Source organism: Hirundo rustica, chromosome 14 (genome assembly GCF_015227805.2).
Source record: "Hirundo rustica isolate bHirRus1 chromosome 14, bHirRus1.pri.v3, whole genome shotgun sequence".
NCBI classification, from domain to species: Eukaryota; Metazoa; Chordata; class Aves; order Passeriformes; family Hirundinidae; genus Hirundo; species Hirundo rustica.
Genome location: NC_053463.1, coordinates 9,107,401 through 9,179,489, shown reverse-complemented (window position 1 = coordinate 9,179,489; position 72,089 = coordinate 9,107,401). Strand labels below are relative to the sequence as shown.

Genomic DNA, 72,089 nt, shown 5'->3' with positions numbered 1-72,089 from the left:
CAATGTCAGGTCAGCAAAGGAAGCTCTTTAACCATGTTTTGTTAGACATGGACCATATCCTCCTCTAAGAAACTGTCAGAGCTCCATAGTGGCTGGTGGATGGGAAGAGATTGAAAGTATTCACCCTTTGCTCGTTTTAAATGTTGGAATTTGAGCAAGGTTGGGCAGTGAGTGCAGTCCCAGCTTGCACCAATAAGAATGTTTCCACCAGAAAAACAAAATTAGTAGTGAATGGAGGACTTTTGGTTGTAGTTCTCTTTCCTTCCCTGCCCTGCTCAAATTGGATTACTTGCAGGAACAAAGGGCACGAGCAGCCCTGCTGCAGCAGACCAGTCCCAGGTGAGTAAGGCTGAGCTACTTAACAATTAGCAGTTTAGGGAGAGCTCCTTTAATTGTTTTTTCAAACAAACCTGACCCCTCTGTTCTGCCATTTTAACGCAGGAACCAAGTGAAATGTGATCCACAGGTGCATTATAAAAGGGAAGGCAGAGGCGCTGGGAGGGAAGGTTGCCTTTTTGCTGCAGTGTGAGACAGTGCCTGAATGTTTTGTGTCATTGCACATCTGGTGCAGAAATAACCTGAACATCCGAGGAATTTGTTAAGGTTAGTAGCTTTCTATTCCTTTGCAGACATGTTGTTTATTGGTAAACGACAAATGTGCAAAAAACCTCCACTTTACTGCCAGGTCATTCAAAACCTTAGAGACTGTGCCTCGCTAAAATCCCTGGTGTCAATACTGTTGCCTTTCTACAGCTGTGTACTGCTGCAAACTCAAGATAGTTCCTTTTTGTTTCCTGGGAACTGATTATGAACTCTGGAAATAAAATGTGGTTCTTTAGGTGAGGATTCCTTAGATTAAACTGATTTATTGAGCAACTTTCCTAAAGGTTGATATTTTTCTAGTTTGAGAAATAATTCATCTTCAACTTAAGCATGTATTTAGTTATTGAATGTTCTCTTTTTTTTACTAGACAGGAACATTTTTCTCATTTCCAGACTCATGCCAGCCCATGTAAAGAACTCAAGGTTTTGAACAAATTCAAAAAGAGGTCTATGAGCAGCTCTGGAAATAAGTGCAGGAGTTTTGGTTCCAGCTACCTCTTGCTAATTAATTATCAATTAATTATCCACTGATGTAATTCAGTTTTCAGAAAGATCAGACATACCCACCATAAACGAACCAAGCTCAAATAGGTCAGCAGGAAAGCCACCCTGGGCTCATAATAGAAGTGGATGATACTCTGCACCCAGGCTTAGACCTTTTCCTACTTATGTTAATTCAGCATATACATTGTAGGTACTCTCATGCCTCTTGGAAGAACCTAATTCTCCTTGTTCAATGAAAGGTGTATTTATTGACACTCTTCAGAGGCCACTCTAGGAAAAGCAGGTTGTTCTCATGGTCAGACTTGGATCACAAATGAAGACTTTTGCAGTATTTTCAACAGAGGACTTTCAAGCAAATATTGAGTATCTATGTTATTGTTTGCTGGCTGTCAATGAGAGGGTGATGTGTCCTGTCCTTGCAGAAGTTGGTTAAGTGAAAGTTTTCCTTTATGACCATTGCCATTTATCCTTTAATTTTGGAGCAGCACTAATCCCTCTCCTTTCAGGGTGTGTCAGTACACTTACAGACTATGATAAGTTGGCCAGCATTGAAGGTTTTACAACCTTATGTATATTTTTGAATTTTTGGGGGGATACATATAGATCATGTTAAAAACCAGAAGTCCATTGTTCAATCAATCAAGTTAATCCTGGTGCTCCTTGATAACTATAGCTATCACATTTCAGAGTGATTTTATTGGATATTACTGGGATTACTTGTAGTAGCCACTCAGTCTAGACAGGGGTTTCTATTACAGAGAACACAGACAAAAGGGTAAGAAATATTAATGGCCAACATCCATTAACCATGCACAAGCTGCATATCAGAGAGTGGATCCTATTCACTTGGCTGGGGGTCTCCCTTTTGTTTATCTCTCAGAAGGCCACTGGCTTCTTAATTAAAAGGAAATAGATTGTCTTAATAAAAGAGTAAAAAAGCAAGGAGGTGCTTGAAAAATTTACTTTTAAGAGCTAGTGATAATTAGAGGTCTTTCAGTCAACAGTCCCAATACTGACAGGCAGGAGTATTTGCCCCACAATCTGTCTTTGGGATGGTTTTCTCTTCCCAGTGTTTTGTTAGATGGGAGCAGTCACGGTGATCTTACTTAGACACTTGGATCTCCAGCAGTCCTGTTGTGAGAAGTATGAGGAAATGGACCTCCCTACCCGCCAGGGCTGGGTAAAATCAAACTGCTCCTGGTTTCTGAAACAAAGCCTGTAGAATGACAAGCACTCCAGGAATGCTGTGCCTTGAATAAATGTGATGGGGCTGTGATGTCACTCACACCTTCCCTTGGAAGAGAACTCTGCTCAATTAGGACTATTGGCTGATTAAAATTAGACGTAGTTAATGGGGCACTGAGTGAGGTAATGAAGTTAAACTATAAAGCATTTCAAAATCTCATTTTATGCTAGTCCACATGTTCACAGAATCATAACAAATGGGAAACATTGTATGTGCTGCCTAGACCACTTGTGTCACAGACTGTACTTTGGATAGGACATATTTCAGATTGTTGTCAAATTGCCCATCATAACATAAACTCCACCAGGTCTTTCAGAGAATTTTGGGAGTCACGGGAACAGCAGAAACACTCAAACACTGCTTGCATATGGCTGCATTCACGCACCCAGAGACCTTGTCCTTTTGTTCTTCACATCCTGTTGGGATCAAAAGTTAATAAGCCTGTTGTTGGGAAGGGTGTGGGATCCTATAGAAGCAGAAGAGCCAAAAACTGTTTTGTTGGAAGGTGGGAATGAAAAATAAATTCCCTAGTTATATAAGAGCTTGCAATTATTTCAAGATTCCCTTAATTCCTGGGTCGCGAGGTTGATTATGGAGTATATAGAAACATAAATCAAGATTTCCCCTCAAGACTATAGCTTGGTGTAGACTTGGAGAAAATACTCTGCATGCCAGTGCTCTCAGTCCCCGTTTGTGTCTGACAGCTGATGTTGGTGTGTTTGAACATGCTCGGGGGCACTGGGGGCTGTGTTAGGGTTGCTCTCACTATGTCTGTCATCTAGCTCCTGGGGCCCAGCCCTGCTCATCCCTAATCCTACACAGAAAATTAGCCTGGGACCGGAAATCTTGTCTGTTGTTGGCAGGGCACAGCAGTGGGTTTGGTGGGTCCCAGTTGGTTCACATCCCTATTTTATAAATGGAAATGCTGCCATCATGAAGATCCAGGTTTATCACAGTATGACTGCTTAATTCTCTGGGTTATTTTAAGCAGCAGTTACGCCCTTGATACAATTATGGCTATTACAATAAGTTACTTGCATTAAACCTGTGGAGCTGGGTGAAGAGTTGGGTTCCCTCATGTTTTAGACTTAGCTATGAACACTTTTTCTCTGCTGTGTGCATTTATCTTGATCCAGAAGCTACAGGTCTGCCTGCCCTGACAGATCTCCTCCCTTAAACTTTCATTTCATGGTAATAAACCATGAATTGCCAGGGTATTTCTCAATGTAGTGTCAGGAAGGAGAGGGCAGGATAAGTTTCTGCCCTCGTTTCCAGGAAGATTATCTTCCAAGAAGAATTACTGTTATATAACTTCAAGATCACACTATCCAAATATACATATAATTTGAGGCTGTTTCTAGTAAGCATTGTCTCTAGCCTGTGGTTCACTCTGGTTTAAATGTTCTCAATTTTTGGTCAAATAACAACCTAGAACAGTATTTTTAGGAAAGGATGATGCTTGGCAATGGCTGGGAATTTTGTGGCTCTCACCACCCTTCAGAGGGCTTTGGCTATTGTGGATACTTTTCAAGAAAACAAAAAAACCCACCCCCAACCTGGAAAGGCTTTAACTAGAACACTATCCAAGACAGCTTGCAACTTTCACTTTGATTGTGCTGCTGATGTGAGGGTTATTCTTTTCTGAATATCACTGGACTGCCTGAATCTCTGTTTACTTAATTTCTTTTCTTCTTTTTTCATACTTTCTTCTGGTACTTCCCTGAGTGCTGCTCGGGTTCTTGCAGACTGAGGAATCAGTGGTGCTACAGCAATGTCATTTTCAATCAAACATTTTTCTTTAAACTTTGTCAGAGATGTGAACGTTTTGCAAGTCAGACTATGAAGGAGGCAGTTGTCCATGGGAAAGGCTGGCTGGTGCTGCTTCAGCCATCTGGCTGGCAGATCCTGATTGTCTCCCTTCTGACAGGTTTTGCACGACTATTGAAAATGTAGATGTTTAAATGATAATTGATAACATTATTCATCTCAGTGATTCTCTTGGCTATGCTCTAACTTTGGCTTGCTTTAACGTTAGTTTTTAATAAAACCTGCCACTTTAAATTTCATTTTAAGCAGAAAAAAAAGTTTTTTAAGTTTCAGATTTGGAGGCTTTTACAAAGCTTAATAAAAAATCACTTGGGCAAAGTGCAGCAGACAACTGTATTGGTGCTGATGGTTTCTATTTAAAAAAAAACATGTCTCTTTTTTTTACTGCATCTTGCAGCTGCTGAGGTTCTTTGTCTTGCTTCCTCTCGGTCTTTCTCTTGGCATCTCATAGGCATGGCAGAGGGGGACAAGTGCCTCCAACACTGCCATTGCAGAGACCTTTATCTTCTCTCTTGTATGACTCAGATCTTTGTATTGGTGTGGGAATGATCTGGACAACAACCAGGGACACTGGGGAGAAGGAGATGCTCACAGTAAATTGGGATGGTCAAACACCCCACCAAGCTTTATAAACTATTGTTAGATATTTAGTTAGCAGGATGGATGAGTGCACCAGGCGCTCATGCAAGAGAAACAGACCCTTAGTCCTCACCACTGCTCCCTGCCCCTCCTGTCAGGTAACGGGGCAAAGTGCTCCCAGAAAAGCTCCTTGGGGCAGATGGTGTGTGTTGAGCTGTGTGTGAGGTTCTGCAGAGACAGGAATGACAGTGCTCTGGGAATCCTGCTCTACTTTTGAATTTGGCATTCAAATGACAGAAAAGCAACAGCAAAACTATCCACAGAGTAACACAGACTATTCCAAGAAAATGATTTAAAGGGAAAAAAAAAATCACATATGAATGTACTGGGTAAAACATCTGTGTGGGGAGTCTGGGCTCTGACTCATCCTGCTGTCACATTCCTGAAGGTCCCTTGCATCTCTAGGAAGAAGTTAACAAATTAAAGAAAAGGAAATAAATAAAGTTAATCTCTTGCTTAACTAGTAGATGTATCTCTTTACCAGCTTAGCACTTCTGGGCTGTATATCCATGTAGGAACCCCAGTTGTACTTCTTTTTATGTGTATTGACTTAGTGAAGTGCAAACATGTTAAAAAGTTCACTTTCTCCTTTATATGAGTCTATAAAAAAGCTCTTAAAACGGAGTCATAGTGTTTCAATGAGACAAATGAGTGATCAGCTGAGCCCCAACAGTCCTTTCCGATGGATTCGGTGCCTGTGTGAGAAATTCTCAGATGCTGATCAGCCTGGAGAATTTTCATGCCTTCAGCACTATGTAATGACACAAAGTATTGTGATGCCTCCAAGTTATAATGGGATAGGCAAGGGGGATGCAGTAATAGGTATCATTCCTGATATTTGATTCCAGCTACAATAGGACTTTCAGCAGTCTCTAGGCAGCAGAGGTTTCTCATGCATTTATGGACACTGGGGTAAAACTAAACACATCCACACTAGCCTGGAATTTTTTCTAACAGCTATTTGGACACAGTAATGTACAGAAATAATTATAAACACATGCACAAGTAGATCAGTGTGTGTTTTCTGTGCCTGCCTTTTGGAGGAATCACACATTAACATATTTTCTGAATTTTGCAAATGCACAGCAAAACTGCAGCTCAATAAATGGAACTTTATATGTTTGTCTAAACCGATGACACCAGTATAAAACAAAGATATTTTCCAGTTGGGATTTAGGAAGCTGTAAGACATGACAGAAGTGTTGATAATTAGACATTTCAGCACAAATTTGAGTTCTCATGGAGCTGATCCAAAAACTGTTCTCCAGCAAAGCATGTATCTGTTTAAACACTTACTGTGGAAGGGATCGATCCCACTGCCAGAGCAGTAAAATGCATTTTTGCTGGGATAGCATAGAAGTGGGTCACAGTTTACCAGAAGGAATCACTTACTGTATAGAGCTGTTAGACTTTATTTCTGTACATTTGGAATTTTTGAGTTATGTCCTGTCACAGCTGCAGGCGTGCAAGTGTTGTGGTTATATTCTGTGTTAGGCACTGAGAAAATTAAGAAGAAAAAAAGAGGGCATATCCTCAGCATGAGGGTGGGGAGGCCCTGGCACAGGGTGCCCAGAGAAGCTGTGGCTGCCCCATCCCTGGAAATGTTCAAGGCCAGGCTGGATGGGGCTTGGAGCAACCTGGGATAGTGGAAGTGGTCCCTGGCCACGGCAGAGTGTGGAATGGGATATCTTTTAGGTCTTTTCCAACCCAAACCATCCTATGATTTATTTCTTTCTAGGTGTGGTACTGTTCTTTTGGGAGATGAAGAGCAAAACTGGGGCATTTCAAATCAGCCCTCAGGATGGTTGGCTCTCTACAGGCTTCCCTGAGCATTAAAGGATGCACCTGGGTTGGTGCTGCAATGGTTAATTAATAACATAGGGCTGGGAAATCAGCTTTCAGCCTGGCACAACTGCTTCAGGAATCTTGCCAGGAGCCAGTAGCTGAAAGCCTCACTAAAACCAACAGGACAACACCATTAAATGCCTGGAGTCTTAAATGATTTGTGGTTTTGTCAGGGTGACATGTTTGTGGTCTCCATGGGAAGTGCAACCTGAGAGACATCCCTGTCATTTACAGAAACGTGTAAGCAATGCAGCTTGTGAGTGTTTATGCTGTCATTACCAGAACAAAATTTTATCTGCATAATTACAAAATTATATTCTGATAGGGATTCTTATTTAAGCCCGTTACATGCTCCAGCAAAGCAGAAAATCCCTTCCTGAGCACCGTTAATAATGGAGCATTAAGAATACAGTGTTTTCTTTTCTTGCATTATATACATCTATTTATTTTTAAAGCAACTGTTTTCTGCTGCTTTCAAGGATTTCTTTCCTGGGTGCTGGAGGGAGCTACAAGAAGGAATTTCTGTACAGTCCTATCTGTTAATGTTCCTGTGCCTTACTGGGACCAGTCCTTTCCCTCCACAAGTCTGCAGCAGGGCCTGGGACAGGGAATTCAGGTGGGCAGTGGAGGGGACAAGGTTTATCAGCTCTGAGGAAAGTGCATGGAGGAGAGGATAATGTTCATGGAGTTCTTTCTGTAAAGATTAAACTCTACTTCATAGTGCAAAAAGTCATATTTAGTGGTGGGCTTGGCAGTGTTAGGTTAATGGTTGGACTTGTTCATCCTATATGTATCTTTTTAAACCTAAAAGATTCTGTGGTTCTACATGATGCCACAGGACTACAATATCTCTTATTTTTCCCCCTAGCAATCTTATTAGCAGAATTCAGTGAAGGGAATGTGCCCTCAGGGATGCCCCAAGCATGAACTGACATCTGGGCAGTACCACCTCCAGGATGGAGGGCATTGGGAATCCTTCTTGGGGGCTGTGGGGATTTTCAGGACGTGCTGTTATGCAGGGTCCTTGTAGCTGTTTTTTAAGGAGGGGTTTCTCAGGAGGTCCCACCACCCATTTCTGATGGGCTCAGCCACCTGAGCCAGCCCCCTCTCCAGACGTGGGGAATAAAGGTGCTCCATCATCCTGTATAGTCCTGTGGTGGGTCTGGGAAATATTAAATAATGTTCTTTGAAATGAAAAGGGAAGGAAAGGCGTGGGAGCCCCACGAGGAGAAGCTGGTGAGAAGGAAAGGAGGAGGGAAGGGCAGATAGGGGAACTGCTGGCAGTTAAGCCTTCCCTGGGCAGAACCTGCCTGCCTGCTCCTTCTGCTGCTCCTGCTTGTGACAGCAGGACAAACAGCCAATGATGATGAAAAAAGGCCACTATCAACCAGGTTTTTCTTGTTGAGTCACTGGGGATTTGTGTCTGGAAAGGCTGAGGGACCTCCTCTGTTTAGTGCTGTCTCCAGCTGAGAGATGATGGCTGGACAGCGAACAGGGCAGCCCTCCAAGGAACCTGGTTTCCTACAGAGATCCCTACAGTGCAGCCTCCTGTCGTGGGAGGATGGCTTAGCAGGATAACCCAGACCTACCCCGTGCAGATTCCTGCAGTGGTCCATGGATGCGTTCCCCAGCGATGTGGGAAATGAGCTGGTCTTGCCAGTTTTGTTCAGGCACAGCAGTAAATGAAACAGTGGTAAAAGAAGGCAGGACTGGCCCCTTTCCTGGGCACTTGCAGGACTGGAAGTGTAACACCAGTGTTAGTGGTTTTATTATGGACATGTGCATGCTTGGATTCCAGGCCAGTGGCTACACTGAGCAAACATTTGTGTGGATGGGAGGAGGGAAAACATCTATTTTCTCGTGACAGTACAAAGGATGACTAATTACACCAGGAACAGCTGCAGTGCACTTGAAACTCTAGAAGATCAGCTGATCCCTACCATGCTTCCCCAGCCAACTGGCAACACCCAAGCCCTGCCAGGTAAAAACCAGGCTCTGTGCTTTGTCCGAGTCATTAGAGCTCCACTTGCAGAGAAGTGAGTGAGGAACAAGCTTTGCTTCATTGCTTAATGTTGCTAGAAAAGAAGAAAAAACCCCAAACCCTGGAATAAATATTTCAGTCCAAAGTAATATTTACTTGGGTGCTTAAAACTTTGTAAAATGCCCCGAAGGTCACAAGACATTCATCCTGCTGTGTATTTCTCTTTAAGAAGGTGCTTGTAAGTACTACTGGAACACGTGTGATGAGGGGTTGCCATGGCAAACAGGTTTTGGCACTATTTAAGAGAGAGTTTTATTGCACAGCAGAATAAATAAGCATGTTAAAGCCACATACAGTAACTTGTTGGCACATACATTAATGCTCCCAAGGGCTGCAATAACTTAAGCACCCTCCCTTTAAACATTTTTCAGTGTTTTTTTCTTTTTTATTGACTACATGCATTCAGTGTTAGGGCTAGGAATGTCCCATTTCCACCCTCTTTTGAAGTGAGTAATTGAGGCAAAAAAAGAGGACTGTCTAATAAATCATAAAGGGGCATTGTGCACAGACAAGAGGGGCAATTTTCCCATTCCTAACCTACATGAGGATAAGCCAGCATGAGACCTGTCTGTGTGCTAAATCCTGATCTGCTCCCTCTAGACACAGGAGCAGATTCGCGTGTTTATATTTCTGATGGAGCCTGAATAATCAGGAATAGCTTCACACCGCTTTCTGCAGTTTCTGTCTTGCTCTGCTGTGCCAACCCAATCTTCTCCCACATCACAGCATCAAACTCGTTACTCATTTTACCCATTTTATGAACCACCTGCTCTGTTCCCAGTTTGGCTTCCAGTTCACACCAGATCATCCTGGTGCTGAGGAAGTGCTGCAGGGAGGCAAGAGGCAAATCTGCGCCTGTGAGAGGGCTCAGGTTTGTGGCGCTCTTAAAGGTGAACATCAATTACATTTATAATGAAAGCCCTGGTTTAAGAAGAGTTATTAGTGCGTTAGTCGGGGCTTTATTAGCTCGGAGGTTTCACAGCCATGTGGGAGGTGTGACACTGGCTCCCTCTTCTGTGGGAATCAGTAACTTTTCTGCGCTGGAGAACTTCCAAGCTCTCAAAAGCAGACGAAGCCCCCGAAACCTCCCCCATCCCTCCCACCTCGGGACATTGGTACAGATCCCATTAGTGGAGATGTGGTCAGGTTACGCCCAGCTGTGAGGCGGGGCACGGCTGTCTCCTCTCCCGGGCTGGGAAGGATGGCCAGGGTATTCAGCAGGAGCTGGTGGTAGCTGTGTCTTCTTTAAAACTTGGAGCTTGGAGAGTGGGATGGACCCAATTCTCCTTAGTTTATTGGGGAAGAGGGACAGAGATTACACTTCACCCTGAAAGGAGAGTGCAGGCAGTGCTGACTCCCATTATAGTCAGAGGAAAAAATCTGGATTACATATTCCCTATAGTTTTAGGATGAAAGCTGTAACATATTTTACTTTTAGAACCACTTTTGCCTCCTGCCTCATCACCAAGATTACTCCACACCCTTCAGTAAGGCTTGGACTGATCATCAGAGCTACTTTTCTCAAGGCCAGGCTGGATGGGGCTTTGAACAACCTGGTCTAGTGAAAGGTGTTCCTGCCCAAGGCAGGGGGTTGGAACCAGGTGATCTCCCAGGTCCCTTCCAACCCACACCATTCTGTGATTTTCTTCTATGATTCTAAACTTTCCTGTACACTCAGCAATTGCTGAAGCATGCTCGAGCCTCAGGAAACAGAGGAGGAAAAAAGAGAGTTCATTATTTCATGAAAGGTACATGTTTGTAATATCGCATACTAATGGGTTCATTATGAATTACAATTTACTGAATAGGAGGATTCCTGCGGGAGGAAGAGTGCATGGAGAAAAAATAAAGGCAAGGGGAAGGAGGTGATTTTTGTGCCTGTAAAAGTGTCTCCTGGGCGTAACCAGAGTGGAAGATGTACCATTTCCTTCTAGTTGTTCAGATTTGTTTGCAATTAAAGTCTAGTGGAGCTGTCAGGGGCTGTTGACAAATATATTATAACCAACTTAGGTTAAGCGAGTTACTTAAAATTAATCCACCCCTGCAGAGCACTCCTGTTTCACTTCACAAGAATGTGCCAGGAGGAATGAGTACAATCCTGACCATGTTGGGAGAACCTCCTCAAGGTGGAAATTTGCAAATAGGACTACTGTTGTATGTAATGAGAAGCTGCAGGGCTTTCAATTATCCCACATAGTCTGTCTCTTTGCAACTTGACTGACAGCTAATTATGCTGGTGCCATTTTTTTGGCAGTGGAATTTAATCTCCCAGATGGAAAGCAAATCAATCTGCCCATTGCTGCAGCTGAGGCATACTTTGGCTCAACTTTAATTTATTCTCCTAAGCCTAAGAAGGTTAGTCATTTCAAGGTACAAAAATATCAAATTTCTTCTGTTAACCAGGCTGGTGAAGAAGTGGGGAAGAGTTGGGATTTTACAGGCTGTGCTGTGAAATGTCGTCGCTCCTTCCTTCATATTAGGAAGCAGCAGCATCATCTCCCCTTGATTCCTGGTTGTGGAATCTAACAAGGAAGAAGCATTTATGAGCAGGTTGCTAGTGATAATGGTTAAACATGAATTGTGGAGGCATTAAGTGGGATTCTATGGAGGGGTGAACTAAATCTCTGAAGAACTTGACACAAAAAGGAATCGGTGGCAATTTTCAAGCACTTTAGCCAGTGTGCAATAGCCTGGTTCCCTTTGGGTTTCATGCCAGGGATATAAATACAATCCTCCTACTTACCTGCACTCTTCAGGCCTATCAATTATGCTGTTACAACTTGAGGTATTACTGTCCTCTGTAAAACCAGCACAGAGCAGAGTCTGTGACTGGTTAGCACAGGCTACAGACCTCATCTTTGGGCAGCCAGCCCCTGCAGCTCCTGTCAGTGCTGTTTCTCAGGCTAGAACCCCCAATTTTAGCTAGGATCAAGGGGAAGGGAGCTCACAAAAACTTGGTGCTAATGAATGCTGGAAACCTGGAGCCTTATTTTTCTGTAAACTTTTGCCTCTCAGGTTGTTTCAGTCTGAGTACGGTTCTGATTATTTTCCCTCTTGCAGTGCTTTTTCTGAATTCTCTGGAGGTGCTTAAGGCCAGGTTGGGCTGGGCTCTGAGCAACCAGGTCTAGTGCAAAGTGTCCCTGCCCAAGGGAGGCAGCTGGAAAGAGATGATCTTTAAGGTCCCTCTGACCTAAACCATCCTAGGACTCTGATTCTGTTCTGTTTTTTGGGGGAGTTTATACAAATAGAAAGGTTTCTGATTAACCTTCATACTGAAATAAGCATTTCTAAAAGTGCTTTACTCGCACCTAATGACTCCAGTTCAGGTCTTACGAAGCTATAGTCACTTCAGTGACTCTTCCTTAGTACACTTGGTGGCTGAAGGATTACACACTCTCCTATCTAGCTATTAACATCTATCTTTTTGTATTTCCATATTATCCTTATGATTATGTTGGTACTGCTCCCAATGGACCCTTGAATGCATTTCTCAATTGTGATAAAATCTTGTACATGGAAGAATTTTTGGTGACAAATCTCTGGAGATGTCCTGATGTCCCATTGGTGCATTTATTACCCTGCTGCACACTGAGCTTTTTCAATATTATGGTTAAGAGGGCTTGAGTTATTAATCTAAAATTAATTTCTTTTTAAAAAAATCCGTCATTCAATAATCAATTAGAACAATTATCTCTTCTCAGCTATGCTGTAAGTTTAAACACTGATGATGAAATGTAGTGTCAGACCTGGAATCTCTGAGTCAAGCACATGGAAGCAGTGCAGTCCCACCTATTCTTTGCCAGTTGCCCGAAAATAGGGAGCAGTGGGATCTCCAGGATGCAGCAGGGATCAAGACATGCAAAGTCTCTGCTCTGTGTCTGTACCTCCTGTCAGGGTCATCCTTGCTCAGCCACCTGACTTCTACTGATATGAATTGAAAACGCTACTGGCCACAAAATGTTTTTAACTTTTTTAATTTTTTATTTTGAAAGTATTGAAAAAGTTAGAGAATCTCTATTTTAACTGCTGTGCTCAGGTAAAAGCCAGAATGAACTTACCAGTAAGAGAAGAAGGTGTAAAGGCACCTCTGACATTTTTCCATGTGTGGTCTTCCCAAAGTGTGATTTTTTTTTTTTTTTTTTTTTTTTTTTGGCAAGTGAAGCTTGCATATTTAGCTCCAATAAGCAAAATGCCACAGAGCTTCCCAAAGCAATGTCCTGGCCCCAGTGCACATGTTAGCCGGAATTTCTCCTCTTGTTTTCCTTGTTATGAATGTAACCTGATATGTTACTTTTTAGGTTCTTGAATAGGTGCCAAATCTACTCAGGCTGCCCGAGGTCAAGCTTGCTCTGGGATCTCTGGCTCTCCTGACAGAGCCTGCTGGATTTTGGGACCTAGGAGGAGCATTCCTTGGGCTGTGGGAGATGTGGGTGAACACAGAGGGCTCTGGGCTGCTTGAGGAAGAAGAGGATGCTTGGGTGTTTGCATGGAAAGAGAATATGGCAATGCCCCAGCTCCAACACTCCAACTTTTTCTTTACAAAAGTACCATAATCCCAGCAAATAAAATGGCACACCACAGGTGATCCCAGTGATGTAAGTCAAGTTATTTATGGAGCTCACAGATAAATAAGGAGGTGAGATGTGAGGCCAGAAGAAGCAAGTCAATGTGATTTGAATTACAATTCAGTTTGCTTTAGGATTTTCTAGTTGAAACACAAAAGTTGGCCCTCCCAGACGGGTGCAGTGTAAGAGAGATCTATTAAATGCCACTGGAGATTGTACTTTCAATGACCTGGAAAATATCTTTGGATAAACACTTAATTTGACATTAAAACTTTCAGAGTTTGAAATAGTGAGATTTAATACAGTATAGTAAATTCTACACGGCAAACAGATCAGGACTCTGTTATCTGAACGCTCAGTGTGATGTGTGTGCTCCTGTGTTAAAAATCCACTCCTGTACTGAAAAAAATCATATCCCATTTCACTCCAAGTTAGCTGCTCATAAGAGGTTTTTGATATTTTTCAATTCTTTTAGTGACATCTAGTGAAACTTGGGGAAAGTGCAAGTTCGGTTCAACTCCAAGGATCAATCCAACTGCAGTAGCAGATGCTTCACAATTAAATGCCCAAAGTACTGCACCTTATTTCATTTACTGTCTCTTAAGCTGCTGTCTAAGAAATGCACAAAATGCATTTTGGCCACAAAAATTTTTAAAGTTTGAGCTCATATTCTGGTCAAATATGCATTTGAAGCACATAAATAATTTGCTCTTTGCTCCTTTTGAGTATCTATTTTGAATAACTCTTTTTTCATATTTTAAATTTTGCCTTCTGTTATTGGCACCATTGCTCCTCTACACTTGAAGGCTCCAAGTACTTCGACCTCTACACAAAACACCCCAAATTTTGCAGGAGTTCAAGCTCCACATTTTCAATACTTGGTACTCCTGAACTTACTGAAAAGTCAGATTTGGTCTGCTTGTTGCTCTGGGCCAATCCAGACTGGATGTGAAATACTCTTTCATCAGCAAATGAAGTTTTCAACAGAGATGGAAAACGTATGCCTCCTACCTAGAAATCAGCTAAAAACTTCAAAGGAAGAGCTGCCTCCCACAGAGCAGCATCCACATGCAACAGCTTTTAACAGCGTAACTTTTTCTCAAAGTACAAATGCTAGTGGCTTCCATAAAGGTCTACGTTGGTATGGATTTCAGCTGTGCAAAGAACAGGGTCACCACTACAAACAGGGCTCATAAATATTTGGAAAAAATACAAAGTAGCTTCAAACAGGCCAGTATTAGATGACTGGAAAGAGTTCAAAAAAATCTTAGGGCTTGCTTGCTCTAAAAGGCTTCAACCACCCAAACTGAGCAGGCAATTAGGGCACATTCTGAACAGGAGGATCTGAAGCAACAACTGGGACGTGTGAACACTCCCTGGAAAAATCCCATGTCTGAGTGTCACTGAGCACACTCACATGCAGCCAGCACAGGGAAGGTGCCCAGCATATCCAAACAAGCTGCTAGGTCACGGATTCTGATCTGCTCTCATCCTTCTCAGAGCTAACTTTTCAGAACTTAAAAAAAAAAATAAAATAAAGGAAAAATCAATCGAAGTACACCAAAAGCAACAGTTCAAACATTTTACTAAATCAATTCACACAGTTTCAAAATTGTAAATATAATTAAGGACAAGAGGGTTTCTGCATTTTTTTTCTTCCAGAATCATTAAGACAATAAACAAACACAAATTAGGTTTATAGCATCTGTTCTTTTAAAAAATGAAAGGAACGCCACTTGATGTATTGATAAAGCACCACAACACAGTTACAAAATAGGGTTGGCCTGTTTCTTTCACAAGTAAAAGACTACATACTCCTAACAGCTTCCTGCTTCAATCCATACTTCATTAAAATAACACTATAAAATCTTCTAGATTACACTAACTTCAGACAATGCCTGGTATAACAATGCATTAACAGCAGTAATGCCAACTATCAGTGCCAACATAAAACAGTTTAGAGAGGAAAAACAAAACAAACAAAAAATTCCAAAACAAAACAACAAAAACCTCACCTTTATTTCCCTAGATGAGCAAAATTTAAAATAAGGGATGCTCTGCCTCACAATGAGTTAAGGACTTGGGGATGCTGATGGTGGAAGAGGGGGCTGGTACTGTAGCTTTCTAGGCCTAGTTGGCATCTAGTTTGGCCATTTCCTGCACGTATATCCCTATACTCTCACTGTCGAAGAGCACGAAGTACACAGTCTTGATTGAAGAGGACATCGTTGACACAAAATAGCTGGAGATGGCTTTCAGGATCAGCTGAGCAGCTGTTTGCTTTGGGAAGCCATTTCTAGAAGGAGAGAGAGAAAAAAGAAAGAAAATCAAGATTTGCTGAACCAACTTTTGATGGTTTAACCTCCCAGGGAAGGCTCCAGCTTTTCTCCAACACCTCATGGTAAATAAAGCTGCAAAGCCAGTGTTTACAGTCTGAATTAGAAGCTACAATCTTGTTGATTTAGGCAAGACTTAAAATGCTCAAACAGAAGCACATCATTCCCAAAATATGAGTCTACACAAACTGATGGGTTGAACCTCATGATACCTGATGGGTCAATTATTCTCATTTAACAGGTAAGTAAACCAAAAGCCTGTTGTGTTCTGGAAAGCAGTGTATGTGCTGGAGCTGCAAAGTTAAAATTGTCTTGAAAGCAAAAAATCTCTTAAAGAAAAGTAAAAAGGGACAGAGAATGTGATAGAGAACATGAAACATGAAAAAACCCGAAGTACAAAATGGTCTTTCCACTACTAGTGGTAACTAAGCACAGGACTTTACAGGACCTAACCTGATAACCCTTCTTATAAACTTCTTCATATTTTTATCTAGGAATCCTTGTCTTAAAGATTAATCTTAAAACAAGTCAAGCACAAGTAGAATGGTCTTAACAAAGCTATGACCTGAACTTTATGACCCGAATTTTAGAGGTCATGGCAAACTCCTGGAATTACATCTGGTAACTGCTTGGAACATGGCCTGAACTCTGTTGCTGTGTTAGTCCTGAAATACTGCTACTCACCCAGACTGTGGTTTTACCCTGCCAAATTCTGAGCCCTCCCCCAGCCTCAGTGATGTACACTCCATAGTCAGTCTGAGGTGAGTCAGAGAGTTGACTCTCTTAGGAGTAGCTCCCAAAAAGAAGCCGAAAGAGCCTGTTGCACATCACCTGGTTCCTTGACGGGCACTTACAGATACCTGGTAGTTAATACTCCCCATTATAAAGTCTGTACTATTAATACTACAAATAATATACGGACTACACTGATGGATGAGCTCCTCAGCGTTTTGTGAGCACTTCAAAGAATCTGGGCTAAATCCACCTCTGGCTCTAACAGGTGAACATTTCTCAGCACTTGCTCACTGAAGCACCACACTGGTAGCAAAATGCTGCTGTAATCTCTTCTTTTTCTCTTTGCTGTCTGCAACACACCAAATGTGAAGGGCAGCTCCTGTGGCATGGTCCACTTGCTGCACATTACCTTACCAAAAAATATTCTTGGAGAGCAATTCTGTGTCAGTCCTGTCTGTAATGTGCTATTACTCACACACACACACAAAACCAACAACAAAAAAACAAAAACACCCCAAAAAACTCCACAAAGGGAAAAGCATTTTGAGCAAAGCTCATACTATTCTAAAGCCAAATGAGCCGGTCAGGCATTATCAGCTGTGTGCGAAGGTAATCAACTGAGAGCAGTTTTGACACAGGAGCTGCTTAGGAGTCAGCAGCCTCCACGCGCCTGAGCACTTGCAGGTTACTTATGAATGCTGCGTCCTTGCATAGAGTGAAGAGATCTTCCAGGAATTTTTCTCCTGCACTATCATGCAGGGCATCAAAATGGGGACGTAACTGTTTCTGAACTGTTCTCAGGAGCCTCTGAAGTCACACAGCTTTCAAGTGTTCTGGCAGGGTGGTCACACCAAGGCACATGAAAGAAGAGTGGCCTGGTGAAAGGAAGACACACTGATAACAATCCATTGCTCAGGACACCTCTCCCAAAAGAAACAGAAGAGAACAGAAAAATCAGCAGAAAGGTGCCGGCCTGATGGCCATGTGCGGGCTGCAAGAAACAGAAGCCTTATGCATTGATCTATAGGTCTGAGTTAAATTCTTGTGAAAAGGCAGTTTAGGATTTTGGCCAAACCAGTGTCAATTCAGATCAAAGTCAGAGCCTCAGAATGAAATCCCTTCTCAGAGGATGATTCCTGTTCAATCCCTAACTCTCCTTTCCCTTTCCTCCTCCTGGCCCTACCAGACTGAACTCCAGGCTACCTCTGAACAGCACCCAAGTTGTGCTTTCCATAAGTTGGCTGTAGCTGAGCATCTGGCCCAATGAATGCTACAAGTATGCTATTTTATTTCCCCTCGTGATTTATTTGAACTGCCCTCATGTAATCCCATTCCTCAACTATAAAAGAGAATGAAACTGTTTATGTGGGTTTATTGGGTGATGTCTGCTTGACAGATGCCTGTACTAGAACAGCTGCATACATGTGGTGTCTTTGGCATTTTTTATCTTTTAAAGCTTTACTTTTTTCTTTTTTAAATACTTTTGACTTTATAAAAACAAGTCGAGAGTATTGTCAGAATATATTATGTTCTCTCCAAAATTAACTTATGCTCGGGTATCTCCAATTAAGGAAAAAAAAAAAAAAGGAAAAATACATAATCTCATATATTACTCAAGGCCTTTTGATGCCTCTCCATCTTTTAAAAGCACCACTTCAACTGGCTGAAGTAAGAATGACGTGTATGCCGAGGGGAGGACTTGCCCAGGATCCTGCCTATCAGTAACCAGATTTCAGAACAGAATGTGAATCCTGAGGATTGTTCAAGGCTTCATCATTTTCCAGTACCAATCATGTACTTCACAACAAGGGAAGGGCTGGAAATGGTTCTTTTCTGGGAGCTATCCAGAACAGACAGGGCTATGTGGAAGATACTTTACATGGTCCCACTTTTACATAACCAATTCCACAGTCACTCTGCACTCTCCACATTATTCTGTGGAGGAATAGAGTTTCTCCCAGAGAGTGATTCAAGCTTCTCTTAGTACTGACCAGCCTGTGACCCTGACAGCTAATCCAACAGGTTACAATGAACCCTCTCCTCTATTTCTCTACTCCTCTGCAAAGTTTGCTCAAGTTATCTCCTTAAAATGACACCTATGCAAATGAACCTTAGCTGGAGATTTGTATGATGCACATTGCTTAAATTTAGCATCCTAATGAAACTTTTATTTCTTGTTATTCACCCAAAACCTCAAATACTGTTTTCTGCCCTAGCCCACAGAATGTGCAAGAATTAGTCTGGTGTTGCAACACAGCACAATAGGAAGAATATTCTTGTTGTACACCAGCCAACTTCTTTCCTGGGAAACTCAAAGGGAGTCAGTTGTTCAGGGTTAGGAGACACAACTGTGTAATTCAGCCTAGATCTGGCCCTTGGTCTTCCTAGTGAGACATCAGTGAGGGCTACGTGTTCCCAACCTCCCTCTGCACCCCAAACCCAGAAGCCTCAGACTAAAGGTTGCAGTCAGTCTGGACTGGGACTCTTAACATCATCTGACTTTCAAAGGCACTGAGAACACTGTACAGAGCCAGACGACCTGAACTTTAGACTGAGGCTTCAAAACCTTGGCAAGGGTTTTGAAGGTCTTTCTTTTTTTAAATGAAATAGTCCCATGATGTAAACTGCATGGAATTCGGCTTATGGATTTTGGATGAAAGCTTGAAGTGACTCTGCAAATCCTGAGAATCAAGGCACTTTATGTTTGCTGCTTAAACAAACACTAAGCCATGGCTTCTGACCATTGTAAGGCTGGTAAGTTTCATTACACACTAAAATCAGGCAAAAGAGACCCCTTCTCTTCATGTTCTTCTTTTCCACATCTCCAATTTATATGAATGAACTGATAGTCTGAAAGAAGTCTTATAATATTCTCATGAAAGTTTGTTTTATGCTCTTTATCCCATTTGCCTGCTTTAAGATTTGTAGGGATCACTATGAGATCTGCCAACACTAAACCAGTACTCAGGAAAACACTGCAGGCTCCATGCACTGCCTGAACAAACCTAGAAGAAACTCTTCTTTTAGGGAACTGATTTAAACAAGGAAGAGAAAAGCCAGCATTGCAGCAATGTGTTTTGTACACGGGAAGGGAGTGGAATACCAGATGGCACTTAGAGAATGTGACCTGTTTGGCATCGGGTTTGCCTGACAGCCTTACCTGCCACTGCCAATGGAAGGAAAGGCGATTGATTTCAGCTTCTTTTCATCAGCCAGAGCCAAGCAGTTCTTCACCGTCTTTTCCAGCAGCTCCTCGCATTTGTCTGAGCCCCAACCTGGGCTGTTACAGTGGATCACAAATTTCGCAGGCAGTCCGTGGCCAGCGCTGACAACAGCTAGGAAGAATTGAAATGAAATAGAATTACTTTCCTCTCTTTAGGATTAAAGGAGTGTACATGTGATTAAAATAGCTAACAGTCAACAGACATTCCTTTAGCCCCTGAGAATGTTTTTGATTACAAATCACACGGCTTTAAAATATAACATGATTACAGAGACTTTGTGTTTCCCATTTCCATCTGCATTTTGCTGTGATAATTTATAAAGCATAGCTAGGATCGAGCTTACTTGAGAGAGAGCAAGAATTCACAGCTGACATCAAAGGAAGCATATTTATACTGAGGGCTGTGTAAGGAGAAGGGCAGTATCTGTTAGAACCCAAACCCAGACAAGGTTTGGCTGGGTTTACTGCAGAGATACAGTAAATGCCAGGATGCTGGACAGGCACAAGGAGTTACAACTCCAGTGACCTTCAGCTACTCCTGCTAAATGTACAGAGTGTTCAGCTGGCTTCTAATCACACTCCAGCCCAAACTGGAGCAGTTCAGAGCTACCAGTGCTCTGCAAACCCCAAAGGAAGGATAGAAAAGAAGGGAATTAAGATTCTGGCTTTATTTCCAGCTTTGTCTCTGAATAACTATAACAAAGACATTTTGTGTGATCTTAAGACTTTGGGCCTGGCCTTATTTTAGCTTTTCTGTGTACAGGTCATCCAAGATCACTTGAACAATGCTGGGCTTAGTCTCTCTCTTTCAACACATTCTTGACAGAGGGGGTAGAGGATGCATTTACAGATTTGCAGTGTTTGAGTCACGCTGTTTGTGTAACAACAGGCCAGGCCTTGTATGTACAAAGAAATGAAGAATTTTTACCATGCTAATGGTATCTTATCACTACAATATTATCATGGACATGTGGGGACTAAGAAGGTGCAGCAGACCCTCCCTACAAACTGGTGACAGGCAGGGATTCTCCAGATGAGAGGCCTCCTTCTCTGCAGAAGAACACATTCTGGGTTCACCACTTCCATCACAGAGCAACAACAGACCGTGCTCTGCCTGCCAGAAACCAGGGTAAGAGGATCTCTGCCATTTCCGAACTCACTGGGCTGTGATTGCAAATAAAAAGTTGCAACTTTTTTTTTTTTTTTTTAACAAACCAAAGGTGGGGGGAAGCAAACTACCTAATCACAAGCTGAGGGAACAAAAACTTCTATCTGAAATCTCACAAGAGCATCCAGTGAGTCTTCAGAGAGAGTCAGTCCCTAAAGTACCCCACAAAAGGTATAAAATGGTATAAAATGGCAGCTTATGTCTTCACAAAACTATAATAAAAATACCAAGAAGTTTTTTAAAAAATTAAAAAATCAGGTTTGCAAAGGTGCTTAGAGGTCTGAAATCCTCTACTCCATTCTGGAATGTTTATGAGGCATTTTCTATTGAAGTATAGTAGAAGTAACTCTTGGCACATGCTCATCACATATGGATACTATCTTGTGGCTGCTGCAGGAAAGAGAAAATAGACTTTGTCATATGGATCCTGACCAGGGGTTAACCAGAACATTTTGAAGGACAATGGAAGCACAAGCATTTATGTTCTTATGGGTTTGCAGAGTCCCAACATGCTGAATAGCCTCAGTGTTAGGCAATGTTAATTTGTCATAATGTGCAACTAAAACGTTGGCAGATTCAGAATCCATCATAAATCCAAGAAAAATCTATTAAAAGCAGCTGACATATCTCTCGTCAGATATGAAATGTGGATATCATCCCCATCCTGAAGGAATAAAATATTGTATTGATACACATGAACAACTTTAATACTTCTCAGGGAGTGTTTTCCGAGGTAGTCATTAATTAACTCATTAGGATTCTGATGAAGACAACTGTTCATTACCAAGAGCAGCTGCCCCTTACTTCAAATGCAAATGCATTGAAATGGGAAGCAAGAAAGAGAAAGCCAACTATGGACTCATTCTGTGCTATCACATTCCAGGTAAGCATTCTGGTTATGGGTGGATTAAAGGCACACCCATAGAATTGAGAAACCTGAAAACTGGGTGTATGTAGGTTTGAAAAAAATGGATGTATTAGTTCTGCTCTGGAGTCCTCCAACAAGTCCCCAGCAGCCAGTTTATCCCACTGCAGTGCAGAGCTGCCCTGGAGTAAGACTGCCAAACAACCCACAGATCCGAGGGATGCGCTAACAGCTGAGGAAAAAACCCTTTTCTTGTCAACTTCCCACCTATTTGGTTTGGGCTGGTAAGAGATCTTGTATAGGAGTTAGTAAAAAGAAAAAAAGCGAGTAATTGATTCTGCATATTTTTGCAGAACAAAAATTCCAAGAAAAACTTGTTAAATTTTTTAAAAAGCAAGGGAGAAACCCCCAAAGTATTAAGCTCTAGAAGTAAACAGTTGTAATTTTTCCTGTCAGAGCTGAATTCTTCCATCTCCCCTTCGGCTGTAGTTAGGATTCGTTTACAAAACTGTGCGCACTGTATTTATTTTTATAGCATAAACACAGATGGCAGAATCAGCCTTCTATATGAACAATATGGATCAGCAATTTCACAGATGGTGTAAAATTATATATTGCCATTATCAAACTTTATTACTCACATAGTAGATTTTTCTCCGATATTACATAAATTTTGATAACTAGGCATCAAAAAGTCATAAGCTTTTACTGTGATGATTTTGGCACTGATTAAACTAAGTACCCAAGCAGATGCTGAACTTTAAGCACATGCTTAAGTTCAGTGAAAGTCAGCAGCATTTCAGCAAAGCAGATGTTTAACAGAGTAAGACTCAAAAATAAGCATCTCATTAATTGCTTTTCTGAACTGCGGCCTTAATGATCAACACTGAGAGTGCACGCACGTACCTGCGAACAGCCTGGCTCTACTGTAACACCGCAGCACCGCCCACTCCCCAGGTGCTTTGGTAAAGGTTACTAGAGATGCAATGTGTGCACTTTAACTGTGGAGAACACAAACACAGAGCCCTTGGGAGCTGCCTGCACACAGCAGAGCCCCAGCGCTGCTGCAGGAGGAGCTGGGCTGTGTGAACAGAGCTCGGGGTCGGGGTCCCGAAGCGCAGCCTCACCTCCGGCTATGTCCAACGGCCCGTTCTTTTTGCGGAGCTCAATGACGGCTTCCACAAACTCCTTGCCGCCTTTCTTTTCCAAAGTGCTCCCTGAACAGAGAATTGTTAGTTTACTCCTCTGATCTCAGCAGCCACGTGACTCATCATTTGCTTTTGTTACATCGCTCTAGAGTTTTCTGCCCAAACATTTTTTGGGGACTGCAAAGTAAGATCTAAACCTTTTGGGACTTGAGGATTAGCTAGTCATTAAAAACAACAACAACAACAACAGAAAGAACAAAAAGACAACCCTAACAACCCAAAAACCTCACGCTGGTATCCCTTGCTAACATTCTCAGACTTGAATTTACTGTCAAAAAACATTTGACATGACATCCCTACCTCCTTCCTTCTCATGAGCATCTCTTAGTGTGAAATGTTCCAGAAGAATGTGCTAGCTCAACAGTGGTTGAAGGTTCGTAATTCCTTCCCCTAGGATTCATTTCCCCTCTTCTCTTACAAATTGTTTTAAAGAGCCATTTGCCACAATAAGAATTTGAAACTCACCTGATCTTGGTCCCTGACCCCAACAGGTGGCCCCAGGAATGAAACAGTCTCGTGAGTGCAGCGGGCTGCTTTACTTGGTAACTGCCCAGCTTGTTGAGCCACCTTTAACCGAGAGGAAGAGCCTCAGAAATAAGGAGAATCTCTAAGGAACACATTCCTCCAATGAACTTCTCTAACTACAACTAAGGAGCTGGACAAAGTCATTCTGGGAGGAAAAGAGCTGTGCAGTGTGTCAGGGCATCCAAAAGGTATGCTGTTTACAAAGGCAGTCCATCACTAAATGGTTTAGATCTTATTTTGCAGCTCTAGTTTTAAATATTAATGAAAGAAAAAAACAGCCCAAGAAGCATTTTCCTAACTACATAAGCATCCCATATAATTTTGCAGTGTGCATATTAATTATAAAGGTAAATAAGTAAAAAGCAGTGATATCATAAAGGCTCTGATTTGAGATATTGCTTTGAAAACTGATTTCCAAAAATTAAGAACTAGGATCTCTAAAGATCTAGACATTTATTTGGTGACACCCCTTACTTCCACTGATGAAGAAAGAAAAAAATGCAATTTCTGATGGAAGTGCACATACTATATGCTCCAGGAAGCAGAGGCCCTCCTCCAAGATTCTGGTTACTAAATCAGGTTACAGCTCTAGGAACTAAGAAGACTGCAAGATGCTTTTCTTTTGTTTTGCTAAATTTCTTCCAAACTGAAAAGCTGAAAACAATGCATTTTTTTTTCCATTCAAAAACTGACTCCGTGACCCTGAGTCTATTTTGTTAGTGGCTGAGGACAATTACAAAAGCTATGCCTTTCCTTTGGCATTTTCATAACCAGTTCACAACAGGGTTTGCCAAAAACTGGATTGCAAGGTCAGACTGTGTGGGTCAGAGTGTAATTTGCTCGTTGTGCTCATTTATAAGCTTTTAAATATAAATACTTCAGCCAAACTCCTAAGAATTTTCTGAAACTTAAAGTTACCTATCCCAGTGCAACTGCATGGGAGGACCACATTACAAATCTCTTAGAAAAGACAGTGTTGGCTTTATTTGTAGCAGCAAGGTGTCTTAGGAGAGTGCTGGGAAAGGAGACCCAGAGCAGCACTGAGGTGCTTGGAAGCACTCTGCCCTTCAAAGGCAATGAATAAAGCACAACACCCTGCGCCCTTTGCCGAGCCCATCCAGCAGATGTGGCTGACTCCAGGGTGGAATAAAATCACCCTGACTGGGAAGGGATGGGGAGGGAATGAAACAGCCTTCCATTCTAGTTATAGTCTTGTTGTATATAATTCCATATCATTCCTGTTTATATTTATATATATGCCAGTCATATTCCCCATGAGTCCATGAACTCTGATCAGTCCTAAAACCCGTGACATTCATAATCCTTAATTTTCCCCTTTAAGGGGATACATAATTAAGCCTTGTACAGAACCTAGAACAGCAAAGTTCTATTAAGTAGGTCATTTCTTTGCCATTGCGAAGCTGTTGTACATTTAATGAAATTTAGCCTAGTTTGGTTTAATTCAATCCAGACGGATCAGCTTTTTCCCTTCTACTGGGAATTAATTTATAATTAAAAGCAATGCACAACCATGTCAGTTTATTCCACTGAGTTCTCTTCTTGCAGATCTGGTACAAAGAAGAGAAAAAGTAATATTTGGTATGAATGAGTGAAAGATTCTGCATTTACTCCCCAATTATGTTCTTCTTCTGATTAATAGTGAGAGTTTATATTGAAATCATACTTGACATCTATGTTGTAAATTAGCTTAATCTGGCAAAGGACAGACTGTATTTAACCATTTTCCACTACACTAGCAAGTTTCTTCATGGAAGTCTTGCTTCACAGCCTCAAGGTTAGCAGCTTATTTGCTCACAGGCATAAATATGTGTCACTCCCATGAGAATAAGATCATTATCTCATGCTTTCCAAGCAGGCATTGGTATCAGTGTTGAAAACAGCGTTAGCAGAAATTTAGGATCTAAAATTCTCAGGATAAGCCCTCAATACATTTAAATTGTTAGGGAAAAAAATCAACAAAAAATTAAAAAAATTTAGATGGGTAAAAGTTAATCATTGGAAGCTAAGCATTTGTGCACTTCTATTCTTTCTTACAGCAGTCAGAGGCAACAGGAACCTACACTAAGGAACAAGCAGTCCAGCTTCAAGAGACAATTTTCTTTGCAGGGTAGCAAAGCATTTCTTGGCCACAGGGTAGGAGACAGGCACATTGGCTAAATGGGTCTGACAGACTTTGGAAGCGTATTCTTCAGGTACACTGAGTGTCTTCTATGACACTTTGCATATTATTTAGCCAGCAAGGTCACAGTGCTTCTGCCCCAACAGACTGACCAGAGCTACATTTCTCTGCTTGTTACTCAGAGAGCAGCCCTTTCAGAAAAAGCAGGCAGTGCAGGACATGTGTTCCTCCAAGCCAGTACTGAGAACAAGGCCTCAGGCCTGGGGAGCCCATTCTCACAGTGATGGTGAGGTCAAGATGAGATGCAGCTGACTTGTTCTTAAGCACTGCCAGCAACTTCTGCATTTGGCCCAAATTCTGATTTGCCTTCTCAAATTACCAAGGCAGTTCAATCAAAGTACTCCTACCCTTCTATAAAATCCTTCAAAATTCTGTACGTGGGAGGGGTAAGAGAAGGGCTAGGAGCAGAGTTACTCAGGGGACAGTTAAGAAGGCTGAATTAAGAGATCTGTCCTGTTTCCTGTCGTGCCTTCTCTCCGTGTAGCTCAGGTGACCAACGTGTGCGCAGCACTAGCCTGGGCTTGTGGGAGTGAGGACCATGGAGCAGGGCTAGGAAGCTCATCAGTCCATAAGGATAATCTTAAGAGTTTGAAAAATACAGACAGATTAGATCCAGCCTTTGAATCCAGATGTGAACATCTGAAACTCGGCATGGAGAGGGTGTACATGGTTAGAAATCTAAGGATCCATACTCAAACCACATTCAAACTAGGCACTTTACATGTCAAACCAACAATGTCATAATTCATTTTCCTTGGTCAGGTGCCTGCATTTAACGCACTGTTCCTGCGCTTCAGACCATTTTGGTGGTGCACTCCATTGTTACTTCTGAAAGGCCGATTTGGCAATAAAAACCAAAAATGCCCACTAGGTTTATAATTGTTCATTTCTTGTTATGATCAGTCGGGACTGCTGGAAGTGAGAAATGAATGCAAATCTGCATAGCTACAACAAGCTGGTGGCTGCTGATCGACCATGCACACACATACGAACTCCGCAGCACTGAACTTGCCATTACCTACTTCACCACCGGTGTAGAAGTCAGAGTTTGTCGGGTGAACGACAGCATCACTGTCGATCGTGGCAATGTCAGCCTGTACAACTTGCAACTACAACAGGTAAACAGATGTATATCAACCACGTTGGACAGAGACCCAGCACAGGCTCTACATTTACACATGTACCAACGTCCATATTTTCCTACCTTTACATCTCCAAACCTTGCGCCAAAGGAGTAGGCTGAGTTGTGTGTGCAGGTGTGTGTAGAGAAAGGGGTGTAGGGAGCAGGAGGAGGAATATTGAGTATGACATGATCAAATAAATGTTAAAATGACAAGTCAGAGCAATCACATGAGATCATTTCCAAAGTTTTAAAATCAGCTAATGCCCCATTTCACTTTGCAGAAACCTAGAACAACCAGTTCCCCACAGAGCATGACATTAAAATATGGAATCTGTTTAAAAAAGAGAAATTCAGCATCATCAAGCCAAACAAAATAATTAGTTTCTCCATTTTGTCAGCCCTAATAAGCTGACAGGCGCTGATTTTCATATGGAAAGCTATTCATCATTTTGCTTCTAAAAATGCCAGTTTCCTTCACATGTAGGAAACTGTATTCACAGCCGGGGTTGTACAGAATTTGCTTTAAAAAATACAAATAATTGTTCATATAGTTTAAAAGTAAGGCATATCTTTTAATTATGTGCTGGAATGGCTAAGACACTTGTAGAAATATATGTACTTCTAAGAAAGGCTGATATAAAAATTAGCTTTCTTAGACTATTTTTCTTGTTAAGTTACTTCTCTACATTCCCACAGGAAATGCAGCAGTATTAGAATTATGGGTTGTATTCCATTAAGGACGTTTCAAAAAAAGACAGCACAAGGAATACTCAAATAAGAAGGGACAGCAGTACATAATGCATGAAAAGCAATTTTTCTTTCACTGAAGAATAAACTTCTGCTAAAGAGGGATTTTGTGATTTCTTATCAAACTGAAACAAGAGAAAAAGCTTTAAAAGTGATTCTCCACCCATGATAGTTCACTCTTGGTATAATATCAGTATTTGTTTCCAGCTGAATGTAAAAGTGACAGGGAAGAATTGAAACATAATGGAAACAAATTATCCACTGAATTAAACATCAAATCAAGGCATGGAAGATTTGGGGACAGCTCATTATGTAATAAGCCCATTCCAAAATTTTTAAGCCTACTTTAAGTATCAAAATAAAACCCCTGAGATTGCAGGTAGAATGGAGAAACTGCTTATTTTGAGGAAAAACCTGGCAAAAAAGTATTTTAGTCCTCAAAGTATCCAAATAAGAAACCCCCCAAAATAGCTAACAGTCACATATGATCATTATGGAAAAGAATTTAAAATTTTTGAACTGAAATCAGCTTGAAGACTAGCAATAGCTACAGATATTTAGAATTGGTCAAAAAGTGTTTTGAATATAGTTCTTCAACAAAGCAGGACCTGCAAGATTTGAATTTCTGCTCTGATTAAAGGTATGAAGCCCTAGAGAATAAATTCTGGGTTCCATAATTTCCATGTGACCGTTAGTTGTGTCAACCCATGCCCCATTTACCTAGGTCATCTTTAAGGTCAATGTCAGCATTGGTAGGATTGATAATGGCCTCCACCTCGAAGCCGGCTAAATTACTGATTTCACTGTGAATAAGGTTCAGCTGAAAAGAAAAGCATGAGGTGGGAAATAACAGGACAGCTGGGAAATCACAGAGAAGCTGCAGAAAAGTGAGCTTTGCAACACAGATGGAGATAGCATCACTGCAAACAAATATGCAAAATAAAAGGCAGGTCATAAAGGGTTATTAGCCCCAAAAAATTCAAACACAAGACTCAAACATTGTTCATACAGGCAGCACGTGAATGTACCCTATTAGTAAGCTCTGTTTTGGTTTTACACTGATCACTATTTGGGATTCTTATTGTTATCCAGCATCTAAAGAAGTCTTAAAGAAGTCTGGATAGGGACTTTTCATGAGGGCATGGAGCGACAGGACAAGGGGAATGGCCTTAAACTGATGGAGGGGAGGTTAATATTAGATATTAGGAAGAAATTCTTCCCTGTGAGGGTGGGGAGGGCCTGGCACAGGGTGCCCAGAGAAGCTGCGGCTGCCCCATCCCTGGAAGTGCTCAAGGCCAGGTTGGATGGGGCTTAGAGCAACCTGGGATAGTGGAAGGTGTCCCATGGCCATAGCAGGGGCTTGGATTGAGATGAGCTTTAAGATCCCCTGCAAACTATTCTGTGATTCTAATTTTGCCACTAAATGAGGGTATTTGTTTCTTCCTCAAGTAAAGATGAAGGACACCCTAAGCATCCCTTAAGCATCAATTACAGAGATGTGCTGAGACTGTTCTGCACTGAAACGGGATCAAAGCTGCTGCTCCTCCTTCTTTAAGCCAGCAAACACAAGCCTATCTCTAAGAAAGCAGACACTTGTCTCCAGCAATTCCTCCACCCCAACAAGGAGATGTGGGGTTTTTTCTTTCCTTATCAGTAGTCACCATGTTCTGTATTACAGCAATTCAGTCCTCATTACAGTTCTGCAGCCTTTGGGAATGTCTGCTGAGGTACTGAGCAGGCACATGATATTACATGCTTATTGCTTCTAGTTTTTATTTTGTTTGCTTTACTTCCTTTTGTCCCTTATGAAAGCAGGGATTTTAACTGCATCCATTAATGCCCATTTACTCCTCTAAGTACCCCCATATATTTCAAATGTGCCTTTCAATTTCTTTCTTGTTCTATATCAGGAGGATCTCTCCTGGGCACACAGGAAACTGTGCAAGGCACCGTGGAGATCTAAAGATTGACCTCACATCTGCACCAGGTGTTCTTAAAAGACAGTTTGGGTGTCTTCTCATAGGATGTGACCCACACCACAGAATGAACTCCACAATTTGAGGCAACCTAATGGGAATCCTAAACTTGGAAAAGGTCAAAACTGCAGGTATGGGAAGTTTCTAAGCAGGGTTTGAGCAGGTTGTGACGCTGCCTCGTAGCTTCTGTTGGAAGTCTGATTTCACAGGCACCAAGTTTACTACTGACAAAACTTCAAATATTTTAAAAGTGCAAAAGATCTTCCAGACCTTTTCATTTGGGGAAATACATTAGCCACAGCATGACCTATGCCTGTGTTTACATTATGTATTTTAAATTATTTTTTCAGTAGCTGTTTGGGTGATATGGAAAGCAACCATGAAGGAGACAGCTCTCATTCATTTATGTAATTCCTGCAACAAGCTGCAGTTTAGTCAGGTTTTCCTTTTAATCCAAAACCCTTAGCCTACAAAGCATAACATACATCTCCATGCATGGCACTTTATATCATCAATATCAGAATTTTATCCCTTGTTTGTTGTAGCCCACGTTCTTAACTCTTCAAATAATTTCTTTGTGTATGTTAATTTATTAACAGGGAATATGAGCCAGTCCATGAAACCCATACAAGTGAATGGGACATTTAAGGCGGCCACCATCCCTATATTAAAATTTTCTGAAAAAAAATTTGCGTTTCATTCATTTGATTCTATGAATTGATCTTTCTCTTTTTAAAAACCTGCAATTTCATATAATTTGCATATGTTGCTTGAGTAAACTAGTAAACTACATCAAACTAGGGTGCTTTTGACTAAAAATGAGTGTAATTTGGCCCTATTTTAAGTATGTGTCTGTTCAGGAATTTGTAATAAAATCTAAGAAAGCTTCCTTTCCAAATAGCTTGGAATCCTTTAATACTTCACACATGGTGAGTTATTCATACTGGAGTTTGAGTCTTGAGTTTGACTACAAGCAACTGCTGTTTAAAAAAATTCAAATGAAATCAAATCAAAATGTTAAAAAAACTTCATGAATTTTAAAATTAAAAACAAAACAACAGCAAAACACATGCACACACCATGACTGTTTTGTGGAGATTATAGTATGTTCCTAAACATATTTTGCTTACTCTGTAAGTGATCTTTTTGATTCGTAATTCTGTGCTCTACAAGTTTTTGCCCCAGATCTATCAGATGAAGACTGTTTTTGTTTTGGACCTTAAATCTATCCCTGAGCCTACTCATATATGGGATTTACATAACAGCCAGCTGGTAATTAAAGTTTCAATTTAACAACAACAAGAAAATGCTTAAAAAGCTGCCCATGACTGATAGCATGTGTTGGCAGCTATGCATTATTTTACTAAATTCTGCATTTACTGCTCAATGTACTGTTAGCTAAACAAAACAAATAAAATATTGATCAGAATTTTTCCAGTGGAATTAAATCCTCCAATGAGTAACTGCTTGATTTCACTACCCAACAGTATGAAGTGTGTATTAGGCAGAAGTCATCTCCTAAAGGGCCACTTTAAAAAAAATAGACACAACCTGCATATACATGTGCAACAAAGAACGGACGTAACTCGAAGTAACATTTCAATTAAATGTTAGTCAGATAAAATGCAGATGGCACTTAGCACATCCATGAATATTTTCTAAGCCAAGCCTGGCATTTCTAATTTCAGACAAAATTACCTTCAAAGTCTTGACGCTTTTTCTGGTATGAGTTTCATACTGAAAACTGCAGATGCCTATTGCAGACCACAAGCTGAGGTCTCTTGGAAAGTCCAAACCTTAAAACTTGAGATCCTGCAGCTCTGCCTTTACTTTGTAATCCTCTCAAGGAAAAACAAACCAGTTCATGTGCACAATGCCACATTTCCACTGGGATATCACTTGTGGATGTGCAATCATTTACATATTAACTAGATTTTAATAATTAATGTGGCACTAATAAACTTCTACAGGTATAACAGAAGGGTTCTTTGCCATTTCATGACCTCTAAGAATTTCTAGCTGAATGTCAGCAGTTACCTAAAGATTTAATGCAATAACTGCAATTTTAAAAACAAAACAATACTCAGGTTTGCAGCATTCTCATTTGTGTTTTTTGCATCGAATTAAATCTGGGGTTATTAGAAGGATGAGGAGCTGCTCTTGCAAATAAGTTCCTTCCCTTCTGTAATCACGGAGCCAAGAAAAAGATTTTTCCCATTAAACACTTATGAATGAGGTGATATCAAAAGCAAGATTATTTTCTTCCTTCTCTGCATTTAACAAAAGATTTTCTGATCTGGCAGATAATGGTTTTGCAAACCAAACAGACATGCTGAAAAGGTGTTCAAGAATGTCACAGGAGGTTTGAAAGATCCTGATTGATTGATCTCAGCAGCAATTCTTCAAATGCCTTCTCTAACCCTCAGAACATGATCTGTTTGATTTGGAGTGTTCTCTCACAGGAGACAAACAGGTTTTCATTTTCTTTTAATTTCTCTTTTCATTACGTGTTACAACGAAGGTCTAACACCTGGTCTCTCTCGTGTGCAGGGCTAACTGACACTGACCCAGAGCAGGATGGATGTGTCACACCAGTAATTTTCTCAGGGGCTGGACTCCAAGTGAATGAGAAAGACACAAAGTCCACCCCACAGTACTGGGACTTGCTAGGAAGTTCTACAAGACACTGGCTTTGCCCACCACAGCTTAAGCAGTCCTGGAGTTCATGATTTTCCTCCATGGAGCCCAACAGCAAAGCCCCACTGATTTGCTACGTCAGTCTTGCTGGAATACAACACTAGGTCTTATTACAGGTTTCCTATGGTAACTGAAATGAGCTCAAAATCAGCTCCAGAAGTCTCATGTTACTCGCTTTCTTGAAACGGTAATGCAGACTATAAATTTTGGGTTCTAATTTAGTCATCAAAATGTCTTCGAAAAACCACCCCCCTAATAGGAGTAAAATTAAAAAAAAAAAAAAAAAACAAACCACCAAACCAGCCATCTAGCTGTAAAATTAAATGTGGAAAATCAGAAATCTTGAAAAAAATGGTACTCTCATGCATGTTAAACTGGGCAAACAAACTGGAGGATAAATGGAGAACAACCTCAGTATAAAATAAAAATGAGTCAGAGGAGTTACATTCCACACTGGACAATGGCTCATCTTTTATGGCTGACAACACAATGATCTGATTATTGAATGACAGCAGAAAGATGCAGTTTTACTTATGAAAATTTTGCATCACAAATTAAAGGCAGGTTTCAGGACAAAAGACCAAATTAATTTAATGACTCGTCTCTTTAAGTGAATCCTCTTTAAGCAGATATGTATTTGCATTAAACCAACCCACATCCCAAATCATATTCACAGGGAAAAAAAGAATTGTTGATCTCTAGCTTTTCACGCATCATTCATTATTACACAGCAGTAACTTCTGTAAATCACAAAGCAGAACACATCATAAAACCATTATTATGAACAAACAGGTCTAAAACAGGTTTTGATAAAAACCTGTAAATCATTTACATCAGCAACAAAGTGGGCTGACTGTTGGAAAAAATGCATTTTATGCTTAGAATAATCTCTTTGGCAGATGCTTATCTGTAACAATTATGTTGTTTATGAATGAAACAGATTACAAGCACACTGGCTTTCCTTCTAATTAAGTATTTAATTATGTGGTCACATGAAGACTCATTTAGGTACTTTTTAAAATGCTCTAGAAGTTGTTTAGGAGAATTTCTTTGAAATTAGAAAAACTGGTATCATACATCTCCTTGATTGCTCAGTGGGGAAATGTGCATTGTACCTAGATGTTTTGTGGAAAAGGGGGTAGTAGGAGGGGGCTATTCCCTAAGCAGCACAGAAAAATAGATATTAATTTATAAAAATGCAGGATCATACCTTCTGGCCAAGAAACAGGCTTTTGGTAGACAGGACTGTGAAACCATCTGCAGGAGTTCCCTCTGTTGTACTGTCAGCACTGGCTGATTTGCTCACTTCTCCCTGCTTCTTCTTTCAGAAATACAGTTAATTAGTTAACTCAAGGCTCTGAGAAAAACAGTTTAATGACAGTAAGATATATGACATGCACTAAATGCTTAGCAGACAATAAAATGCCTGTACAAACAGTGGCGTTGGATTTTATGCTGTAGTTCAACCAAAGTCCCTGATAACAGCAGAAGGGATCAATAGAAAAAAAGGCCCCAATGTCTACAGATCTACAGGTGCCTCCTCTTGCCCACAACAGCACACAGTTGAGATGACAGTTGTCTTAAATGCTGCAGGAAAACATATAAAGAGCCCCAAACTTGAACAGCTTTCTAATGGCTTGTGTGGACAAAGATTACAGATCTGTGTGTGGGCAGACATTCATTCTAAGCTAGAAACTGACTTGTCAGAGAATAAATTTTATCTGTGAAGGGAGGTGCTCCCAGATTTCACAGACTTATTTTTAGAAATTCTCCTTTGTAATGTGGCTGTCCTTAGAAGCAGTGTCAAAAGAATACATCTACTTTCTATCTGCCTGCTTGCAGGAAATGGGCTAAGCAATTTTCTGTCTTATTTAACATCACCTACTTTCATCTCCAGTGAAACTGCTGGAGGAGAGAGAAGGAGTTCCCCTCAATCACCATTTCTTTTTTCAACTTTATTACCACAGTGAAATAACAGGTTTCAGGAATTAATTGATTTACTGAACAAAAAGGAGAATTAGGAACATTTTGAAAAGGAAGTAAATTCATGAAGGCTGTGGTTATAAACTCAGTTGGTGCCAAGAATAATTTCACATTTTCAATAAAATTATTACTTACAGTTTCATATAAATATTTGGTGCCTCAGCAATATCTGTGTTGAAGCAAAAATGGATACCTGGAATACTGAGTAAGCCACTGTTCTCCTATTGTCCCTTTCCAAAGTATATAAACTAAGTCTGAGGCTAAACAACTAAAATGACTTTGATGCAAGGGTACTTAGAAGCTGTAACCATGCTTTACTTTACCCAAGTGTTTTGAAAATTAGATTTTCATGGGTCTTATTCCAATTCCCCAGGAGTCTACTGTTAGCCAAATACCAATAAGCAGACAATACAATTTATTGTGTGGAAGAAAACCAGAACCCCACAACAGACTTCCTGCTTTTGTAATCAAGCAGGGCAAAAAAATTCCCGATTTAGGGGAATTATTTGCGCATGGTATTGGAAGCACTGCATTTGCAATGTCAACTAAGAGGTGTTCTGAGGGAGAAAGCTAAACTCAACAGCTCAAAAAAACCAAGAGTGAAACAATCAGAAGAGTGACCAAATAAACAATAACAGGATAAAGAAGCTTTGCCTGACCCAGAGGCAACTTTCACGTTCCTTGTCCATTTCATGTGAAATTCCTGTACTTTTCTTCCTACTTGCCTAACTTATTGCTTAACTGCAGCTGTTTTGCAGAAGAAAAAACATCCTTGGCCACACATGTACACATTAGAAGGATTCCCTATTCCTACAAACTGAAACCTGTAAGGCATGGCGAGTATAGCCGCCAGACACTTTCCTCTTTTGTCTCGTGGTACACCCTCTGCCCATCTCAGAATGCTTCACACAAAGAACAGAGTGTTTATGGCCCATCTGTCTGTGCTGCAGACCTGGGCCACTCCTGAGGGTGCTCAGGCTCCAGCTGCACCAGGGAGAGGGCAGAGCTCCTCCTCCCCTGCTCACACTGTGACTGAAATCACCATTGGTAACAACACACACAACGGAGAGCTGACCCAGTGTGAAGCTCCCTGCAGCTACTGCTGGCAAGCTTGTTTAGGTCTATTTTAAACACACCACTCTACCTTGGATTTCCTTGCTCCTTTCTTGCCGCCTGTTTTCTTTGATACAGTTTTTTTCTGTGATGGAGACTTTGCCTTCTTTGCTGGGGGTGGAGTGATGATGGCTTCCAGTTTTCCTTTTGATCCCCGCTTCTTTGCCAACAGCTCTGGGTGAATATTGGGTAACACTCCACCACTGGCTATGGTGACCCCTTTCAATAGCTAATCAAAAATAAAGAAAAAAAAGTTGTATAAGACAATCCCAGTATTTACTCACCGATAAACAGAAAATTAACTGCAAATTTTGTATACTGCCCTGAGTTTCTCCACTGCTATTCTTGAAGAAGAGATGAGAAATGCATGAAGTAGAGCTGACCCCTTACTAGATTTTAACTATAAAGGGAGCACATGTTCCTCTTGCACACGTGCTTGTCACTGTCAGCATCTCTAGGGCTCACCTGAGATCTGTTTCTCTGAATCCATGCCATGAAGGCTGCTACCCAATAAGGAAAAACAAGACAGCCCCAGGCACACACCTGAGGGCCCAGCAGAGCAGCCTGTGAGAGAAAAACGAGACCCCAACATCCAGGGTCTGAGACTATAGTGGGTGCCACATTGACAAGACTCAGTATGTGTCCCAAGTGCTGAATTTTCCTACAACTGTTATTAAAAAGATTTCTTTTTTCTTAGAAAAGAAATTTCAAAATGGAGGGCAACACTTATATAAATCTCTATACCTGTAGGTTCTTTCTTCAAAAAAATATGCAGTTGAAGATCAATATTCAAAAGCGTGCAGTTCATGCAAGCCTTTAAAAGCAGAGGTGAAATATATCATGCTCTGTATTTAAAACCACTTTAACTCAATTTTATATGTCTAACTGGGACTAATTCACTATCCAGGAAGATACAGACAGTGACATCAAAGTCCCCCAGGTATTCCCACCTTCTGATTCGTGTTTACTGCTCCCCAATCTCAACTCAGTGAGTCTCCGAGCTTACAAAGGGATAATGAATGGAAAGTATTACCAAATTTCACACAAAGCCAGAAGGAGGGCAGTTGGGGGGTATTATTTTTTTTTTTTCCTGCTCCATCATGGTACGGAGATTTGGAAAAAGCATCTTTTCAGATGTGTTTTTACAGCACCTCACACAAAGGTACATTAATGCCAGCCACTGCCTCTGGCTGACACCACAGCACTGTAATAATAATAATGCCAAATTTTTCTGTGGCCAGCTTAAGGACATCTTTAAGTCTGCAAAGGACACAGACTTACAAGAGTTTGGAGTTCTGCTATGGTCACAACAGACTTCAGTGAGAAAAGGACAGGTCCCACTGAGTTCTCAGCTAAGGGGGAAACTAAAAACAAACAAAAACCCAGCATCTGCAGGATTTTCTGTGTCCTTGAAGAATTTATGACAATACCCCAGCCCAACAGAAGTAGTTGTAATAGTGTTAGCAAACATCATTTTACATGTCCATTGCATTTTTACACATTTTAGGAGCGCTGAAATACATAATTAAGCTGAGTGCTGTAGTTCCACAGCCAGCATGCTAGTGAGCATTTCCTGGTGTGCTACTCAATAAGCAGAGGTCTTGAGTTACAAGTCAACTATATGGAAAGACAATTTAAGAAGCCCTAAAGGGAATCCTGGCTTTCACATAGCAGTGGTTTTTCTTACCTGATTTAATTCTTCATCATTTGCTACAGCCAACAAGATGTGTCTAGGAGTGACTCGACCCTTCTTGTTGTCCCTTGCTGCATTTCCAGCCAATTCCAGAATTTCCGCTGGGGGAAAAAAGTAAGCTCTTTTTAATTACAATGTGGTCATTATGAAAAGTCAATTTGTTATTCAGCATCCATGCAAAAAGGTATGGGAATTACATCATGTTACTCCTAACTGCTGTAGATATGCCCAACAGACATCTAACTCTAAAATTATAGCTTTGTTTTTATATATCTAATTACTGAAGAACAAATGCACACTTAAGTCCTGTCCTTTAAACTATAATTATTGTTTTTTAATTCTTTTGAAGCAGTTTCCCTAAATTCGTCACTTTTCAGTGTTCTTCTCAAAGCTACTGTGTGCTCATCTCTTAGGATCCTTCTCCTATCAGAGGACAGAGTACAGTAATACGCAAATTCCATAGGTCTTTTTCTCAAACTTGTCAGATGTGAGTTCTGGCTTGCAGCACTCCTACTTTTTTATTACTGGAAAATTCTCAATGACTCATTTTTAGCATTACGGAACCATATAAGCACATATCCAAGTTAGGACACTAAAAATACAAATTCTGTCCCTACACTCATTTAAGGATTTTTTTTTTTTTTCTCTGAGAAGAAGTTTTGAACTAGAAAAAGTAATTGATGAATTATGTTTGTTTGCTCCTCATAAATTATTGCCTTAGAAGATGTTTCCAGTACTGACAAAATGTTTAACAGCTATGCACATAATGGCTTTTACTGAATTAGGAAAGATGAACTTGCTCCCCTTGCAAGGATCTTTGAAGAGAAAGGCTAGAGCATTACCTGCTAACTGTTCTATCTGCAGTTTAACAAGCCTTGGGCAAGGATGCAATTAATTACAAGAAAGTCTGGGGAACAATTAAAAAAATGACATAACATGTTTATCAGACTTTGCAATTATGTGCTATTTCTGTCTCCATTACACCTAACCTTCCATTTCCTTCTCTACAATCTGTGATTCACTATTGTATTTGGTAGATTTCCTTTTGCATATTTGGTAATGTTTGGAGAAAACAAAAAGGAAATGTCTTGTTTTACATCTATTACACTCTAATATTAAAATGTAACCTTACAATAATATATGAGCTTGATTTCCTATTTAAGAGCTGACTAGACCATGACAGCTCTCCTGTAAGCTTGCTTTAGAGGCAAAGAGAACTGAATTAGGGCATCAACCTTGAAACAAAAAAGACTAAAATCACGTGACCACATGCCTTTACCATAGGACACAATGAGTCTTCAGTAATACCATAAATCACAGACTATGGCTTCTCATTAGACTGAATTTAACATGATTCCCCAATTATTTTTCATCCTAAGTCAAATAACAAGTAAGCTATGATGCTTACTGGAAAACTTTCAGCTGCTTCTGAATATTCTACAGTCAAACTTCATTGAGGATTTCGGCATGTTTTCACCATTTTTGTGTTCTTCAAAGCATACAATTAACTTAATTATAGCATGAGGCAGAATATTAAGCCTAAACCCCCAAAGTAACTCAACATTTCATGCTGACAACAATTGCTTTAATTTATTTTTAAAGCAGGATTAGCAGGGTAAGGTCAACCTGCCCATGCTTTCCACACCTCCAAAGAACTGAACTAAGTTGGCATAACCCTTTTCACATATTTCTCGCAAGGCCCAGCCCAGACAGGTTCAGCTGCCTGCAGCCCGTGGTGGCAAAGCCGTGCATCACTCCCAGCGGACACGGGGAAATCCTGGGTACAGCCCGGGCGCCCCTCTGACCTCAGCGAGGCTCTGTCACCGAGTAAAGCCACCACCTCTGCCTCTCCACACCAGGAATGCAACTGTTTGTGTCTCAGACTAAATCCCAGCTGAAAAGCAAGGGGAGGCTTTGCTGCTTTTCGCTTTGCCTCTGCTCCCTCACCTCTGCTGCTTTCCGGCACCAGGCCCTGCTGAACAGTCAGGCCGTGTTGCTCTCTGTGACTGATCAGCACAGCTATGCAGACAGGTCCTTCTGGAACTAAAGACTCTAAGAAAGTGTTATGCCTGTAAAGCACAGAGGAATGTTTTATTTGTTCCTCATAAAACTAAAATGTCTGCCTTGTACAGTGGAGAACTGTTCTGGTAAGTGCTAAGCCCTCTTCCTTGAACAGGAAACTCACTTTGAAATTACAGTTTTCTAATGGTCCTTTAGGGAAGTTGAGGTACCCCACTTCCTCTTTGGGAAAGGAATGCTTTGCACTGGTGTTGAGCGCCGCAAAAGAGGAGCCTGGGGAGAGAGAGAGAGGAGGAGGCCATGGAGGGTGGAATTTCTCTTCTGCCCTTCTCCTCAGCGCTCCAACAATAATCGAGTATTGCTTGTACATGCAGAGAGACCCACAGCACCGAGAATTGCCAAACTCAGCTATGTACACAAGTGTGGGCAGAGGGGGACTCTCCTATTTAAAAACAGAGGATTAGGAGGTATTCAAGCTGGAGCCAACAAAGGCAACAGTTTTTTGATTTAGAACTGACTAGAGACAAACCTAATCCAAATCCAACAGATCAGAACACTTAGAAATGCTGGAAATTAAGACTTTCTGGATGCAGACAGGATTCAGACTACTCGCCTAGATTCTTCTTGCAGACAGCACTACTTTTCACATCTGTTTTGTGCTGCTTTAATTCTGAAGATTTAAATGGTGTTTTGCCCCTTTTTAAAACCAATTTTAAATTAGAGGAAAATCTAGATCTTTCTATAAGGGAGCTGATTCAAATTTTCAGAAGAGTGAATTTACCTGGAAAGAGGAGCAGGTGGGAAAAAGTATTTAAAATTGAGACTGGACTTAAACTCTTAGGTCAACCCATCCTTGAAATGTCATTCTACCAGGTACAAAGGTTCAAGTCGTTGAAGAGCTCTAATTCATTAAAAGTAATCTTCCCACAGTAGGAAAAAGCAGACATTCAAAAATCAACTCCAGCAACTAAGCAGGGTCAAAAGAGAAAGGTTTGCTTAGAATTGTTGAGGCAAAAGAAAGTGTTAAAAGCTTCCATGACATCAGGTTTCACTCAGCTTGTATTTATACAGCCAGAAGACCAAAACAAAAATGTTTTACAAAAATGAGGCCTCACAGAAAGGATGGAAGTTGCATAATGTCTATTCCATTCATTTCACATATTTACTCAAGGCATTTCCCCCCTAGAGAATAATTACATCACCACCACTCAGGCAGCAGGCAACTACAAGACTCACTTTACAGAACTACAGGACATGAAGAGCTCTATTTTTTAAAAAATAATGAAAAATCCCAAGTTTTTCAATATTATATGGTTTGGAAGCTTAATATGAAGAGAAACTCCATCTGCATAACTGACTTTTTCTGTGCTTTTGAATAATTTCAAACAAAAATGCAAACCAACGTGAGCTCTTTAAGTACAGATACAAAACAAACCAGAAGCATGAGAGCTGTATAATGAGAAAAAGAAAATTAGTTAGGAATGCAATGTCAGCATGCGATATATTCATGTATGAACAGCTGTTTATTATCAGAAAAGGCATGGATGCCTCAGAAACTTGACTATACCATGAGCATATCAATTTGATTTAAAAGATATAGTTATGATTAATATTTTTCTTAGTTTCAGTCATTATTAAAGTAGAAGTGTTGAGTGGGAAACCCTAAAAGTTAAGAAATTTTCCTTAAAATTTATCTCCAAGGCAGTTTTCATTTAGATCACTTGAAAAACTAACTTCTTTGTAATAGTTACAGCTGGGATATGGGTAGTGAAAACTGGTCTAAGCCTGTTCTCAGCACTTGGACCGAAAGTACTTTTTTTCAGCTGAGGTTTTTAAAAGTTCAGTTAAATATTTTTAAAAGAGAAAGCAAACCGGTTGTGTATCATCATATTTAAGCTTGAGATAAGACCACAGGAAAAGCTGTTTTCAAGATATTTCCTACTCAAATGCAACCAAAAAGTGTCAGAAGTCTCCACAGAAACCTCATCCTGAATGAAGTTTTCAGGATTCATACTTCAGATTTCCTCATCCTTTACTTTCAGAGACTCTGGTCATCTCTTAGATATCCTGCTAAGTTCCCAATTTCACTACTTGCATTTTCCTGCTTCACAGGGGGCTGCTATCTGCCCTGAGTATCGTTACATTGGTATTTTACAACACTTGCAAATTCTGGAACAGAACACAACACATAGTTAAAATGGAACTAAATACTATTAGGCCAGAACAAAGCAGGCACAGTAGAAACTGCAGACCTGGATGCTACATAAGCAAATGCATTCTCCTTCCACTCCTGCAGAGTGCTCTAGTTCATTTATCGCTAGTTTTCAAACAAAATATTACTGGTCATTACTGACTAAAACTCCTCTCAAGCCTAAATAACAAAGCCCTTAGCTTATCATGCATTCCAAGCTGTAATACTTTCTTAATGTAAATAGTCAATTCAATTGGTCTGACTTCATCCCCAAAATGTTTTTGTTTTGTTTTTTCTCTTTTTTTTTGGTTTACATCTCAAGCTAAATTATAGCTGTTGCACTGAATCTCTTTGTCCACTTTGTCTTTAGGGAGATGAAATCACATCTTTGAAAATTAAATTTTTAACAAGTAACAGGTGATGTGCTGACACAAGGCCAATTTCTGAACATGCAAATTCCAACAGGAACAAGTCAGGGGTTTCTAAAAAAATTGTGAAGCCACTCCTCAAAAGAAAATTAAAAACAATATCCAGAAATCAAAGAAAAATGAATGTTGATACAATTCCACTGAGAAAAATATGTATTTGCTACACAGCCAACTACATGACAAGGAATCTGCTTATTGTACTTCAAATTAATCATCTTTCACATCAGCATTTTATTGACTTGAGATTCATTTTACATGATTCTGGAAGGCTTTAACCCAATCAACCCAAATCAACCAAGGCTGTTAAGAGTTTCCTGTATGCTTCTCTCTGCGTATTCCACCCAAGCCCCCTGGAGTCTGCAGTTGCAAGAGTGAAGGTAGAATCATTTAACAACACTCTTCCTCTTATGCATTCCAATAAAACAATTCTCAGCCTTGGTTCAAAGTCATGGAAATCTGACACAGTGAAAATCAGTTCAAGAAACTTTACTGCTTTGAACAAGCTGTGATGAAACCCTAAGTCTCAGCAGGGCAATCGTTCTCTTAGGATGTGATAAAAACCCCAATCCTTTCAGTCTTGAGTGTCTGAGCTGCATCAAAACTAGACCCCATAAAGGAAAAACTGTTAACTTTGCCAAGTTATTATAAGTTTTGCATTTCTGTGAGGCAGATGACAGACTGCTGTTTACATAAAACACAAATTCAGGCCACAAAAGCCACTTCCACTTAGAGCCTTCTGATCTGACTTATATGTCTTTTCAGCATTTTTTTCTACACTTTAATATCATCCATCATTTTTATTTTTTGTAAGAGATCCAGTGTTATTTAACTTCCCTTTTTTTTTTTTTTTTTTAGATTTTAATTTCTTATGCACTATTGTTCTGTAAAAGATATGAGAGTTCAATTGTCAGGGAAACCTGAATTTCAATAATTTCAATTCAGATGATATTTACTACAGTGGCCACACCCTGAGTCCTAATTTAAAGAGATAGCCTAGCTCTTCTCCACAAGAATCCTGGTCTAACTCAAATCAGCCTTTATTCTTTTTCAGCGGAGCTTCCTCTACCTGGAAGTACATTTTGCTGTTCCTCATAACAGCTTACATATGTTCTAGAAATGCATTCAAACATGATTAAAGTAACTGCTGCCAGACGTTACCTGATCAAGTGCAGCATGTGGCACCTGGGGACATGGTTTAGTGCTGGACTTGGCAGCACCAGGTTAACAGTTGGACTTGATGATCTTGGAGGGCTTTTCCAATCTAAATGATCCCATGTATGCTTTGGTCTGGCTGCTAAAGAATACAGGAGACTGCATTTCTAAACATTAAAGAAATCAAGAGGACTCGCTACAACCTCCTTGGAGCAAAGCCCACATCCAGCCTGACCACCAGTCCTCAGCCAGTGCCCAAGGGCAGGTGGGAGCATTAAAGGAACAAGCAAACTGAAATGCTATTTTTCCAGAACATTCCCTCTGATTTCAGCCATGTGCAGCTGAGTGGTTCCCCAAGTTAGAAATGCTGTCTTTTTGTTTAGTTCCCCAACAGGTTTTACTTCTATGGATGTGTTTAATTGTTTTATGAACCTGTTCAGAAAGGTTTAGCACAGTTTTTAATACCCATAACATCTTGCACTAACAAGGCTTGCTATACCACAGACATTTTTGCAATTTGGGAGAAAAGTACCTCCTGTTTGGTTTAGAAATATTGTATTCCACTATATATCCCCTAAATTTATTTTTCCTCAGTGAAGTTTATATTGATGATGGAGCATTTAAACTGACAGCACCCAAGAATCCACATGGAATGTCATTTCTAAAGGTAATTCAGGGGAAAATATACTTTGGAAAAGTACTGAAGACCAAAGACAGAACATTAACTGAACTCAGGCATTCTAAATAGTCCTCATGGAAAAAGCTGAAAAAAAAATCATGCTTACAATATTTGATGCGAGAACTTCTAAAATTTGAGAATATCTGAGGAAAGAAATTGCTTGGTAAATACACTGTGGAGTCAGGATGTCTCCCTGCTTCTACCCAGTTGTGCTACAACTGTCATTCCAAGAATGAAGGGCCAAGGAAGAAAAGACTTAAGATTTATAGAATCTTTTATTCTTCTCAACAAGGAATTCCAGTTAAGACAAAGGTATGGGTACGAAAAAGCCATGTAGCAAAATCAGCCACATTTTTTGTTTTACACTCCATTCTCCCAAACAAAGGCTAATACCAGTATTAAATTGAGTGGCAATATATAGACAAAATCATTACTCTATTGCAACTTAGCCATACAAACAGATGAAATTACTTACTAGAATAAGAAGTGTTTCATGCTAGACATAAGGATATTAAAATATAACTGACACATAGCAAAACATTTAACATTTTCAAGGGAAGAAATATTCACTGACCATTCCACAAGAACTATACCAGCCCCATCCAGCATTTTGTACATTATTGCAGTATGACACATGTCACAATGTTGCATATTTACCCCTCTGAACTATGCTGACATAGTATGCACTATTAGAGCTTTTATTATAAGAAAACACTCTTGTTGGCTCTAATAGTTTTTTTATCAAACTGACCTGTGCAGCTTGGAGAATACATTAGGACTGTAATCAGGTCAGTAATTTTGTACTGACTGAGCTTTTGTAACTCAGAGATCCATGGAAGTTTATGGGAGCACACAATAAGATAGACACGTACGTTAGTGCTTACAGGGCTGGAGCCAAGGAAGGACTTATCAGTGAAAGAAAACTCTTCATCTATATACATTTGAAATACACTGATTCATACATTTATAATTCAGAAAGTTGGTAATTCAGTTGATAACAGTGCAAAGTTTTATATCTAAAGACGCACTTCTAAGAAGTAGGGCAATTTTTAATTGTGATAATGACACTTCACTTGAGAGAGTGATACAAATCTTCTGTAAAAGGAATCTTACAAAGGAGTTTTCCTATGCTGATATAGTCAAAAGGTCTCTGCTTGTGAGGTATTGCCATAAACAACCCTGCTGTATTGTAGGTGCAGTATTAATCCATATTGAAAGCACACTACATACAAAAAGGTGTTTTCATGCTTGCTCAGGGAAGGCACAGGTCCTTACAAGCCCCTAATTTATTTCAGGTGTCTTTGAGACAGAGTTTGTGGTACACCACCATAAAATTAAGTAGTATTTCTAAAATTGCCTGTTTAAATAGGAGAAATGTATCTTGGTAGTGAATGCATATTTCAATGGTATCAAAAATACTTTGTCAATTAATTATCTTCTTAAATTTCATTACTCTCCAGGGATGGTTATTTATGGGACTATCATACTGCCTGGAACTTGAACCTGCTTTTAACTTAACACTTTTTTACTGTGGACCCCTGAGCTCCCCTCTGCTTCCAAGCAGGAGTTCAGTGGAACATCTGCTTTGACAGAGAGGGCAAATCATTGCTTTCCTCTGTGATCCTGTGAAGATTTTGGTCAGTGAGCAGAACACAAGAGGTGAACAGCAGTTCAATTTGCTCAGCTTGAACATTGCAAAGTGAGCAGTTAAACCTACTGCTCCCAGGAAGGACTTCCCTTTTGCAGCCAATCAGCAGCTGGCTCAAGAACATTTCCCACACTGAAAATTAATCAAGATAAAAATACAATGAACTGAGCTCCAGCACAAATAATGAATTCCCATTATTTGATTACAGTGACATCAGAAAGCCTGAAAACAAAAAACTCAGTTAAACATGGGAATGCCTCAGATGCAATTCTAACCCTGTGGTTCAAGAAGTGCTTATTTTACATTTCAAGAAAATATATGATCAACAGTATCCCTGTGCAAAAAACCTAAAAAACACAGCTGAGAAAAAGATCTAATGGAGAAAACAGGCATTTAACATTTTCTCCTACCTTCATATGTATGTAACAAATATAAATCAGTCTCATTTCTCCTGTATTCCTGTGCTCCTGCTGTTTTATAAACTTCTCCTTCTCCTCCTTTTCTGCGACATTTTGGCAATTGAAAATTATTTACAGTGTAGAACATGATGGGGGAAGGGGGAGCAGAAATCACTTGCAAGCCTGTCTCTTTCTGCCTTTAAACATGCTCAAGAGATTTCTGGTTTTTTAAGGGCAGAGGAGTATCTTTTTCCATTAGTAAGAAAGGTTGGACTACATACTGTAACTTGTGCAAGTTCTACATCTGAAAAGACCATACCTGGTGAGATGTATGGCAGGAGCAGTTCTGACAAATACAAACCACTGAATTCATGTGAGTGGCTGCAATGCCCCTGATGAAGTCTGTGGCCATTCTCTTGACTGACCTAGAGCTCTTTTTTGACATAAACTGATACTGATGCACTACTCTGCAGAGAAATTAAGGAGGGGATTGCAGTTTTCTGAAGTCCACGTTAGGGAAGATAAATAGGCATGGAACCATGGGAAAAGAAGTGCAATAAAGAAAGAAGACAAAAGGAATTACCAACACTGAACGTGCCAACTGAAAACTGTTGATAATGCTTAAAATTAATTTCCGCTTGTGCTGCAGAACTGATTCACTATTCTGACTATTCCCTGCAAGGCAGGAAGCACTGCATGAACTGCTGCGGCAAAGAAGGAAAAGAAACAAGAACTGTGCATTTATAGTTCTTTGGCATCCACACAATTCCTCCAGAGTAAAGAAAGGAAGTATATCCACCTGCTTCAATATTGGTAACACTCAAAGGTACTTCCTGCACATTTACCCACAAAAGACACACTTGCATCCTATTTACAGTGGACATATCACACTATTTCCATAGGAAAAAAAAAAACAGTAAACAATAAGCAACTTTGCTTAAGAAACCAAACTGGATATACTGCTTGTGCTGATGAAAGAATTATTTTCTAATATTACTTCTAGGTAACAAGAAACATCAGTGAATAAGTAAGAAAAGGAGGATACTCACTATGCAACTTGTTTAAATGTGAAGTATATTGAAATCTAAGGACATGAGAAATCATAGAATATGTACTCTTATTTCTGATGAGGAATTGTACATACATGATAAAAATAAGCTACTTTCAAAGTACAAAATGGGTAAGTCATAACTCCAGATTAATCCAGAACAGAACTTCAAGTCTGAACAGCTGGAGGCATTTCAGAAGGTCAAATCTCAAATTGAACAAAAAATTCCAGATCTGAGCACATTATGGGATAATTTCAGATTTACATCGAAGTTAAACCTCAGCAAAGGCCACCAAAATTTAGCACCTCACCTTCTAATGGATGAAAGTTGGTTCCATATTCTGCACACTGATGAACCAGTTTTTAAACCTTAGTAGGCTCCTTTCTATTAGGTCATGTCTCTGTCATTCCTCCCCCTGCTTTTGTTTCTGAAGTTTCTCTTTCCTATGACTGCTTTTGATATTTTATACTTCTCCTTCCTGGATGCAGAGGATTGCTTTTTGATTTAGCCAATTTATTAGCATGCCAGTTCACATGGTCTCCTTCCTATTATGTCACGTTCCTGGTTTTACTTTGAAATGGTTGAAATGCTTTGATTTGGTCTCAGACCATGTGCTAACATGAGGATCTTTAAAAACTCTCCTGGAGAGAAGTCAGGATTTCTCTGGTTTTGTGAAGTAATAACTGCCAAGAGGTAAAAAAGAACGCAAACCAAAAATCTCAAAGCATTCAATTTCAAGGGGCTGTTTCTGAATTACACTGAAAAAGATGAATTACCTCAAGTTCAGAAAACATAACGAGCACTAAAAGCTAAAAAACTATACTATACAGAGTGTGAAAAACATAGAGAAAGGGAAAAAAAAAAACCATCAGATTGAAACAGTAAGGGGTCTACAAGAAAGCTGGAGAGGGAAGGACTTGTAGTGATGGAACTACAAGGGGGAATCGCTTCAAACTGAAGCAGGATAGGTTTAGATTAGATATTAGGAAGAAACTCTTCCCTGTGAGTGCGCTGGGGCACTGGCATAGTTGCCCAGAGAAGCTGTAGCTGCCCCATCTCTGGAAATGCCAAGATGGTTCAAGGCCACCAGACTGGATGTGGTTTGGAACAACCTGGTCTAATGGGAGGTATCCCTGTCCATGGATGGGGGATCAGAACAAGATGAACTTCAAGGCCCCTTCCAACCCAAATCATTCCATGAAAAAAACAGCACTAACTCTGGAACAAAAGGAGTATCTGTGTTTTTAAGATGCATCTATATACAGGAATGAAAGAAAACCCTGAGACAGAGGTTACTAGGAATATCTGGCCTTCAGGGGAGATGGAAAAAACACAGCAAAATTGCCTAAAAATAGTTAAAAGGATAAGAAGGGAAGTACTTTTACCTTTAGCTATCCTTTCCTCCCACCTTTTATTTTTCCTGAAGTGATGTATGCTACTTTTCCTTGGTTTTGTTTCTTGTTCTTGGTAATGTCCTCAGATAGGTTTCCAAGATGCACAGCAGTTAAAGAAGCACCTTTATTTCCCCAGCCTAAACGTAACTGCCTAAACTATCACTGCCTCATTCAACACTTTAAATAGTTAACCACTAACATGTGCTGCTCATTAGCAGAGCCTTAAGCTCACCTGTATTGCTCTGTTTCTTTAAAAGGATAGCATTCAAAGCACTCTTCACCCTAAGAAGCCTTTTATTTGAGTTGTTATTGCTGTAAGCAGGAACCTAGCTAAAGGAAATGTTAATTTTTTAAGGCCATCTATGAAGTTTAAAAGCGTTCTTTTAAAGAAAATGCCCAAATAAAGAAAACTGAATGTCAGTAAGTTAAGGTGGAAAAAAATATATTCGATGGTATGAATACCCTACAGAAAACAAGCACTCTATTAATTATTTGGTAATATTACCAATCTTCATCTTTAGGGGAAGAAGAAACTTTACAGGAAGAAATTTTCTGTCCTTCAATGTCAAGAGCCATAATAAAACATATCGAAAATTGTGGTAAGGTCATGTTGCTTCAGTTTTAAATACTCTCAGAAAAGTCAATGCTTTATAGCTTTGTGCCTGTACCTTTTAGAGGCTCAGCACACCAATAGAGCTTAAAGTCTCCTGTCCATTGAAACACCTGAACCTATGGCAAGAACAAGCAGATGCACTGGAAAAAGAAACACTGCTTTGAGAAGTAAGATCCAATTCAAGCATTTCCTTAGTCATGCTAATAGAATTTGGCTCCAAACACTCATCTGGCACTTGTGCTTTCTGTTAGATCCCTACACCACAAGTATATATTTAGACATCAGCCTGGCCTCATGAAGGTGACTGAAGCTTCTTAATCATTTTTTCTTTTTAAAGCAAACCATTACTGCAAAAGCCAGTATGCTGATGCTATTACAGTTGGGGTTTTCCTGTCAAAAGACTGCTTTTGCAATGTTGTTTGGGGGCGTAAACTTGCAACGTCAAGTTTCATTTGAGAACAAAACAGCTATGTAAAGATATTTACTTGCATGTCTCACGATTATGTCATTGGGCAAAGCATTCTCTTCCTTTGTAGATTCATTTTAAATGGAGGAAAAATAAAACATTTGTCCTGCAAGAAGGTGAGGATGAGATATCTATTTAAGGTACTCTCACTCTGATGTGATGAAGGGAACAGAGCAAGAACTACAACTGTAAGCAAATAAGCTACACAGATCCAGGAAAGATGAACAGTGTGCATGTGTACACAGACTCAATCAAACAAATTGCCAACAGCATGTGTAGTCTGAAAAGAAATCTGTAAATTGAACAAAAATGTTTAAACAAGGCTGTAAGCAGTCTCAGCCCTGTGTAAACATGGAGAAGCTCTCTATTTAAAATTAATGTATATGCTTAACAGACAATTATAACCCAAACAAAGTCAACAGGCACAAAATGAAAGCAAGGAGGATTGCAACAATGTAGTCCACACACACTGATGGCAGAGGGAACCCTGACTGTCTGTGTGGAAGGAGTGCGTTTATAAGCGGTGAAAACAAATTCCACGCTGGAACGAACAAAACTCATCGAGGCTCTGAGGCAGGGGTGAGAGTACCTTGATTTTGGCTTAGATGTGTGATCAGCATAACACGCACTTCAGCTGTAACTTTTTTAGTTTGTTTGGGTTTTTTTCTGTGCAAATTTGGTTTGTGTTTAACTTTTACAGCTACTATTTCACATAATTCAGCAAAACCTACCAGTTAGATATTCCAGTACAGCAGCCATGTACACAGGAGCACCAACACCAATCCTGTACTTCGGGTGGCCTTTCTTAATGTACCGGAGCATTCTTCCAACAGGGAATATGACCCCAGCCTTTGCGGAGCGGGAAGTCTTGGTTGACTTCTTCTTTCCACCCCTGCTGGACATCTTGTCTGTATCAGGTCTGAAACAGCACTCTATATTTAGGAAGAAAGAAAAAATAAAGGAACAAAAGGTAAAAGGTTATTAATAAGGACTGATACTGTAAGACCACACACTGAATTCCAAGGCAAATCAGCATTTTGGGGTAGGCAATGAATTAGAGTGTTAAAACACACACAAGTTGTCTTTTTAGAGTATACACATCAAGAACCTAAAATAATTTCCCACAGAATGTTTACTCCCCATTGTAATTTGGCATAAATTTATACAGAAAATATATAGAACAAGTTATTTCCTAAAAATCTACTTTCCTGAAATTCCTATCAGATTAAACCCAATATCATTAATGGAGCAAAGAGCGATAAGTACCGGATTTAAAACAGAACTTCTGAATTGAAGCAGAGGATGCTTTCTGCGAGAAGACTGACACAACCCCCGATCTCCATGAAAACCATTTGAAAGGGCATTTGAACAGCTGTAGTAGGGCAGTTATGTTCATGCATAATTTCATTCCAAACAAAGAGAAACTGTATCCACTAAAGCTTCCATAACATGTATTTGCCTCCTTTAAAAAACTCGATTTTCCAGATGTTTGAGAACTGACAGAACAAAGGCCTGGATGGCAAAATACATCTCCTGTACAGTAAATGTTCTATTTTTTGAAAAATCTGAAATGACCCCCTTGAGATTTGAATCTACCAAATCTCAGCCATCTCCACACATTCCCTCCAGGAATCTGACGATCTTCTATCTGCCACCTTTCCCTAAGAGCACAGCGATCTGAACACTCAGCACGTATCTGACAACTGTATCTGTTTATCTCACTGGGGGAACCTACTGCTGATACAGCTGTCAAACATATTCTGTCCTCTCTTTGATTTCTGCTCAGGCTGTAAATAGAAACTGACAAATCCAAAGAGGTGGAGGGTTCACAGGCTCTCAAGGTGTCTTTGAAGGTTTAGGCAACTCACTGGGTTTTGAAATTACCTCAGAGGAAAGGAGACTCCATCTCCCCATCTCTCCCCTCCCTCACATCTGAACTCTAGGGAAACCAGTGAAATGCATGAGTGATACACACACACACACATCTGTGCATCCCACTTCTTCCCTTGCTTCACAAATCCTACCTAACACACACGCAAACTCACTGATGTGTTTATACACTCCGCAATGAAACCCCCTTTAATCCTGCTTTCCCATCACACCATTTCTCTACGTCCCCTACTTTTTGCTTGTTTATTCTGAATTCTCTCCTAAGCTTCAAGAACCTAACTGTATTTCGCACATGCCTGAATCTACAATGGAGTGATCTCAGAATTAGGCAAAACAGGTTCCTCAGTCCCACTTCTAGGTATTGCAATTTCTGTTCTGCGCTGACACATCCTGCAGTCCTTCAGTTCTAAATGAGTCAAGATTCATGCTACATAATTGCCAAACAATGACAAGTCAGGACAGCTAAAGGAACACGAGTATCAGAGGGTTTTTTTTTTCCTTTTCATTTCCACATTCCATTCATCAGAATCTACACCTGAACAGCACATTAAGTAAATTAAATGCAATGGGTTTACTGTTTTTTAAAGCGAAACAAAATAACCTCATCTTTGTAGATCAGATGAAAGTCACACTACAGTTAGGAAACTCATGTTCAGAAACAGATAGGAATCTTTGGAAAGAGGAAGCCATCAAAAGGGCTCCTCCTTTCATCTGCAGTGGACTAGCTCTGTAACAATCTGTGAAGAAGAGGACAAAAGCCAATTTTCTTGCCTTGAGAAATGACCCAAATGCAGCTCACCAATAATTTAAAAAATATCCACTTAATTGCATTTTCTCATTTAGTTAGCTCTGTCTTTGTTAGCAGGAAGGCTGGGTGGGGCTTTGACTTGTCTATAGACCTTCTGCCAGGAATTATTTTCATATTTCATAATCCATTTTCATCAACAGTACTAGGGATGTTTAACCTCAAATGTTAAGAGGTTCATTGAATCAAACACCACGGAAAGGGGCATAAGAAATATCTGTGCTGCCCTGCAGTATATTTGGTTTGTAACTGAGAGGTCAATGATGAAAACCATAATTTTTTCTAGTGAAAGCCTGCAAGCCTTAAGCAGTAAACTTTTATTAATCATTTAGTGTGTTTATGGGATATCAGAACAGCTGGAGCAGAATAAGAAAATCCTTACTTCCTAATGTTTTCTTTCTTTGGGAGAGTGTCATCCTAGCTATCAGCTTCTGTAACATTTGCACCAAAACATTAGTAAAGTAGGTAGTAATACAAAATAATACAAATCCATATGTAAAATGGTGTTGTCTTTTTCATAAACTTATTTTATAACCTCTGCAAATTATGCAGGTAATTTCTCTCTTTATTTTATGCACTTGGACACATTACTCACACTAATATTTAGGATACCCTGGCCCTATCTTGACAATTCACCTGACCCCCTTATATGGAACATTAAAGACCTTTCTAGCTGTAAGTTTATTTCTGAGGAGAAACTTTGAATCCGAAAGGCGCTGGTGCACGGGGTCGCATAATGAATAAACCAAGAACTTCTGAAACTCTTAGTATTAAAGGTGAAATGTGATACAGATGAGTTTCAGACCTTCCCATCTCAAGGATCCCATTCCTACATGTGGCAAATCACTGGATGTTTAGATTGTTTAGATGTTGGGGGTGGAGGGAGGAAAACTGCAATTAGGTTTCAAATACTACTTTACTGTTACCAATCAGGTAATTTGGAAGGTGAAAGTGAGAGCTTGGCATGGAAACCTTTTTCAGAGCTTAATTGTGCATTCAGGATCTTTACTTTGCAGAACCTGTTTGTCCTGTCTTTAAGCTGCAGGATGGCCCAACCAACTCTCAAATGTCTCTTCTCTATTTCTAGTTCTCCACCGAAAAAGGGAAGGGAAAGAGATTTCACATGCAAAAGCCACAAGAAAATGTATTGAGGTGAAATGTAAAAAGCATGGCAACAGATCAAAAACCAAAGAAAGCTGTGTGCCTCACATGCTCCAAAATGGTTTATCTTTGTACCACCAGAAACTCTGGAATGCTGCCAACACTAATGAACTAGAGCTGTTTGCTGAGTCACTGGGAGCCCACAGATCACAGAGGCAACCGAAGACAACCTTATCACACGCATCATAGTTCAGACAAGATTTGAGCAGTATAATAAAAGTAAGTAAATATATTTTTTTAAAAATCACAGTCAGTGGACCAGTACATTCTTTCTTCTGCCCTGTCTTTGCAATGGAATTATTGAGAACTTTACCAAATACATTACAAAGTCTCCAAAGATTGGACAATAAAAAGATTTTGTTTCAATGTGAGAGTTCACAAAATTATCACTGTGATAATCAGGGGATATCACTGAGGAGTCAAGTATCTAAGTTCACCTTTGACTTCAAATCAAATTTAACACTATGTTCTTCAGTGGCTCTGCTGTGCTTGGACACAGATTACCCTAGATACAGAATTTAGCACTTGATTCACAGCCTTTTGAAACCCCTTAAAGACTGTGGCAAGATTCACACCGCTTTCTAAGATCTCCAACTGCATAAACAAGATTTGATGGTGTATTAATTGGGTCACAGCAAAGATTCAAGCTACAAGGCTCCTCTGCTTTCACGTCTTTGCAAGCCGGAAATACGTATCCTAAGAAACGACTTTAAGGTGTAGTGATGAAATCAGCATAATTATCATTTATCTCTTTGAAATTGGCTGGAGTAACTCTGGTTGGCCATATTTGTCTGTGTGAAGACAGATATTCTTCTGAACCACACTTTCAAATGCCATCTTCCTCAAATGCACATAGGCATCTGTTTTTCTGAAAGATTTAACATCACATAATTCTTAAAGTACAGCCTGAACATCCTGGTAAAGCGATACCCAAATTCCAAATACCAGCACTTCATTAGTTCAGTTGATTTGACACTTTGATCAAACAGCAGTAATAAACCCAGTCTGTTATTAACAGTTTTCAGGTACTGGTTCTTAATGACTAAACAAATTACTATGAATCTTACTGCTGTCAGAGAGAAGCTGTTCTGATCGTTGGCTTACACTGGTATATTAACTGCACTCAGCAAAGAGATGATTCAATTTAGATCTACATCATCATATCAGTAAGTAGTGGAATCCAGGAGATCATTATTACAATAGGAAAAATACTAAGACATACTAATTATTTTTCTTTTCTTTCAGTACAAAGACTAAGCTGGAAAGTTCATTTTTGTATCACAAGAGATTAACTGCAATACTATTTTCTTTCCATTGTTTCAAAAGATTAACAACGTAAGTGCCGCCATCCTCTCTTAAATCTATTTATGTCCCACAATAATAGCCACTCTCTGATCTCTTGCTGAAAAGGTGCATTTGACTTTGCTGTGACAATGAACTTGCTCTGTTCTTAGCGAATCAGAAGCTATTCTGGCATATTTATAAAATGGATAGAATGATCTCCAATACTTGCCTGGCACAACAGTGTCTCTGCCTGGCACTGTGGTTTCTAGGTAAAACAGTACTAAAAAGAGCCAATCACTCAGTTATCATTTGATCTGATGTGATTTCAAACTTTAGCTCAAGCACTAACACTTTGAGGTCTGAAAGAGACAGAAGAGTGAAACCAGTTGTAAAACAGTTGTTCCAAAACTCCATTAACTTCTCATCTGAGAAGGCAGTACCAAACATTTATTTTCATCTGGAAGACCAAGAGAACATTCCTCATCTAGGAATGACCAATAGGTGAACAATACATTCTGTTGAAGATTAAGACAATTAAAATTCCTATAGCAGTAACATAAAGGATGGGAAAAAGAGGAATAACATTTTCACAAAATCCCTGTGCTAAACAAAATACTGTTGCACAATTGTATTCAACTGGCAGAAGCCCCTCCTTCCCACAGTGGGTCTGAAACACTAAAACAAATACCCCTTAATGGGCAAGCCTCCACTAAGAACAGTGCTGGGAGTGTGACAAGAGTTTCTGTTGGGCATCCTGCCACCAATAGCCAGGAAAACGTAAATACAATTGTCTTCATTGACCACTGCTGGGAGAACTCGTCTGAAATAACCATTTATACATTATAGGTGTTTTGTACACTAGATAGCATAAAAATTTATAGAGGGCCTTAAGTCACTGGACTATTTGTGAATCCAATGCAGTAAAACTCTTTAAAATAACATTTTGAAAACAACATTGTCCCTCGACATTTTTGTAAGAAAATAAAAACATAATAAAGAATTCATGTGGATGCTTCCAAGACAAAATCCAGATGCAGAACAAAACTTAAAATAGGTATTATAGTGCTGAGAGAAGGGACTGTGAGAACTTGACCCATCAAGGAGGTCACGAATGCTGTGATTCTTGCATCACTCCCGGAACAAGGACCATGAGCTGAATTCTGACTGTCCTGTCTTTAGAATGGGTCTGGGTAAGGAACTTTATGATAGCTTCTTTATGTGCTCACAGCATCTTTCCCTACCAAGCAAGCTAGTCAGCCCTGCAGTCTTTCCACAAGCGCTGCATTTTTCTTCTGCAATTTTACCTCTTGAGATGACAAAACCTAATGCTCAGCACTACCCACAGGGCCAACATTTCCTCTCCCAATGGAGGATCTGTCTGGAGTTTTTTTTCTCCTCTTGTGGCATCAGTTCCAGATCGCTGCCCCTTTATTCCTACTTAATAACCTTGCTGGGGAAGGACTACTTTTTCTGTGGAACAGACAGCAGGCCTTGATCCTAGCTGACAGAGTTGCACAAAAAATATTTCTGCGCTTCTCTGAGAGCAAAGGTTCATGACTGTTTTTCCACAGTGTGATTATATCACCAACCTTATCAAGAGAATATCTTTTATCAAAGCTCATTGCTATGCATTGGCAGAACTAGGCAACTCCTAAGAACAAATTTAAACACACCGGTTTCTTTCAAGACTCAGCTTGCAGTGGTGGACTTCTCTTTTTGCTCATGCTGATCTACAAAATAAGCAGTGCTTAGACACTTTACCGACTTTTCTGTCATTACGCCAAATTCTAGTCTTGCCACCAGGTTTTAGATCAGCTATGGCTTAATCTACACTGTCAACATTTGGCTTTACTGGCCATCAGAAGGGTACAGCACACACAGTAAAGCGAAGTTGCTCTTTAGAAACCCAAAAGACCTAGATTTCAGTGCTAAAGGTTATGAAACATAATGCAACAAAACAACCTAAAACCATTACTAAGTAAACAATGTAACTCCTTTCTTTCACAACACTTAAAAAAAAATAGCCTCAAACTCCCAAACACACTGGGTAGTTTTCTAGGGACTACTTGATGCAAAACCTTTCATACCCAACTGCATGAAAACATAACTTTCAAAGCAACTGTATTTGTCTTGTTCCAACATAAGTCTTTCAACTCTGGGCTGTCCCTGCAAACCCAGGTACTGTTTTTATTAATTGCACTCTTGCTCTCCTTCACTCATTTATTTCTTTTACTCTTCAGAATGGGGGATGCAGTGGATCTGCCAAGTTCTCTACAGACCTGTTGCTAAGTGACAGCCACACAGTCCTGGGGAAAAAATGGTTGTTCACTTGCATGGTCAAGAGATAAATAACAAGTTTCATCCAAGTATATTTCAACAAGCCTCCTTTGACCTCTACAAATGAAGCAACCTCAGCTTTACACCACCCCACTTTCATAGGAGCTAGTTTCAACTGCTGGCTACAGACACAATTTTATGGGCCTTCTATAAATTACTTTTAAAGACTTCAGAAAAAAGTAAAGAATTACAGGGAGACGCAAATCACAGAAGCAGTCTGTTGCCCTCACTGTCTCCTACACGCACAAACACGTCAGCCTCGACTCTCAGTGCCAGCGCTCCTGTGCCGGAGCCGGTGCGGAGCTCAGGAACCTGCATTCACCTGCGCCCTGCAGTACTCGCAGTCCCCTCCGAGGAACACCCACACCCAGACAGTCCCTATGGGCTGCTCAAATCCTGCAGGCAGACATATTGCAGCCTCTCCAAGAAGTGACAGTCCTAAAAAGAATAAGGAGCCCCGTTTCCAGACAAACATTTATTTTTACTACTCTCAGAAGCCTCTGCTTACGGTTTAAAATACATCATTCGGCTTTTTAAAATTAAGTCATTCACACGAGGCAGTTAACTTTTACACCACGGGTTCTTCATCCCGAAGTGAAACAGACGGAAAACGCGTCCTGCTGTTTTTTGCCTTGTGCTTTTCGCAGTCTCCCTCGATTATCCTCCCCTGCCCGGCGACCCGCGGTGGGGACGACGAGGATGGAGCCCGTCGGTGCGCGGAACAGCAGGGACGTGGGGGACCGCGGCTCCACACCCCCGGCCGCTCCTGCACCCCCGCCGGGCTCCTTCCAGCCCCACACCGTCATTCCATCGCGGATTCCATGGAAATACAGCCCCACTGCCACCATTTCGCGGGGCGCGGGTGGATCGCCCGGCTTCACCCGAGCCACAGCGAGAAACAGCTGAACTGACTCCCGGTTTCTCTCAGAGGAGGGGACCGGCACCCCTGCGTCCCACAGCGCGCCCGGCCGGCTCGGGGCCCCCCCAACCGCCGCCGGGTGTCACCGCGCCGCGACAGAGCCCCCCGCGCCCCCTCCTTCCCGCAGGGCGGGCGGAGCACGGCGGCGACTTACGGCGCGGGCAAGATGTCTCCGGTCGGCCGGCGGCGGCCCGGCTCCCCTCCCCGCTGCCGTCCCCGCTGCCGCTCCCGCCGCTCCGCTCCGCCCGCGGGGCCACCGGGATCGGCTGGACGGGCTGGCGGAGCTCCCACAATGCCCCGCGCGCCCGCGCGTCACATCCACCGCCCGCCCCTCGCGGTGGGGCCGCCTCACGATCCCGCACGATCCGGAGCGGTGCCTCACGATTCCCTCACGGTCTCCCCACGATCTGCTCCCAGTCCTACACGATCCACTGACGGGTCCCCTCACGGCTGGGCCAGCGGTGCCGCGATCCCGGCGGTTCCCAGGGGCTCTCCTGCCTCTCCTCCCGCCCGCACGGGCCCCAGGCGGCAGCTGGCCCGGGCCGGCTGTTGAAAAGCCCGGTCCGTGCGTGGGGCCGGGCTTTGGCACCGCGGCCTCCGCAGCTGCTGCCGGCCGAGCCATTGTGTACAAAAGTGTTCGCTCCCAGATTTTCAGGACGGGGAGGTCTGAGCGAGGGGTTCGCGCTGTGCTTCTCCGAAGAATGAAGCTCATGGAGGGAAGAGAATGAGTAGCTGGGTTGTTCCGTGAGGGGCACGCACTTTCTTCCTCGTGCAATACAAAAATGGCTCAGTGCCATTTTACCAAGGCCCCAGATGGAGCCTTTGTGCATGGGCCACACGGATGTCCTTGAGCTCACCTTGCTAGGGTGGTAGCGCTGGGTTGCCGCTGCCCCTTGCCCCCACGCCCTGTGCCAGACCGAGGATTCAGTCCCTTTTCCACCTGTCCTCTCCTGCCTCGCCCACCGACTGCCAGGGGAAAAGAGGAGCTGCCGCAGCAGATCCTGGCTGCAGGACAGACAAGTCACAACAGACTGCCGTTGTGTTTACAATGGTGGGACTGGAAGCAGCTGGAGTTTGACTCCGGGAAGATCCCTGGCTTGCTAATGCTCCCAGGCTCTTGTGTCACTGTCATTTGAATGGAGCATCCTAGTTCTTCAGTACCCAAAGCAGAATGCCAGCTCATAGCCTCCTCCTTAGTATCCCTTGCTGTTCTTTCATGGGTAGAACTGCACTAGGTGACAAGTTGCATAATACCATTACTACTAGATGACAAAGAGTTTCTCTCCCGCTCTTCTCATCAACCACTCTGAAGTCCAGCTCTCCTTATTTTACTTAGTATCACAGGGCCTTTGTCATACAAAATAGCAGAAAAGGAGAGGAGGGTTTAAAAGGAAAAACAAAAACAACAACAACAACAAAAAACCAAAAAGCAAAAAACCAAACAGGGGCGTGGCGACTGCCTATGTAAAATCTGTGGCTGGTCTGAGAAATATCCCTTCAAAAATATTTCGGGCATTATAATTGTGGTGCTCTCATCCGTCTAAATGGCCAGACCTTGTGTGGTTTTTAACATCGCTATACTGAGTGTGTCCCACGAGACATCTCTCATTACTTCTCAGTGCACTTAAGAGTCAAATGCAGCCTAGTCCTGACTGCACTGCTGAGTGCTAATGGTACCCTGCATGCCATGCACTGGGGCAGTTTTGCCTAACAAAGGCTCCCTGCTGGGTACGTGCCCTATAGTCCCTGATTGCCCTTAGCCCAGGGATATGGATACAGTCCTTACAAGGCCATCTGCTGCGGCACTTCTTATGCAGCTGAGGGCACACTCGGCTCTCCCTGTGTTCCTATCCACACACATCATCTCCTTCCCACCTCCTCCTCCTCCTCTGCGTTGCCCCACTCCCTTCTTGTTCTGTCTGTTGCCCCGACAGAACTGGTCCTCTAATGCTTGGCTCTTCACACTCTGTTTTCCTGTCACCCACACAAGCTTTACTTAAATAAAACAAATCCAACAAAACAAAAAACAAACCCAAACCACAAAACCAACCCTCCCCCAAATATCTCTGTTATGAGCTGCAAAGGCCCATGTAAAATTAAAGAATGCACAATGTTGTCTAATGGCATTGATGGAAGGCTGCAAGGGGTAGGGAGTTGTGGGTTATAACTAGATGATCTTTAAGGTCCCTTACAACCCAAAGGGTTTCTATGCTCTTCTGCTATCATTGTTCATTTTGTCTGGTTTGAAGGGGCATCTGTGGATTTTATGCTTTTGAGGAAAGCCTTCAAACCTTCCAATTTTAACTTTCAAAGCCTTCTCAGTTGGTGAGAATTTCTGATGTGGGAGCTGCCTGAGTTTGCAGAGGGCCTGAACAATTTGTCCATGGAATAGGATGCTAGCATGAAGACTGCTGTTGATAATGTGTAATGTTAGCATTGACTGGCTTACCTCCCACCAAAACACAGATTTATCATGAGCATCTGCAGGGTCTGCAAAGACTGCCCATTTTGAAAGCACACAATATGTCATGACTGTCTAGAAGTTTCTACAAAAGCCTGTGAAACTACACTACATGGACTACCTCACTAAAACAAACTTTGGCTTAGATTTTGTTCTCTTTGGCGGTTGTGATGTATTTATTTATATACAGAATGATAAAAAGCACCTTTCCAGGGTTCCACTGTCTTTATTTCCAATATAAACAGTTCATATTCTTACATTTATTTACTCTGATTTTATTTTGACACTCAGATTCTATAATCAAGTCTACCAACCTCTAGGGACTATTTGCAGGAGAAAGTTCTGAGTGATTGAGAATACAAACACTTAACCTGTTTATGCAGCAGAGGTGGTGGAGAAGGAAATATCACCTGGGAGGGGGCAGGGCAGCGTGGGAAGGGCTGTGGCCGAGGGTAATCCTCTTAAATGTAGATAAGCATTTTCACCTCGGGATAGCTATCCTAATTCTAAATGCGTCACCTCTTTTGTCACTGCTATTTGTTTGTTGTGTGTTTATTGGCTACGGAGAATGCATGTCCTAGGTTACTGCAGGTTACTGAAATATTCCTTCAGGATGTTGTGTGCCTAACCAGCAGATCCCTACTGTTTTCCTTCAACCTTCACATGGTCTAAAGGAAATACAGATTCCTCAGGCATGATCTGCTTCTCAGAAGGGTTTATCTGAAGCTCCTCTGGCTGCTCAGCCTCCTCTCTCTTTGCAGACCTTGTGACTAATCCATGCTTCTTAACTTCAGGTTACACTGACACAGATAAATATACCTGTGCTGTGCATCATGCTAATGACATTCTTGCCTTCACCATCAGAGGGGCACAGTGACCTCGTACAAAATCCACTCAGTGCTCATCATGCTCCTAACATGACCCACAGACCTACCGCCTGTCCCAGGGGAGTATTAGCTGTGCCTTCCAGAGGGCTGACCCTGGCCTTGCAGCAGGTTGCTGTAATCCTCTGGTGTCGTTACCATCCTGAGGAATAATGCACCACAAGACTTGAATGTGTGGGGACCAGGCCTTTGCTTTTACTTCTCTCTATTTTCCAGCCACTCTGAAGATACTCAGCTTCCCTGTTATTCAAAATCAGCCCATCAAGATCAGGAAGTTCTGCAGCTGAGGTTGCCCACAAAGTGGTGCTGGAAGCACGGTGCATATGATACCTGTTTGGTTCAGGGTCAGAGCCACCGATCTTAATGATCCCTTTTCATCTCCATTATCTAGACCGCCAGAGAATTGCAGTTTGGTTTCAGCACAGTTCAAAACCTGACAGCTGACTGTTGAACTGAGCTGCTGTTTTACACTTAGCCTTTCTTTATCTGCCATAGGTGAACAGGATTAATTCCATTTTCAAACAGTCAATCTCTGCTTTGACATCCAAGTCATGACAATTGGGATATCCTCCCTCTTCAGAACATTTCCTCCTTCCTCGACATTGTCGAGCACTGGTGACTATTAATTGCCAGGCGTGTCGTTCTGTAGCAGAAGTGCTGACTGGTGCTGATATGTTATGGTGAGATTAATACTTTCCGGGCACAAAAAGTGGATGCCTGAGATTTCTTTCTCAGACTGGTAGACAGATAAGTTAGTACCAATAATTTACTTTTTTCCAAATCTTTCTAGGCAGGCGACCTCTTATTGTTTTCCCCAAGATGATATTTGTGCAACTTTTTCAAACATATGCCATTTGTCGTTGATTTCTTCTAGAAAAAAGTCAGTTATGGAAATTTTTTATCAATGTTTATACACATGGTCAGAAAATGTTTAATTGCTTTCAAAATACTTTAAATGAAATGTCACTTAAAAAAAAAAAAAGGCAAACATCTTACATTTTTGAACTGGAAAATGAGAGCCACTATGATAACTGCACCTCTTAACACAGATTGGGAAGTTATTCACACAGATTATGGATGCTGGGACAAAAGAAAAAGCCAAAGTTTGTAAAATCATTATTAATCTGTAGATTAGGGATAATATTAACCTGCAATATAACGCATTTCAAAACCTGCTTCTTCTAAATAGAGTCTAAGTGACTTTTGATTTATAAAACCAACAGCCCAACAGCAGTACGACACGGGCATCAGGAAACATAAATGCCTCTTTCCCAGTAATATGGAAGAAGTGTGCTTTGGGACAAGCCTGATGAACCCTGGAGCACCCAGAGAACAGACACACTTGTCTGTTCCTCCTGTGGTCACAGCTGCTCCCAACATAACCTGACTCCCACAATGTCCTTTGAGCAGATCAGTTCTTTCCTTTCTTGTATTCGAAACGGCCTCTTGCATTGCTACATTTTTAATGTCAAGTGGCAGGGGAAAGTTCTGCATTATCGTGCAAAGAAAATATTAAATCCAAGAGCTATGATTTATATTATTAAGTCAAATAATTTAAAATTACTTCACATGATGATAAGCTCAATGGTTCCTGGTAGCTGGTGTAAAGCTTGGCAGAGAGTAATGTAGTAATAACTCACATTTCTTATATTTAGTTATTAGGTCCCGTTGCTCCACTACATTAATTTTCCATGTAAGCAATAGCTGTACTTGCCAGAGGGGTTTATATAATTGCAGATGGTAAGAGACATAGTTGGTAATTGCAGAAATGCAGAGGGAGATGTCCAGGAGATGATCTTCTGTTAAGATGTGGCTGTTGCTATGGAATACTTTCCTAGCTGCTGTTCTGCATGGGATTGCTATGATGCATCATTTCATATAAGAGGTTATTTTTAAAGCAGACCCATTTCTTTGCCTGCAAAAGCAAAATCAGATCACCTCTCTGAGGAATATTAATTAAAAAAGCTCCTGTGCTGGACAGCAGACATTATATAGAATATGGTTCATGAAGGAGGTAAGAGAATTATAGTCCACCATAATACCAGGCAGCAATGAAATCAGGTGCTTTCACATCCATCTCATGAGACAAACCCTACTCCTTAAGCAAAACATCTCTTGCCGATGTGAAGATCATTGGCTGTCATAGCAAACCGTAGGTTGCCAGAGGGTGATGTCGTCAGTTTAACCTGGGCTTCATAAATTCATTATATCAGAGACAGCCCGTCATTCCTTCTGTTTATTTTGAAGTATGTTCTCTGTGTGGAGGTACAGAATGAGGAAGCGATGGTGCCAGCTATTTGTGATGGACACAGGAGTATGTTCATGTCAAAAGTGCCAAGTGATGTGGTCAGCCTGGCTTTTGCTGAAGGATCCAAAGAGCGCTGGGAATGCAGTATCTGCTTGATTGCTTTGTAAGAACAGTTTCCGTCTCCATCCCCCTCTAAGAATCATGGAATCACAGAATGGTTAGGGCTGGAAGGAACCTGAAAGCTCATCTCATTCCAACCCTCTGCCATGGCTAGGGACACCTGCCACTAGGACCAGGTTGCTCAAAATCCCATCCAGCCCAGATGAACACTTCCATGGATGGGGCAATCCCAGCTTCTCTGGGCAACCTGTGCCATGGCCTCACCACCCTCACAGGGAAAAATTTCCTCTTAATATCCAATCTAAGTCTATTGTCCTATTGCTGGGGGTAAGACATCTGCCTTTGCAATAAGTTTCTATCGAGTTTTGATAAGCTCCCTTTAAGTACTGAGAGTCAATGTGGTTTCCCTGGAGCCTTCTGTTCTCCAGGTTAAACACCCCCAGCTCTCTCAACCTGTCTCTGGAGCAAAGATGCTCCAGCCCTTTGAGCATCCTTATGGGCTCCTTTGGACAGGTTAAGAAAACAGTCAGAAATTGTAAATTCAGTAATGCTGGCTCAAAAAAGCCATATGGCAGGACAATGGAAAAATTTAATTCAGTAATAAATATGACCGACAAGTTCTGGTGAATGCTTTGCTCATCTTAAAAATCTACATATTGGGAAGTGTCTGTGCCATGACTGGAGCGCATTAAATTCTTCCTATGACAATGACAGAAATACTTTAAAATGAGGAATAAACAAAGCAACATCTCCCTCTATGGGAGTCACCTGTACTGCAGCCCCAAGCTCTGGCCAGCTGAAATCTCCCGCAGTGCTGCCTTACCTGCCTGGCCAAGCCTCTGCTGCTCCTGCTAATTCCAGACAGGCTGCCTGGGCTGATGGGGTGCAGATGCTGAGGGTATGAACCCCAACTAATTATTTCTACCTAAAGTCTTCATTTCTTGACAGCTATTCAGAACCTGTAATTTTAAAGGGTTTACACATGTTAATGTGCTGGGGTTTTTTTTTTTGTTGTTGTTGTTACAGGCTTCACACTATGGTTGTCCTTACATGTGCTACTTTTTAAGGGGTAAGTAGCATCAAGCTAACAGGGTATTACCAGCTGAACAGGTCCATCCTTCTGTCTTGTTTAGATTCTGTCACTAGGCTCAATAAGAACCAGCAGGTGCCTGTAACATATATATTCTTTTGTGTGTCTGTGTTTACATAAAGCCCTACAATTCATGTCAGGATATGTTCTTCTTTTCTACTTGCTCCTTGCTAATTCATCTGATGACATTTTTACCCATTAAAAAATGGCTTATGGAAAACACTGTGGTGAATATCAGTGGGAAATGGGGCAGGGTATTTGTTTGGAAGTGCTTAGAGGGTCATTCTGAAGCTTGTGGATTAAGCAGGCAAGCAGAATTAGTCTCAAGTGTCAGTTGACCTGCCCCACAAATTGAGCTACGGAAAGTAAAGCATTCTCTGGGTGATAGTTGTGGTAAATACTTTCCAAACTATTCATGCAATATAAATACAGTCACATAAACTGTTTATTGGATAATAAATTAATATGAAATATGAATATGAAAAAATTAATATATTTTTATGCACTGTTTTGGAAAGAGAATAATCAGTGTTTGATGACTTCCTGGTTGTAGTGATTATTGTCAATGACTCTCATAGCTTGGAAATATGCCTCTTAAATTAATTTTTGATTTCCCTGTATGCCATGCACTGAATTCTCAGAGATTTCTGTCTTATTAGTATCATAACATTCTTCTAAAGTCTGGCTAGTTTTAAGAAAATAGAAGAGACGTGGTTTTATGCTAAATTACCCTTATCACACATGGGAAAATTTACTAATGCCCAACATTTTTCCTGAATGCACCTCATATTCCTAAACTGCTCTATAGTTTGTTTTTCCAACAGTTGATTTTTAGGTACTAAAATAAAAAAGAAAAACAAAATCCTGATTCTCTTTCAAGGTATGGTTTTCTAAAAACACAGGCATATAGGCATATGGAATTAAATGTGAACTCTCTGCACAAATCCCTCATTGTCACCTGTGTTCATTGTGTTCTCTGTGTGTATGTATGTGCAGCCAGTGTTCTACAGTTACTTGAAATGTATCTCTGGAAACTGGATATGGGAAACAAAACATCTGGTCACTCAAACCCCTATTCCAACCCTTCTTCTTGAAATGCATTCCCTTTTTTTTAACTGAGAGGACATTTGTTGCTTCTCCTTAGACCCATTTGCATTTCAGAGTATTTCAGGGTTATTTTTGCCAACATGTTCAAATGTGATTAGTGATTTTGCAAATCAGATCTTTAGACATGTTTCTATTAAACAGAGCTAGAGAGATCATTAATCCCTTTATAAAGTCTTGCCTGGTATTTTTCTTAATGGGATATATCATAGATCTTTCTTAAGCCCCTTAGCACTGGAAGGGGAGCATTCTTAAGCCCCTTTACCGTCTGTATGTGCAGACGATGCCATTAAGGAGCTCAGCCAGCAGGTGGAGTTTAAATTGCGTTTAAACAGCAGTTTCAGACTTAGATTAAGGTTTATCTGAAACTGCTATCGGAAATGTCTCCTATGGACACTTCTCGGAGAGCGCCGGGTTGATAAAATTTTGTCACCTGTCAGACTGTTTATATGTAGACCACATTGCTGCAGCAAATGCGACATGGGCACCTTTTATTAGTGCAAGTTTATTAACTTGCTTGCTTTAAATTTGGAGTAATGTGGAGGAGTGCTAAATAATTGTCATTATGTGTAAATAAATAATAATAAAAAAGTAATCTGTCATTTTTATGTGTAGCTGAACAAATATGGGGAGAGAAGGAGCATTCAGATGAATTGAATTCCCAATTCAAACAGTTTTATTTTTTGCCTTAATGGCAAAAAGTAGGATTAGGATAAGATCAATGTAGGATTTGATGACAGTGCTTCACTAGAAGCAGCATTAAGCACTGAAAGAGATGGAAGGGTCAGGAAGTATCTGACAAAAATCATAACACTGCACTGGTAACAATGGGAGGTAGATGAGAGCAAGGTTTATTGCATCTGTCACTGAGCTTTATTATGAACCTAATGCTGAACAACAGCCAAAGCAAGAGAGACTGGAGCTGGCCAACCCTTCTGAGCAGGATATGGCTATGGCTGGCATCTGCCTGGGAATGGAGCCAGGCTCCAAGGCTCATACCTCAATCTTAGAGATGAACTGTGCGGTCTGGCATCACTTTCATCACTTTATCTTGTGAGTTCTGGTTTGAGGTTAAAGACAGGAACTCCTTAGTAAATGCTGCTACGATAATCTACTCTGTTCTGGAGGCAGCATTTGCTGTTTTCCAGGAATCAGTGTAAGAGGTGTGTAAGAGTGTGAAGAAAAACAATGATGATTAATAGAGTTGTAAGCAGTACTGGCATCCAGGGAAGACCTTATGTCACAATTTTTAGGGAAAAAAAATTGTTACACTGTGCTGTGGTGATTTAAAGGTGAAATGTTGCATCCTTTTGGCTGGGAATGATTTGCAGAACCTCATGGAAATGGAGTCTATAAAATCTAGAGTCCTACTGGACACAAATCAAGAAGGAACACGCAGAGGAAAAGGAAAGCAAACCAGATGGGCAGATCAGGGTCTGCCAGGTTACCTTGACTTCCTCTGAGCTATGCAGGAGAAGAAGGAGAATTGGCAGCCATTGAAATCACATGATGACACAACTCGACTGCTGCAGAGACAATGTGAATTACAGGCAAAACACTGAAGCAAATTATACAGACTGAAATTTCAGTTGTAGATGCTACAGAAAAACTACTGCTTTCATCTAAACCAGTTCTATCTGGAACTAGTGATGCTGAACCTGTGACAAAGGACTCACAGGAGAGGTGCAAAGCACCTCAAAAATCATGTTCAAAGCAGAAGACGCAGGCTGGAAAAAATTTCTAGAAAATGTCCAGACGTTTGAAAGCATTGAAATGTTTTTCAGATCCTTGCATCTGAAAGTGTGCTTGTATTCTCAAATCAGTCAGCAGAATGCCCTAGGAGGGAGAAGGGAGTAACAGGAGCTCTGAAACGAACACCTCAGCACCCATAACGGATGCAGCACTAGGGAGCAGATGGACAAACTGCACCAGAGCAAAGCAGCATTAAACAAAGCCGGAGCCAGAATTTACTACCAAACACCCTGAGTTCAGTGACTACATTTCACCTGGCAAAAAGAAGAAGTTTCTCCTTACTAAGTGCCAAAAAAAGGAAAGTTGGCAACCGATGCTGGAGAAGGAGAGTGGCTGTGGCCACGGAGGCTGTCATAAATAACACCGGGAAGCGTTCCAGGGGGCAGGTCATCCCTGCCTGGGTGGGCTCAGACAGCCAGCCCTGGCTTATTCCTGCTGTCTCGCCAACTGCAAAAATTATCAGCGTTTTGCTTGCCACCTTAGAAAACCTCAGCAATCCAAGGGCCTTGATGTGGATGTGCTTTCTGCCGTAGCAGAAGGCTGACTCTGCTGATCTAAGGATATGTTCCAGTGCTGGGTCTTGTGTTTCAGTTTCACATCATCACCCTCTCATGGCTCACCAGGAGGCCACACTGAATCAGCAGCTCACTCCGCAAAGACTTTTTAAAGAAAGCTACAAAAAGCCAAGAAAATACATGGCATTCCACTCTTGAAATGATACACTATAAACAGGCTTTCAGCCTCCTGGTGCAATGCTTCATGCCTGATGTCAGCATTCTTGTGTGCTTCGGTGCTTACAGTCCCAACTTCATGTTAGCTGCCAGGATGGGAGGGAGTTACAGACATAAGGGAAGAAAAATGTGCAAAGAATGAAGACCGAGCTACTGGCAAGCTATAAACCTCCCTAAACTAGAAGTGGAAAGTTCTGGCGAGATCAGGCTATTTCTTTTTTCATTAAATAAACTCTTCTCATATTTCTGTTGGACTGGATGATCTTAATGGTCTTTTCCAAGCTAAGCCATTCTGTGATTCTATATTATTTTTCTTTCCTCAGTTTCTAAACAAAATCTATCTGCCAGTGTACAGAGTATGAGGTCAATGGGACGCACTTGAAATCAGATGGGATTCCACAAGTAATATGCTGCTTGGATTCCCACTTATTAACTGCAGTATTTCCAGCGCAATGATTTTTATTTCAGAGATCAAAAGAAATGAACAAGCATTAAAAAAAAAAAAAAAGAAAAAAAAGAAAAAAAAAAGAAAAAAAAAAAGGAGAAGTAAAGGATTCAAAGTCAAGGACAGTGAATTGCTGTACAAGATAAAAGAGGTGATGGTTCGGTAACACATGATTTCACCTTTTGAGTTGCATCTGAACCTCAATCAATCAATTCTGCAATGAACTCCAGTTTTACTTGGATTTGCTGTGTATTCTGTGTGATCTTGTCCTTTACTGCCAACACACAGCCGCTGTGAGAAAAATTGCTGTTAGAGTATTGCAAAACTAACTCCATTGTAATGTCTTTCAGTGAGGGTCAAACAAAGTTTGGTGATTTGACATTTGCCAGGGTTGAGGATTGTTTGGACAGTCACCGCAAGACTGTCAGAGACTGCTAGAAGAGGCAAGTGTTGTTTTATATATGTGCCAAAAAAATGGCAAATTGCAGCGAGGCTGGGGAGAGCAAGCCTTCACTTCATTAGTCAGTAAATTACGACAGATGGTTTTAAAATGACTTCATCAGCAGCGAGGCTTTGTTTTCTGCGGAGATCCTTGCCATCACCTCAATCTGAAGACAAAGCAGACAGTGGGGGTTTTATTATTATCACATCTTTGCTGACTCCTAGCAGTCAGAGGGAATAAGGAGGGAGGAATCTAAGGTGGGGAAATGGTCATGAAAGACGATTACAGGAGATCATCACTTTGGTTTTTAGGAAACTCACTCTTTTTTGTTAAGGACCATTGTTTCTGTACAGGAGCTCCTGCTCTCGTAGCATGAAGCTTTAAGTGTTCAGGATACCTACGGTAGCTCATCGCCACGGTCTATTGCTTTTTTGTAGTTATTCTCTTTAGGCTGAAATGTGTCCCTCCTGCTGCAAAGAGCAGCGTGGTTCCTGTGGCTGTGCTGTGCCCCCGTGCAGCTCCCCTGCAGATGGCTGCGCTGGAGGTTGCTGTGATACACACACAGCTCTGCTTTGCCACACTCCTTTCTTTAAAGCTGGGAAACAGCTCCATGGCTGCAAAAGCAGTTGTCCAGAAGGCAAAGGGCACCCCAGTTTTGCTCTCTGCCTGAGGTAATTACTGAATTAAAATGAGGAGGTTATGGTCGGTTTGCAGCGCGTGAGAATTGCTATTGACTGTTTCGAGGAGGGGATTAGAGCATGGGAAGCAAAGGGATAGAACACTACAGCTGGAATAAGCAGGTTTGATCCATTGAGGCTGCAAGAGGGTTCATCAGAAAAGAGTTTGGTGATTTTATCAAGTAAAGGCCTCTGTCAGATATGCATTCTAAAGATGTGCATCTCTCATTAGGCAGTACTTGTGGTGCATCACATGAAGTATTTATTATTTTGCCTTATAATGCTGTATATCAGTGCTCAAGATTGTGTAAAACATGCTGAAGGAGCTCACTCTCCCTGGCTCCTGGACTCCATTATCCAGACAGTATTAGCTGGGCTAAATCTATTTCTCCAGGTAGCATACAGGAAACATGGAACTATATTAAAACATTTAAATGTGCAACCTCAATTTCTCTATTTTAGTTATCAGAGCAGCTTTCAGCTCTAAAAGAAGAATTAATGTAATTAAATAAAAAGACAGTGTTAAGATAATAGAGAAACTGCAGGGAATGTAGCAGAATGTGAAGACAACCTCTGCACAGGGCAGTGATGTAGTGTGATTGTGTCTAGGACTAAGTCTGTACTTTCAAGAAGAAATAAATCCTGAATGTAGCTACAGAGCTGCCAGGGAAATGGAAATGAAGGGATGTTGGAACAGTTTCCACAGGGTCTGGCAAGAAATTGTAAGAGGGTTAGGGAAATTATGAATATATCCAATATTTTACTGCAAGTTTAAGGGTGGATGAAGGGAGAGTGGCATGACAGAAGATCATGCCCCATGCACAGCCAACATGCCAAGGAGATCCCTGGTTTGATCACGAGCTTAAAACACTTGAGACCCACTCAGCTCTTTCTCTTTTTCAATCCAGAGAGGCTTCACAGCAGGAGGTTTCAAATTTCATCAATTTCATGGTTTGGTTGATGCCCATATATGAAATTATTAGGAATATGAGCTGATGCTGTCCACATCCAGCTGGTGAGTAACAGAGCTGGGATTTTTATTTCTGGGAAGTATCAGCCTTTCCTCATGAGCCAACTCTGTTCCAGCCTGTGCATCTAAAGTTTTCATCAAAGAGGTTTGGATAGGAGACAGAGCTGGTGCCAGAGACACTTGTTATGGTTTCAGGCAGTTGATAGCAGGATAATGAATGTGCAGCAAAGATTTTCAGACAGGTGTCAGGAAAATACAGGGACAAACTGGTTTGTTAAAGAAGCAGAATTAGTCTGAGTCTTCTTTTCGTACTTTCACAAGCACTGGCTTTCAGAATCAGAGTCTTTCTCTAATGGCAGGAGGGAAACCAGACTTCATTTTCCTAATGGGAGAGTGAATCTAAGAAGACATGTTGAAGTTCCACCTTTCAGGAAGCAATGGTTTCAAGACACAGCCTTTTTAATCATTGTGGCTTGTCAGCCTTACCACACATCGTAGTGTTTTCCCAGTTTGGGCTCAGGAAGACTAAATTAAACCAAAATAAGTCAGATCAAATTTGTCCCTCCAAAGAGACAGTTAAAAAACTTGAACCCAAAACACGCCAAGGTTAAATATTGGAAACAAGTGAGAAGCAAACCAGAACAACGTGAAGGTTCTACATGTCTCCAAATGGATGCTAACAAATCTTAGTGACTGGCCAGATGTGCTGAGTGAGAGGTGGATCTCCTCAGCTGGACTCGAAGTTCAGAACTCATCAAAGTCTAAAGCTCTAGGACAAATGGTAATGGAAACAACTTACTTTGGTGTGGTTGCATTTCCAGGCTGACAGCAAAGGGAATGTACAGTGAAGAATAAAGAAGTTTTAAATTGTCTTTGATTAAACTGGCTTCAAAAATATAAATAAGCAATTGTACTAATTGGAAATATATGGCACCAAGTTGTCCATTTGGGGTAAACTGGCACAGCTCCACACAAATGGTAGTTCTGCACCCTTTGACACTAGGGTCAATGTGCCCACGGTATTTAACCCCAGTGGCACTTTGAAGTTTGCAAAGCAGCCCTGTTAAGCAGTCTAACCTGTTTCCAGATTCTGCCCCCATCATCCTTTCCCAGGTGTGACTCCTAGCACTGCAGGTTTGGTCCCTGCTCACCCTGCTGGTTCTTGCTGTGGTGTGAAGGCACCAGCAGAGCTGTACATTCCCTAGGCATTGCTTCTGTGAGAAGAAAATTACAGCTCTGACTTTTATTATCACTTTACCACCACCTCTTTTTCTATGATTCATATTGCTTTAAGAGATTAGTTTTCTTTCCCATTTAACCTTTCTCAATATTGCTGCCTCAACCAAATTTATGTCTTGGATAAAGCTATGTCCTCCTTTTATTGAATCCAGGTACTTTTCATAATGAAACTAGGGTCATGTGATCTTAGAATGAGGTACTTTAAATTCTTTATTGAAAATGTATATTATGTATTTTTATGGCAATTATTAAATGTCACAAAATAAATGACAGCATAAAATAATTAATGTCTGTTTGGCTCATTATCTCTTCGGATTTGATTTGTGTTCAGAACTGGAAATTCATCTGATCCATATAGATTTAGATGTTTCAGAACTCTGCCTCATGGCAAAATTTAGGACTGAAGAAAGGGGACTCATTTCATGAGTATGATACTGTGTTTTTTTATTTGCTTGCAAGTTCCTTGGGTAAATTGCTTTCTAGTCTATACAGGATGTTATTCCACCTTCCTCACCAGAGAGTATCTGAGTGCCTTCCAGCCAAGCATTATGTGATCCAGCTAACATCTGCCATGCTCATTCTCTCTTTCATCCTTACCCCAACGTGTGCATGTTTGGTTGTTGGGTTTAGA

General features: G+C 40.9%; 1 protein-coding gene across 6 annotated transcripts; it reads right to left on the bottom strand.

Moving 5' to 3' along the window:
• Positions 1 to 14,838: 14,838 nt before the first annotated feature.
• LOC120759056 (core histone macro-H2A.1) lies at positions 14,839 to 57,565 on the bottom strand. 6 transcript variants are annotated; one of them, XM_040077918.1, is made up of 9 exons: positions 57,450 to 57,565; positions 49,631 to 49,831; positions 36,857 to 36,963; positions 35,201 to 35,398; positions 33,284 to 33,394; positions 28,121 to 28,220; positions 22,725 to 22,814; positions 19,502 to 19,676; positions 14,839 to 15,566 (listed from the first exon to the last, which is right to left on the bottom strand). In XM_040077918.1, the coding sequence occupies exons 2-9, from the start codon at positions 49,800 to 49,802 to the stop codon at positions 15,401 to 15,403; spliced, it is 1,119 nt and encodes a 372-aa protein (XP_039933852.1). In that variant the 5' UTR covers positions 49,803 to 49,831; positions 57,450 to 57,565; the 3' UTR covers positions 14,839 to 15,400. The 6 variants fall into 6 exon arrangements, with proteins under 6 accessions (XP_039933852.1, XP_039933854.1, XP_039933853.1 ...); XM_040077920.1 differs by lacking the exon at positions 28,121 to 28,220 and adding an exon at positions 26,549 to 26,639; XM_040077919.1 differs by having other exon boundaries at positions 33,284 to 33,391.
• Between the last annotated feature and the right edge of the window lie 14,524 nt (positions 57,566 to 72,089).

Bases quoted from the DNA above. Each gene is read 5' to 3' on its own strand.
- LOC120759056 (XM_040077918.1), bottom strand. From the start codon at position 49,802: ATGTCCAGCAGGGGTGGAAAGAAGAAGTCAACCAAGACTTCCCGCTCC. The intron at 28,221-33,283 runs GTATGATCCTGC...TTTTCTTTTCAG, and splicing joins GCCTGTTTCTTGGCCAGAAG to CTGAACCTTATTCACAGTGA. The intron at 22,815-28,120 runs GTAAATGGGGCA...TTCTCTGTTCAG, and splicing joins TGACCTTAAAGATGACCTAG to GGAGCACTTTGGAAAAGAAA.